Raw genomic sequence first — 54,827 nt, 5'->3', positions numbered from 1 at the left:
TTTAGGAGCCCTGTTATATATGTGCCTCACCTTGAAATATACACATTACAAAAAATGGTAAATTGCACTTTAAAATGCAACAAGAAAACCATGAGGAACTGTTTTGTATCTTGCCTGTATTGGTAGGTACACAAACCTAAACATGTGATAAAATTGTATAGAACTAAACACACACGTACAAGTAAAACTGAAGAAACTGGAAAAAAAAAATCAGTGAATTATGATATCAACATTCCTGGTTGTGATATCATATTACAGTTTTGCAAGATGTTACCATTGGGGGAAAGTATACACAGGATCTCTATTATTTTTTATAGCTGCGTGTAAATCTACAGTATTTTTAAAAAGTTTAGTTTAAAAAAAACAATGTAAATAAAACCTTAGAGTTTACTGTGGAAAAAATGCAATAGGAGGGGGAAACAGTCATGTCTTAAAATGAGATATATATTCCAACTGCCATTATTAAACATAGAATTATATGTAAATACAATATATAACAATACAGTGAAATGTAGTATAGAAAAAGGTTTCCAGAAGGATGCCCCCCCAAAGTATTAGGAGAGCTTGCCCCCAGAGAGTGAAAGCAGAGGAAAATTAAAGAAAAGTTCTTCACTTTCTACTTATATGCTTCTTTGCATCAGTTGCATGTTTTCAAAGAACATGGACTGCTTTTGTAATTTAAAAAATAATGAAATTGTAATGCAGGAGGGAACTATAGTGAATTCTTTTCCAAAAAAGAAAAAAAAAAAGAGCACCCCTCCAATGCGCTTTTCTGTAAATGCTGATTTTTTTCCCTTTAAGTGGAGTTTGCTGAAAGTAAGATACACCAGCTGCACAGCAGACTCCCTGCTTAAAGAAAAATGCTATGAAAACTCCAGGATGACATTTCCAATTCTGCCCTCTCCCTTTTTGTAGTTATTGTAGAAGCCAAGGGAAAACTTCCTCTATACCCTCTGAACTTTTGCTGAAAATCATTGGCAAAAGGCAGATTAACAGAAGAAAAGGCATACAGATTTATTTGATCCTAGTTTTACATAGCTCGGAACCTTCAGAACGAAGACCCAAAGATACAGGGGAAACTGTCCATTTTTATCCTTAGGTTCCACAAAGTATGGAGAGCCATGTAGAAACAATGGGACAGAAGAGGTATGATCTCATGCTAATAGACTGGGGAACTCAGCATGACCTGTGTGTTGTTCAGACTCTTCTTGGCCTCTGTAGCAATCCTTCCTTCTGGGTGCTGGGCAGGACCCTGTCTGGATGGGGTCCTCTTACGTGCAGTCAAGCAAGGTAGGTCAGATAATATCTTTATGGCCAGTTTTTACATGGAAAAGCAGGGGGAAAGTTAGAGTAATATTTTTAGGTTTTATGTATGGCTTTGAGGAAAAGGGGTTCTGGTTTCCATGACCGCCTTAGGGAAGAGGGATTCTAGTTTCCATGTCCAGCCTCAGGAGAATGAGGGGCCAGAGACAGGAGGGCAGGAGAAAGTCAGAGAAAAACTTTTGCTTCTGAGGCTGTTTCTGAGGCCTTCATTTTGGGGTATCATTTCCTGAGCCCCAGCATTGTCACTGCTGATGCTAACAGGCCTAGGGTCAGCAGATGACCTCGTAGCTTTAAATGCTCAGACTTCAGCAACAGACTTCTTGGCTCAGCACTGAGCCCAGCCATGTTTTGGGGAGTTCCGGAGTACACAGGTATACTCTGGTACACAGTGCTTTCAGCCTTTCAAAGCCTCACACACACAGGTCTGTATCTATCATTCAGCGCTCCCTGGAGCTGACGATGTGGAGGCATCACTGCCCACCCCCACTTTGTAGCTAAGGAAACTGCCCAGACCCACAGCAGGGGGGTGGGGGGCAGCCCCAGGACTCAGCCCTTCGCTGCCTGGAGCTCCTCTCACCCACCAGTGCTCTGCAGAGTCCAGTCCTCTCTTTCCCTCTGAGAATGCAGGGCCCAGAGGGAAAAAGTGGCCACATTAAATTGGGCCTATGACAGAACACTCTGGACTTGGCTTTCCCCTAAGCCCCCTTAGAGCTCAAAAGCTCAAAAACACAGGAAAGCAAGATGTTGGGGCTGATTTTGGCCTGTGCCTCTGTGAGTTCATCCTGGGCACTGCTGTCCCGCTGACTCCATAGATAAGCGTCATTTAGCCAAGTCCCTGGTGGGGGCAGGGGGAACAGTTCCACTAGGGAGCCCAGTGACACTTGGGCTTACATGGTCAGGAAGGGCTCTCCTAACACAGCTGCTGCCTCAGTCACAGACTGGGAAGATGGGACAATTGGGCTTCCCCAGGGTGCTACCTGGTGCTCCTCAGCCTGAAGGGGCTGAAGCCGTAGGGCCCAGGACCAGGGCCGTGGGCCTGGGAGAGCCGCATTCCCTGGAGGGTTCAGGGGATGCTTCCTGGGCTTTCTGGCAGCAAAGAAATTGCACCTCATGTCTGCGAACTGACTGTGTTTTAAAGGGGTGTGTGTGATTGAGCTGTAATTATTTTGCTGGATGATGACAGCTAACATTTACCGCTCCTTCACAGGCAAGGAGATCGTTTAGCCATGAACTTTGAGGATGCCTCACTCATGCCTGTGGCCCAGAGGTACTCAGTGGGCACAGGCCGGTACCGGGGTGGGGGGGCGGCCCAGACAACCTGCAGTGGAGAGGACGGCCTGGTCAGCTTGGATGGAAACTCGGAGAGGATCCCCCCTGGCGGGGGTCTTTGTGAACCCTCCCAAGAGAAGCTAGAAACCCAAAGAAGTGCTGGGGGTGAGGGAGAATGAGAAGGCATTTTTTTTAATGGGTAAATCTTGGCATTTAAGGTGTTGTTATTCAAGTAAAATGGCCAACGTTTCCTTTCTTTTAAGAGAGACTCTTAAATTCCAATTACTCCGCCCCCAAAGACCAGTTGAGAATAACCCCAACTGGAGGGAATTAATTTCCTTAGGAATTTCACTGTTACAAGATTAATGGAGCCCCCCTGCAGAGAAACAGTAAAACTGTAAGTACAGTAGATTTGCACCTGAAGGATACATATTTTAATTTCTGTTCTCAAGCTGCGATAACATCTTCTCCAGCTACTATAAAAAGCATAAATGAGCACCCGCACGTCTGCCGAAAACCTGCCGTCACGAGCTCCCCGGAGGAGCCCCCGCCCGACCCCGCCCGGAGGGGCGCAGACCCCCGACGGCCGCTCGCGTTGCGGGGGGGCCGAGGGCGCGGGGCTACTAAGGGAGGGACCGGCCCGGACCGGGGTGACCCAGCCCAGAGCAGAAAGCCTGGACGGATTCTCCCAAGCCACACGCAGCCCTGCCACCCAGCCCCGGGGAGGGTCAGCCGGCCTGGGCCGGACCCTGCGGACGGTCTCTCCGGAGCCCTGCGGGTTTTTCCACCCGCAGCCCCGCAGCTGCTCGGGCGCCAAGGATGGGCCTTGGGGAGGATCTTCCACGAAACCCGGTTGAGATAAACCGGACACGGGATCCCACCGAACAACTGGCCCCTTCCCTCGCCTAAGCCCGAGGGCAACCCTGGCAACTGGGACCCTCCTCCTGCCACCGTAACCAAGGACCAGTCTGGGATACAGAAGTGGCAGCGGGCTGTGAAGGCTCCTCTCAACGCCAGGAGTCGGACCTTGGTCTGGGAACACGTCAGCCAATTTTCTGCGTTCCCTTCCTTGCCAGCAACGGCTTTTATTGGAAGAACTCTATGTATATGCCTGCTATAAATGTTGTTTATGCTGTCATAGCTAGATTTTTATTGGTTGTATTTTTGCTGCACTTGCTTGAAAAATAATTATTTTCAAAGAAAAGAAGAATTACATATCCAGTAAACTAAATAAGACTCACTGTTTATTAGGGACCTCTGACAGCTCCTCAAATGCGAAAAAAGATTTCCAAGCAGTGAATGGACAATTTATGTGCAAGTTTATTTGTGAAACAGATTTCAAGACATACTTCATCCTGGCTCTGCCAGTAAAAATACATTCCATTTCTTTTCAGAAGTATGTGTTATCTGATGGTTTCACAATAATCCAGTTTCCCCTGAGAAGATAAGACTATCTGAGTAAGTAGGTACCCACTAACCTAATCTAGCCTTGGGTTGAATGTTGTTGGGCTGCCATACAGAAAAAAAAGTGATCATGTCCCAAAAGGCATTCTTTAGAAGAAATGCGTTTACAAGAAATGTAGTTTATAAATCTTAACACAATTGCTGCAGTCTCCAAAAATTGTTTAGTTAAAATAATTTTTAAACATGTTTTTAATTGCTTACAATTTATCAGGAGGAAAAAAAACCCCTCATTTTGAGGGTTAACTACCCATTTTCCGTCCCCTGCATAAACTCTAATCTCTTCCCCACCTAGGACCAGACAGGGAGTTGGGCATGGCTTGTAGAGCCAGTTTCCAGGCTGTAGGTGGCATCAGCCACCTCTTCAGGCTGGAGAAGGAGCGGCCTTTGTTGAGTGGTTTCTTTATTCAACCTAAAGACCACACTGAGAATTAACACAAACTGGTACTGCTATCTGTGGAGGCTCTGCTGATCCATCCAAAACCTGACCTGCAAACATAACACCGTCTCCTGCCCTTTCTCATTTCAATCGGCTGTGTATTTGTAAGATGTGCCAAGTCTGTGCTGTACACATGAATGCACACCAGTACCCGGTGGGGCAGGCAGAGGAGGAACCCTCTGCACGTGGTCACTTGCTCACATAGTGCCACGTGCATCGGTATTTACCCAAAGGCCCAGTTCCTGATGGGATCACCCCACACATATTCGATAACATTTTTTGGTCCTGGAGTAAATATAATTACTTTATTTTATTTTTTTTTTTTTGGTAGGAAAGAGTCTCACTCTGTTGCTCAGGCTAGAGTGCCGTGGCATCAGCCCAGCTCACAGCAGCCTCAAACTGCTGGGCTGAAGCCTCCTGAGTAGCTGGGACTACAGGCACATACCACCATGCCTGGCTAATTTTTTCTATTTTTAGTGGAGACGGGGTCTTGCTCTTGCTCATGCTGGTCTCAAACTCCTGAGCTCAAGTGAGGTTTACAGGCATGAGCCACTGCCCCAGGGCCCATATTTTCCCTTTTGAGTCAAAATGTTTTACATACAAATAGTGATGTGTGTGTGTGTGTGTGTATTCTCTAAGTCCATTTTGAGTTAATATTCCTTTATTTGTAATTTTTCTTTCATATCTAAGAAAGTAAGGACACAGATGAGCTTGCCTTGGTGTCACAAGACCATTTGTAAAATCATAATTCCTTAGAGACTTAAGAAGTTCTAACCAGTCAGGCTATTTTTGGCTGTGTGGCTCCAAGAGCTCCCATCTGGAGGAGGACCCTTCCAGGTACTGGGTCCCTAGCCATGCCCTCTCTCTTCGTTGACCTTGGCATTCTTTCACAGGCTGCTTTGGCACAGAGACATCACCTCACAGTGGGGACCTGTGGAGTGGCCAGAGAGCACAGTCAGCATGCAGAGCGGTCTGGGAGACACTGGGAACACACCCACATATGCACACGCACACACACACCCCTTAATGGCACAGCTCGGCAACACACAGCTAATAGCTCTGGAGCCAAAGGGCAGAGTCAGTAGCTGGCTCTCTAACATGCAGCAGATGCCATCCCAACCTAAGCTAATCAGAAAGCTAATCAGTTGAAGTTTGGTTAACTCAATGACCACAATGGTCTTTTTTATTTCTTTCTTTGAGACAAATATCTCACTCTGTTGCTGAGCTAGAGTGCAGTGGTGTCATCACAGCTCACTGCAACCTCAAACTCCTGGGCTCAAGCGATCCTCCTGCCTCAGCCTCCCGAGTGGCTGGGACTGCAGGCGTGAGCCACCACAGGGTCTCGCTGTGCTTCTCAAGCTGATCTCAAATGCCTGATCTCAAGCGAGCCACTGCGCCTGGCCACAGTAGTCTTACACTTGCCAAAAGTCCTCAAACGGCTGCCACACCTAACCGTAACTTCCTTCTGGTTCTCTCCATCCTCTAAAATGTAACGGTGACATTTCCCCCTGGTGCAGGAAGAAGGAACACTGACGATTTTGATTAATCATCTAAACGGTTTCGCATCTCTCCTAGAGTTGCCCATCCAGGGCCTGCCCACCACAAACGCCTCCCCTTGCTGAGAGCCCGGTTGGCAGGAGTGTGCGATTCCCGGGGCCCCTGCTCATTCAGCTCTGGGAGCCTCCATGCCCGCGTGCCAGCGGCTGCTCTAAATGAAGCTCAGGGGCAATATCAGGAAGGTGATGAAACTATAAAAGAACCCTGGACAATGTGAATGAATCTGCATTTGCTTCTGACTCTGAACGGATTCACAGTTTATATTGTCTCCAGACCGGAACACCCACCTTGGATTTAAATGGCTGGGATGATTTTCCTGTAAAATGATTGCTGACTTTAAATTCTTTCCTCTAGAACAAAACAAATAAAAAGAAAGGAAAAAAGCAAACCACTGATTTTTGAAGGATACCAAGGCCCCTATTGCCCAACGGTATGTATGAATGAATAAATAAATAGATGTGTCGATGGGTAATGTTCTCATGATAGAGTAGCTAATTTCAGGAGAATAAAGGAAAAACTTGGTGGTAACTCCATTATTAGCCTAAGTTTGAATTCACTTTTATTACTTGCTTGTTCATATGAAACATGTTTTCTTTTAATCAGAAGAAATACCTCTTTTAAACCTTTTGATCCTAATATTACTGTTAGACTATTCCGGCATAACATACATTCTTTTTCCAGTTCAAATCTGTAGAAATGATTAAGAAATGAATAATAGGAGATACAGGACCAAAGTCACCTTCCAACGATGAAAGACAGATGAGGGCCCCTAAAATGGGGAGCCCTTGATTTCACGGACCGAAGGAGAGAGCCTGGCTGGGCCACGTCTAGCTGTACCCACGGCACCCAGGCAGTAGGAAGTTGGAAGTCAGGCTGACAGCCGGTGGCAGCAGCCCTGAGGCAGGAGGCAGAGAGCCCTGCGGCCCTAGGGAGGTCTTCCGTGGCCTGCCACCTTCCTCCTCAACCCTCCCACGTGGCGTGGGGTGCCTGCCCCACAGGCCCCATCTTCAGAATCAGTGTTTCATTCCTATTTTCCTAGACTCTCTGGCCTTCTTCCCAGACTAGTGAGGACCAAGAGAGATGCTTTCCTGTCACCAGTTTGTTTGAATCTTTATTTTGTAGTTTCTGCACGTTCTGTATCACTGCATCACAGCTAAGACTGACCAGACCCCTCTTTGGGAAGCAGATCACAAATGCATTCCTGGCCACCCAGTTTTCTCTCCTCTTGAATCAGACTATTACATTATTCCTCACCCAGGACCGAGTTATTATTGGCCATGACTCTATTTACCCTACAGAAACACGTCCTTTTATGACGGGATATACATGTTAAGTAACAGTGCTCTAGAATACATGGCCACTAACAAAGCTGGGGGTGAAGTCAGAGTCCAAACAAATCCCAAGGCCCAATCCTACTCTTAAATAAAATGTTATTTTTTAAGGGATGACTATAAAAATCTTTAACACTATTTAGCAATCCCTTTGGAAGGGGTTTGTCTCTTACTTTCCAGAAAATATAGTGAGTTTGCATGTCTTTGCTTTTGTTTTATAATTTCAAATAGTCAGAAAATATTGCATTCACTGGCAATCAATTTATTTTGATTGATAAAAAGGGGTTAATAAAAAACCCCTTAGAAATAAAAAGAAGGTGAATAGTAATATATCTTTCATGGTGCCTTCTTTCGCCTGTGCATAAAGAGAGCAAGCTTTTTTACTTCTCCCCAATAAGTCTTCTCCCTTATTTTCTATACCTGCGGAGTCATTTATAATCCTTATTATTTCCAACCCACATGCTAATGTGGCATCAGTCATATTTCCACATGCTGGGCTCTTCCCCCTTACTATGTTGTGAGAACCGAGAGGCAAAAACACCCTATAATTTATATGAAAATACATGCCAAAAATGGATTATCAAACATAACCAATGTGACTTCATACACTTGAAAATAAAAAAATTTAGGATGAAATATAAAACATCGTGTTAAAATTTCAATCTATTGTTGAAACAGAGCATACGACAGAAAGTACCCTGGTATGTGGCATTTAACAGGCATCGCCAAGCTACTGGAAGCAGTGATAGGTTAAAATGAGAGACAATTAATACTTTCCATTCAAACATAAAGCTATTGACTTTGAAAGGCACATTTGTAGTTTATAAATATTTTTAATTATCTATAGCACCTATGAAGAAAGTGCAAAATGACAGACTATAAAATCCTTGCCTTCCATAACTAGCAAGTGTTTACAGTTACATTATGGGATGGATTTGGGCATATACATTACACAGTATCATATAAATCTCTAATTTGCACTGGACATAAAGCCTTTTGACATTAAGTAATTATCTGATTTTGGTCATCCCTAAAGGGCACATTCACAGTGTCAGAAAATAATTCAGGGAACTGGCTTAGATCACAAGGGCATGTAAACATATTTTGAAAGCTGAAAACCAATGTATTATTGTTTCATTTTTTGTCTCAATGGTATTCCTGGATTATCATAAGGATTATATCTAGAAAAATCTTACACTGAGTCTTGGCACAAAAGAAAATACAGCCTAGGTGGAAATGACATTGGAACAAAACGGTGACCCTCGCCACAAGCATGTGGCTGGCTGACCCTCTAGGAAGAAGGGCATCTTTCAGATTCTAACCTCCCCTGGGATGGAACCACCCTGTCTGCAGGGAGGGGATTGAGCTAAAGACCGAGGCTAAATTTACAGGAAAAGGGGCAGCAAAGCTTGAGGCCCCTGTAGACCAGCCTAATCAGCTACTCTTTAGTAATGTTTGGATTTGAACATATAAATATAAGACATCATTAGAAAGACAAGAAGTGGACCATGGTAGCTTGTGCATTCTCATGGTTTTGTTGTCCAACTTAACATCCCATCTGTCTTTGCTCCACCAGAGCCTCGTGAAACAGCAGCAGCCACGGGACGGGGGGAGGGTCCGGGGAGTAGGAACACCCTCTCCTGGAAGCCTTCCCTCGGGCCTGGCATGAACAGACATCATGCAACTAACTGCTGAACTCACATGCCCACCAGCCTTGCCCTGGGCACCCACTCTGGACCCACGTGTGCTGAGCACGGGGACATGCAGATAAACACACACAGATCACTCGAGCTCCTGTGGCAAGTCCAGGCAAGAGAACGTGGACAGCACAATAGAAAGGGGGTAGATTCTCCGGGGGATCAAGTTCCAGGAGCGGTCAGAGCAGCAAACCTGAGCCATGATGGAAAGTCCCCATGGGACAAATGGACATTGGCTGGACCTTGAGCGTGGAGGGGAACAGGAAAGGCGGGAAGAGGGAGGTCGAGATGACGTGGGATGAAGAGAAGCCTGCAGTGCAAAGGGCTCTGGCCAGCGGAGGCCCGGCCAGCTCCAGGCTGGGGAGGGAGGTGGGGCGGCAGCGACTCTGGCGACACTCTTAGGGAGGCCAGGCCCATAATCACTGATTGCCATGCACAGCCACTTCATAGGCAAAGGTCTGTGTTCAGAAGAAAGAACAGAGGCTCTTGTTGAAAGCCACTCCCCAGCAGGGCACGGGGGACCTCCACTGTGATAATAATGATACCCCTGGGGTAACTGACAGAGCTATGCCCAGTTTTGTTTGTTTGCTTATTTGAATCTGACTCACCTTGTTTTCAAGAAGACCTGCTGCGTAATAAGGAGGCTTCACGGGGCACCCCAAAGGCCACAGGCCAGCAGAAGGCTGGGGAACCCAGGCAGATACCGTCTGAATTAGGTCTGCCATGGGATCGGTTTGCAGCCCTGAGCACGATGGGTAACTTCTCCAAGCCTCAGTTTCTGTATCTGAACAGCCCTGCAGTACTGCTGTAGGATTAAATGAAATCACAGATGCCAAACGGACTAACAGGACAGTTATTTCCTGAGTGCCCACCGTGTGGCTGGCTCTGGGCGGTGCAGAGCAAGCACTTGGGGGTTACGCAACACCAATCAGCAAAAAAGAGAACTACGCATAGTCACAGGCGCCTGGGGAACTGGAATTGGGTCATGTGAGAGTACGGGTGGCTGACGTGCCCTCGGTGGTCAGACATGGCTCCTGGGGGAGGGGACGTTTCAGTCAAAATCTGGAAAACAAGCAGCAGCAAACCAGGTGCAGCTGAGGGGGAAGCGTTTCCAGGCAAAGACGATAACCATAACCGTTGCTATGACAGCTAAAGAAACAATTTCAAAGGTAAATGACAACCTTATACTAGTGATCAAGGAAGTGTTGGGAATTTTTAAGTAAGAGGGCAAGAGGGAAGGGAAGGAGTACTTAGTAAATACCTACTAGATGCCAGGTTCTGTGCTACAGACTTTACATATGTGTTGTCTTTTACATCTCAGCAAGATGAACAGATGTAATAATTTTTAAAAGAAGTCACTGCAGTTTGGAAGGGGGAAGGTATTATAAATATAGCACTCACCAATCCACAGCCACAGACAGTTCTCAAAACTCAAAGCATCCTATTGAAGTGGATACAATTATTATCATCCCAATTGTTATTTTATTTTTTAGAGATAGGGTCCACTCATTGTTTTGCCCAAGCTGGAGTGTGGGGGCTGTTCACAGGCTAGCTACATCATAGCTCACTGCAGCCTCCAATTCGTGGGCTCAAGTGATCCTCCTCCCTCAGCCTCCAGGTAGCTGGGGCTACTAACACACGCCACTGCACCAAAAAGGGGAAAGGACTTAGAGGTTAAAGAAGCTTGTCCAGGTGCTAGAAATTGGCAGAGTGGAATTGGAACTCACGTTACCTTCCACCTGAGAGCTACTTCCCCTGAAGGTGGTATGCAAGATGACAGTGGTCCATAGATAAACAACTTTTAACAGTTAATGTATTTATCTTTTATTGTGACAAAATATATATAATGTAAAATGTGCCACCTTAATTATTTTTAGGTGTACAGTTTAGCAGTATTAAATACATGCACAATGTTAGGCAACCATCACCACCATCCATCTCCAGAACTTTTTCATCTTCCCAAACTGAAACTCTGTACCAATTAAACATTAGCTTCCTATTCCTCCTCTTCTCAGCCCCTGACAACCACCAGTCTACTTCCTGTTTGAATTTGGCTATTCTAGGTATCTCATATAAGTGGAATCATACAGTATGACTTTTTGTGAATGGCTTATTCACTTAGTATAAATGTCTTCGAGCTTCATCCACGTTGTAGCATTTCCTTCCTTTTTAAGGCTGAATGATATTCCATTGTATAGATATGCCACATTTTATTTATCCATTCATCCACTGATGGGCACTTGGAGTGCTTCCACCTTCTGGCTATTGTTAGTAATGCTGCTATAAACATGGGTGTACAAATATTTGTTTGAGTCCCTGCTTATTTTGCGCATATACCCTGAAGAGGAATTGCTGGATCATATGGTAATTTTATTTTTATTTTTTTGAGAAAACATCATACTGTGGCTACAGCATTTTATATTCCCTCCAGCCAGGCACAAGGGTTCCAAGTTCTCCACATCCTGGCCTATGCTTGCTATTTTTTTCTTTCCTTCTTTCTTTTTTGGTTTTGTGTGTCTTTTAAAAATATTTTTTCTTTATTATTTCTTTTCTTTGGTGATTGTCATCCTAATGGGCTTGAAGTATTATTTCAATATGGTTTTGATTTGCATTTCCCTAATGATTAATGATGTTGATGACCTTTTCATGTGTTTATTGGCCATTTGTATATCTTCTTTGGAGAAAAATGTCCATTCAAGTTCTTTGTCTATTTTTTAACTGAGTTGCTTTTGTTGTTGAGTTGTAGGCATTCTTTATATATTCTGGACATTAACTCCTTATCAGATATATGATTTGCAAATATTTTCTCCATTTCACTGTATTGCGTCCTTTAATGTACAAAATTTAAAATTTTCATATAGTCCAACTTATCTATTTTTTCTTTTGTTGACTGTGTTTTTGGCATCATATGTAAGAAACCAATGCCATGAAGATTTTCCCATTTTTTTCTTTCAATAGTTAATATATTTAAACATATTAAAATAATGAACACTTTAAACCATAATTTTACAGATGTTACATATTATTTTAAAAGTTTTTTAAAAATTTAAGATATTGAGAATTTAAAAAAATATACTATGTAAATAATAGGGGAGGTTTAGTATACACCTTGCACTGAGTACCCAAATGCCTGATGTGTGATGAATAGTGTGCTTAGCTAAACTGCATCCCTCTAAATATACCTATTGCTGTATCTAATTTATGAGCTAAGCTTTTCCCCCCGTTACCTGAAGGTTGGCTCAAGCGAATGTTAAAGAAAAGACAGCAGGCCCCAAATGGAATCATTAATTCTAAGGATCCACACCACCAAACTGAAACCTAGGTTTACTTGTAAGGTCTCTGTGAAATCAGGAGAGCAATAATAGCCAAGTCCCATTAAGTCAAGATTTTGTATACACCCCTCGACGGAAGGTAATCTTGAAATGACCAATCTGCTATTTGTTCATTGTTCCTGTTGTCCTCCACTTTTTTCTGCCTATGAAACTCACCCACACTGTCTAGCTCATTAGAGCGCCTTTCTATCTTATAGATTGGAAGCTGCCTGGTTCATGAATTGCTAATAAAAGCCGATCAGATCTTTGAAACTAAATTTGTTGAAATTTTGTTTTCTGACAGATTTGAAAAGCAGCCACAAGTATAAAGTCCAGTGATACTGAAAGTGGATAACAAAGCAAGTCATCTACTCTAAATTGCAAGACAAAAAAAGTTTTTAAAGTAAAGGTAGTAGTGCAGGTCCACAATCTTACCTTACTTTCAATTCTGAAATGCAAAAAGTTGTAAGAATCATTAGTTTTTCCCCAAGTTTGGAGAAAACTCTTTTGAACTGATATGAGACTATTTATAACCTTTATATAATCGTACTTAACCTACTCAGGGTGAATATTTGTGAATATTCACACATTTCTGCTATACAAATATTGTTTGATTTCAGAGTACTGTCTCAGATCCTCATGGAGGTGGTTTCATAAAATACAGTATATACCCTACCCTTTAAAAATATTCAAAAAATTCTGAATTCTGAAAACACATCTGGCCCTGAGTTTTTTTTTTTTTTTTTTTTAATGTTTGTTTTTTGAGACAGCGTCTTGCTCTGTTACCCAGGCTGGAATGCAGTGACACTGAAGGCACGAACCCACTACTGATCAGCACGGGAGTTTTGACCTGCTCCATCTCGGACCTGGGCTGGTTCACTCCTTCTAAGGCAACCTCGTGGTCCTCCAATCCTAGGAGGTCACCATATAGATGCGGAACTTAGTGCAGACATTCGATGGGCATAGGGCACGACAGCCCAGAACTCCTGGGCTCAAGTGATCCTCCCCATTCAGCCTCCACAGTAGCTGAGCCACTGTGCCCAGCCCCCACAGTAGCTGAGCCACTGTGCCCAGCCCCCAGGGGTTTTTCATATTCCCGTATGAAACCAGTGGTGGCAGTATCAATCCTAGGCATACTAGTAGTAGCAATATAACATTTATTGACTACTTAGTTTGTGTAAGGCATTATAATAAGTATTTTATACATAAATACCTCATTTAATCCTCACAATCCCTGTGAGTCATCATTACTATCCTTTACAAATGAGAACACTGAGGTAGATTAGCTACTCAATGTGCTGAAAATCATGTAGCATGTAGCTCAAGTAGGGCTTCATGTGGTTCACCACGATGGTTAAAGAAGGATCCTTTGTAACAAAGGATGCTTGAACTGCGGTGGAACGGTAATCTCGCAGTTACTCAAACAACGACAAGAAGTCTGGAGAATGGCAGTCGGGTGCGGGACGGTTCAGAAGCTCAGGTTGTTCTGGCCCTGGGTGCTTCCCTCCTTTCCACTAGGTTTCCCACCAGCTGCCTTCACGGTGACAAAAAGGCTGCACCAGGTCCAGGAAGCTTACACTGGGCAACACCAGGAAAGAAAACAGCCCCACCCATCCCCCTTCCCAGACTGCCCCAATGGACCTCCTTTACTTCTCACTGGCCACGCCACTCCTGGCCTCACTGGCAAATGACTGGCCCAGTTTTAATTCACCAACAAAGGGCCCCCCAGGTGGGCGCTCTGGAGCGAAGCCTCTGGGAGCTCCATGGCGGGGCAGGAGGGCCTGGCCTGGGTCCCCTGGGGAGAGGAGGGTGCGGGGATGACCAGCTCAGGGACGGTGGGGCAGGAGGACCTGGGTCCTCTGGGGAGAGGAGAGGGGCGGGGGTGACCAGGAAGGGACGGTGGGGCAGGAGGGCCTGTCCTGGGTCCCCTGAGGAGAGGAGGGGGATGGGGGTGACCAGCTCAGCGACAGTGGTGCAGGAGGACCTGTCCTGGGTCCCCTGGGGAGAGGAGGTGCAGGGGTGATCAGCACAGCGACGGGCCGGGAGACTGACCGCCTACCGTTTGGAGAGAGACGGCTGCTCCCCACGGCAGCAGTCTGGGGAAGCGACCGTCCAGGTCGCGAGAACCTCCACCGCGCACGCTCCCGACAGCGGCCGCGCTTCTCTGGGCCTCAGTTTCCCCTTCAGCACAGCCTGAGTTCCCTGGCAGCTCAGCGCCTGCGACCTCTTTGGGCCCTGCAGACTACAGAGTGCCTCCGGGGCCGCCCAACGAAAGCCCAGCGAAAACAGCGGGCGCGCACCTTGCACGGCTGGGCTGGAGAACACCGCGCCTTCCCACGCGGCGCAGACGGCCCCGCCCCACAATGATGCGACCTTCCGGGACTACAACTCCCAGAGGCACCCGCAGCCACACCCATACTGACTGGCACGCCGCGCTACTTATTAACCAACCAGCCACAAGACCTCTGCCGACGGGGACCAGCGACCAATCACAAGAGAGAGGAGGCGGGCGCTCCTTTCGCCGATCCTTGGGCTGTAGTCTAAGCGTGGCGGGAACCTGAAAGAACGGGTTCTTCTGCACCCCACGGCTGACTCTGTGATGGAGAAGCGACAAGCCGACCCTTCTTTGCGAAACAATGACCTGGGGCAGACGGATAACCCCCCACCTACCCTCATCATCAGAAGACTCCGGTCTCCGCTAATTCTGCCTGCGGTCCTTGCTTCAGAACTCGCGCGCTCCTCGCAGCGCCCCGCCCCTGCCTCCTCATTGGCTGCTCCAGGCCACGTGAGGAAGGGGGCGTGGCGCGCGGCGGCCTCCGCCCGGGCGTGAGTGGCCTGGTGGAGTCGGGCTTGAGGCCGCATGGACAGCCTGGCCGTGGGCCGGCGGCGACGGCGGAGGCCGGAGGAACCGCAGGTTCCGGGGAACGTGGTGAGCCCCCGGGGCCTGGGCGTTAGGAACGGGAGGGTGGACGCGCCTGGGCGGGCCCCACAGGGTCTCGCGTCTCCCGGCGCGGCCCCGCCTGTGAGAAAGCCTGGCCGGAGCCGCCCGCGCGCGCACCTGGCGGTGGGCGGGACCTAGCGGGCGGTGTCGCGCCCCCCTCCTCCCGCGCGCCTGCGCAGAGATGCGGAACTCGAGCGGCGAGCTCCCAGCGCTCTGGGTTCCCTGGGGCTCTAGGTCCGGGGCCGAAAGTACGCGTGGACCCCTTGCGCGCCCTGTGCCCAGCACTTAGGTCCTCTGGTCTGCCGCGTGCGCTCTGCGGTTCTTGAGTGACCCGTTCCCTGAGCGCCCGCCACCTCGGCGCCCGGCGAGGCGCCTGGGACAGGTGCTCGGTGGGAACCTCGGCCAGCGGATAGCCGGCAAGGGCGCGTCAGTGCCGCTCTGTTTGCGTCTTTAACCGAAGGGTGCAGGGTAAGGTGAGCTGACGGTGGGGGCCGAGGAAAGATCCGGGCGGGTGGATAGAGCAGTCTGTGTGAGAACTGAGGACGACGGGGTAGGCAGGCTGGGAGCTGAGAAGAAACGGTGGAAAAAGAACGGGCCCCCTTAGCATTTCAGAGGAGTCCTGTAGGATTGGACCAGGAGGACAGAGCCTCAGCAGAACCGTGTTACCTTCCATCTCTGCTTGCAAATTGGCTAGTTCCTGCTCAGCCCCATTTGTTTCATAGTTCTTTGCTAAGAGCAGCAACACACGAGCAGCCAGCATACCCAACGTTTGCCTTTTCCTATCTGCTGCTTCTAGAGCTACAGCTCGATAAGTGCAGGATCTTTCGTCCAAGTTAATGCAGGCAACGTTTTTTTTCAGATGTTTTTACTGCGTAGCAAGAGTGACTAGCTTTCTACCCTGCACCCGTCTGTTTCCTCACTACCCACTGCCGGACTGCAAAGCCAGTGCAACTTGTCACGGCAGCACCCCACCTGCAGGTACCAATCGTTGTATTACGAGGGTACAGGTTATGCTTCTGTAACAGAGAGACTTCAAACCACATTGGCGCAAACAAGGTGAAAGTTTGATTCCCCCGCACACAGCGGCATGGAGGTGAGCAATCCAGTGTGGTGGAACCCAGGGCCCCTAAGAATAGGTGTAGGACTGGTGGTGCCCAGATCAAGGGACATCCAGGGACCGAGATTCCTTCCCCTAACACCATGTCCTGGGTGTGGCCCTCACCTGCATCATCAAAGCTGGCGGGCCACTACAGTGCTTCCAGACAGTAGGGGAGCAGACAGGAAAGTGACCTGATCGTGTGGACACTTACAAGCTTACTTCGCTACTCTGGAAAATGAAAGGGGTGGCGGTCGGAGTGCAGGCAGAGGGGCAAGGCTGGGGGCTTCGGTAGTCAGGCGAGAAGTCGCACAGGCTTACACAAGTGGGCAGTGTGTTGGTAAAAGCAGGCGTGGCTGTGTATCCGGAGGGAGAGCTGACAGTCTTGCTGATGGAGTGGGTGTGGCAGGGTAGTGTGAAGGAGGAAGGGAGGATGCCGATGCAGTCACCACTTGAGCACCTGGGAGGGCAGTGCTGCCGTTCACTGAGTGGAGAAGAGAGGTGTGAGACTGTGGGGAACAAGAACGAGTTCTGGTCAGGCCATGCTGGGTTTTGTGTCTTTGAGACATTTACTGGAGATCTGGGAAATATGCTAGTCATTGAGTGGTTACCATGTGGGTTATCTGAATTTCACAACATTTTACTCTCGTATTACAAATGTGGAGACTGAGGTACAGAGAGGGTGATCCACTGGCCTAAGGATACACAGCTAGTAAGTGGTGGAACTAGGTCTTACATCCCAGTCGTCTGGCTTCAGAACTTGCCCCCTTAACCACAGAACTATACAGCTTGCCGTGTGGAGCTGGGGAAACTAACACAGGAGGCTTCACAACAAGGTCATAAATTGACCATCATAAAATGATGAAAAGTGTGAAGCTGTGGGCTGTCAGGGACAAGAAGCCAGAGGTCATTATTGATCAGAGAGGATAAGAAAGGCTTAATGGAAGAAACCTTGAATGATCTATCAGATTGGAATTGCTGAAATTAAGTGCCAAGCTTGAGGTTGCAATACCTCCTGACTTTTACCAAAGAATAATGAGTTGGCTAGCTTATTGCCATGGTGTATATTGCCTCCTAATTTGATAACGTTCTTGTTGTATTGTGTCCTAGTCTTTGATCTAATAATCCATATTGAGTTCAATAAAGTATCCAAGTTCTTCTACCAAGCTTCCTTTCCTCTCTCTGCTTCTCTGTCTCTCACACTCTCATTTTCTCACGTGTCTCCACAATTTGGTTGTGAGGAACCAGCTGTAACTAGTTTGCTGCTTCTGTTCACAGGCTAGCGGTCCATACTCTGCATATAACCACCAGCAGAGTTTTAGAAAACATGATGGTCGGGACCTGCCTCTGTAATTGCTTGGCAAGTGATTCTCAGGCAGAGCCAGAGTCAAGTGCCTCCCGTAATACTGAGCTTCCTGGTCACTGTAAGTTTCCTTACAGTAAGCCAGTGTGGTCCTACACATGTAGGAGTTAAGTGTCAGTGTTTATCATTTCCACTGGGCAGACATTTTTTGAGCACGTGTTGTGTCGCAAGCACTGTTCTAGGCACTGGAGATGTGATGAAGACAAGTGAAGGCCTTGCTTAGATTTACTCTGCGACTCCCGTGCCTGGCTTTTTTCATAGTAAGCTCCCTGCTCACCATACTCACATGCGTCAGAATGAAAGTTATCTGCCCAGAATACCTAAAGATTCATGTCCACGCGCCTTCTTCCATCTCTGCTAAGACTCCTACCAAAAGAAGTCACTGAAGAGCAGGTGCCTTCAGCAAAGAGAGCATCTCACCTTGGTCAGAGCAACACCTGAGATGCCTAGGCTGGACCATGAGTTCATATCTTTTCTGGTTTCCTGTGGGTTGATTCGAGATCCTTTTATAGCCTTTGAATCCTATGGATAAGTAACCAGTACCTCTCTTATAATTTCTTTTCATTCACTGTCCTTTAGAAATAGAAGATAACAATGCATTAATTCATTGGCCATTACAGGTTTTTTGCCTATTATTTTTGTCTCTTTCTACTTATTTTTAATACCATTGTTGGGATATAATTGACATATAACAAGATGCACATATTTAAAGTGTACAGTTTGGCTTTTTGGCTACTACAAATAATGCTACTATGAACATTCATGTACAAATTTTTGTATGGACATATGTTTTCATTTCTCTTGGGTATATAGCTAGCTTTGGAATTTCTGGGTGTCACCTGGTAACTGTATTTGTAACCATTTGAGGAACTGCCAGATTGTGGCACAAAACGGTTGTACCACTTTACATTCCCACCAGCCATCGATGAGGGTCCCAATTTCTCCACATCCTCACCACACTTATTATTTGTCCTTTTAATTATAGCCATCCTAAGTGAATGTGAAGTGTTATTTCATTATGGTTTTGATTTGCATTTCCTGGTTAACTAATGAGACTGAGCATTTTTTTGTGTGCTTCTTAGCCATTTGTGTATCTTAGAAGGAATGTCTGTCAGATCCTTTGCCCATTTTTTTAAATTTTTTAATTGTATTATTTTTCTTTATTGTTGAGTTATAATAATAGTTATTTATATATTATAGATACAAGTCTCTTATCAAATATATGATTTGGAAAAATTTTCTCCCATTCTTTACTCTAATGTTTTCTTCTAAGAGTCATGTGGCTTTTGCTCTTACATTCAGATTTATGTTCCATTTAAGTTAACTTTTGAGTATGGTGTGGGGTAGGGTTCTAACTGCATTCTTTTGCATGTAGATATTCAGTTTTCTCAGTACCATTTGTTTAAAAGGCTATTCTTTCTCCCCGTTAATTGCTTTGACACTCTTGTTGGAAATCAGTCCACTGTAAATGTGAGATTTTTTTCCCCTGGACTCTCAATTCTGCTCCATTGATCAATGTCTGTCTTTATGTTAGTACCACACTGTCTGGAGTGTACACTACACTTTTGTGGTAAGTGTTGAAATCTGGAAATGTGAGTCCTCCAACTTTGTTCTTTTTTTCAGATTATTTTAGCTATTGTGGGTTCCTTGAATTCCCGTATGAATTTTAGGGTCAGTTTGCCAATTTCTGCAAAGATGTCAGCTGGGATTTTAATAGGGATTGTGTTGAATCTGTAATTGGTGACTATCAATATTAAGTCGTCTTATCCATGAACATAAGATGGCTTCCCAGTCTTCCCAGGTTTCATTGTTGTTTTTTTTTTTTTTCCTCTATTGCTTTTCTTTTCTTCTTTCGTTCTTTCTTTTTTTTTTTTTTTTTTTTGATACAGAATGTTACTCTGTTGCCCAGGCTAGAGTGCAGTGGCATCATCATGGCTCATTGTAACCTCCAACTCCTGTGCTCAAGGGATCCTCCTGCCTCAGCCTTCTAAGTACCTGGGACCACAGGCACACACCACCATTCCTGGCTAATTTTTTTTTTTTTTTTTTTTAGTAGAGACAGGTCTCTTGCTATTTGCCTAGGCTGGTCTCGAACTCCTGGCCTCAAGTGAGTGATCCACTTGCCTTGGCCTCCCAATCCATTGCCTTTCTATTTACTGTCATATTAAATTTTACTCAGATATTTATTATTTCTTTCCTTCTATTTACTTTGAGTTTAATTGTTCTTTATTTTTTTTTTTTCCTCTTAAGATGGAAGCAGAGATTATTGCTTTGAGATCCTTTATCGTTTCTAATGTAGGTATTTGGTGCTATAAATTTCCTCCTATGTACTCCTTTAGTACAAATTTTGATACGATTTGTTTTCTTTTTTTCCTTTTTCAGTTTAAAATACTTTATAAATTTTCATTTGAATTCTTCTTTGATGCATTGATCATTTAGAAGTATGTTAGTTTCCAAATATGTAGGGATTTTCTAGAAATCTTTCTGTTCCTGTTTTTAAATTTAATTCCACTGTGGTCAGAGAACATACTTTGTATGACTTGAATCCTTTTAGGTTTATTGAGATTTCTTCTTTTATAGCCCCAAATATAATCAATATTGGAAAATGTATATTCTGCTGTTTTTGAGTGAAAAGTTCTAAAGTGTCAATTAAGTCAGGTTATTTGATATTTTGGTTTAAATCTTCTATATCCTTAGTGATTTTCTTCATGTTCTACCAATTTTTGTGAGAAGATACTAAAACTTATGAATATAATTGTGGATTTTTCTGTTTCTCATAGCAGTTCTATCAATTTTTACTTTATGTATTTCAAAGCTATGTTATTAGGTACATAATATTGATGAATTTTATGTCCTCTTGATGAACTGACTTTATCATGATGAAATCTCCTTTCATATCTGTGGTAATATTCTTCACTCTAAAATCTACTTGATCTGATATTAACTTAGCAACTACAGCTTTATTTTGATTGTGTTAGCATTATATATCTTGTTTGCATCCTTTTATTTTTGATCTATTTGTATCTTCACATTTAAAGTGAATATCTTATAGGTGGATTATAATTGAGTCTTAATTTTTTAAATTCAGTCTGATAATCTTTGGCTTTTCATTGGAGTATTTACTTTATTTAATGTAACTATAAATATAGTTAGGATAAAATCTGTCATCTTGCTTTTGTTTTCTATTTGTCCTATTTGTTTTTTATTTACTTTTTCTGCTTTTTCTCTCTTTGGAGAGACTGTCTCATTTTTGTTTAATGGGATATTTTTAAATTCCATGTCATTTTCTTTGTTGGCTTATTAGCTGTAGCCTTATTTACTTTAGAGTGTACATCTTCCTCTTAAACAGTCCATCTTTAGGTGATATTGTACCACTTTATATATGAGAACCTTCCATTTCTCACCTCTCAACTTTTGTGTTGTTGTAGTCCTACGTTTATTGTTACTGTTTCTGTTTAAACTGTCAATCATCTTTTAATGAGATTTCAGTGAGAAAAAAAATTTATCTGCAGTAATACAGTTACCATTCTCTGTGCAGTTCATTCTTTTGTGTAGTTCCATATTTCCATCTGGAATCAATTTTTTTTTTCTGCCTGAAGGAATTCCTTTAACATTTCTTATAGTACAAGTCTGTTGGTGATAAATTTTTTCCAACTTTTTTTTTTTTTTTTTTTGGTTTTTCTCTGAGACAAGGTCTCACTTCGTTGCGCAGGGTAGAGTGCAACGGGAGTGATCATAGCTCACTGCAGCCTCGAACTTCTGGGCTTAAGCATCCTCCTGCCTCAGCCTCCCAAAGTGCCAGGGTTACAGGTGTGAGCCAACTCACCCAGCTAATTTTTTCAACTTTTATATATCTGAAGAAGTCTTTATTTTACCCTCATTTTTGAAAGATATTTCCACTTTGTATGGAATTCTAAATCGATAGATTTTTTTTCTTTCAGTAATGTAAAGATGGCCACTGTCTTGCTACAAGTGTTTCCAATAAGACGTCTGCAGTCACCCCGTCTTTTCTCGGTGTATGTACGTGCTTTTTGTCTCTGGCTGCTTTTAAAGTTATTCCCTTTATCAGTGGCTTTGAGCAATCTGCTCATCGTGCGCTTTGGTATAGTTTTCTTCATGATTTTGTGCTAGGGGTTATTGAGATTCTTGGATCCAGGGGTTTACAGTTTTCTTCAAATTTGGGACATTTTCAGCCATTACATCTTTAAACAAGCTTAAGCCTTTTAAACGGGCAGGTGATTTTGATTTTCAGTCTCGAATGTTTTTGATGCAACTGTGGAAACTTAGATGTGCGTAAACTGTAAAGTTCCAATCTGCCATTTTCACCAATTCTTAGTATTTATGAATAGCTGCCCCCAAAATAGGGAGCTGTGGATATTTTATATCTACTCTGCTCTGTGGTCAACTCTTAGACCTACCTTTGCCCACACTTGGAAAATTATCCAGTCAAACTATTAGTCCTTGTCAGCAAAAACCACTTAAGCATATTGATGGCTTTAACTCCATTCAAGCAGCCCTAAGGGGTCTAACTTATAAAGTGAGAAGATTCAGAGTTCGATTGGCTTGGGTCACCCCACTGGGTGCAGATTTTACAGCTCATCTGCTGCGTGAGATTTCTGCCGTGAGAACCTAGTAAATACTAGCTGATGATGCAAGCCCCTGACAAAACCACTTATTTTGCTTTTTGTGGTCACTTTTTTCATTCTAAGTAATTGTAACCTACTCCTCAAGTAACAAGATATTTAATTCCCTCACCCACTTTTTACTTTAGAAACAATCTGTTGAGCCACATTATACTGTTTGTTCTACTCATTCAGTTAGATCCTGCCATCCTCCCGTGTAGATAAAGGAAATTGATCAATAATAATTCCTCTTTGGTTACAACCTAATACAGATGTTCCCCTTGACAGCCACATGTGGCCTCAGTCATTTCTAATTTTTGGCAGCTTTCTTTATGACGCAGAATAGTCAAAATGAGGCCAGGATCAGCCAGGAGGTAATTTCCGAGGTTGTGCTGTCTCTTTTAGGTGTCTGTTGTGTCCGGCAGTGACCTGGGAGGACTTTGCCGTGGCATCTACTTTAATTACCAAGTGCCCAGAACGAGCAAGGCACATGGTAGGTATTCAGGAAAGACTTTCTGGTTAATTGGCATGTGAGGGTGTGTGTGCGTGTGACTGAAAAGAAATGAAAGGAGGATTCAGTGAATGCATAAAATTGCTGGTATTCTCAAAGCGTCAGTTATTTAGGGAAAATTATCACCATCAATGTGCCACATGGTTGTCCTTCATTATCATGACTTAGCTAATGTCCTTTCAGATTTCTCTCTGTAGTTATCAAAACTATGTTGTTTAGGTTTAGAGTTTTGTAAAGTGTATAACCAAGTGGTTTTTAGTAAGTTTACAGCTGTGCAACCACCACTGTCCAGTTTTAAACATTCCGGTCACCTCAGAAAAATCTCTTGTGGCCATTTGTGATCACTCCATTGCCACCCCTCGCTCCAGGTGACTGCCGATTCACTTTCTGTCTCCTAGGTTTGCCGTTTCTGGAGATTTTATAGGAAAGGGATCATGCATTGTGTGTCCTTTTGTTCCTGGCTTGTTTGACTAAGCATAAGGTTTTTAAGGTTCATCCAGATAAAGCATGAATCAGTGGCTTATTCCTTTTTATAGCTGAATAGTATTCCATTTAATGGCTGAAAAATATATCGCATTTTGTTTATCTGCTCATCAGTTGATAGACATTAGGGCTGTTTTTCCTTTTTGGCTATATGAATAGCGCTGAAAACTCACATACATGCAAATTGTTGTGTAGGCATGTGTTTTCATGTCTTTTAAATAGATACATAGCACTGGAATTGCTGGTTCCTATGGTAAATTTATGTTTAACTTTCTGAGAAACTGCCAAACTGTTTTCCAGAGTGGCTGCACCATTTTACACCAGCGTCTGAGGGCTCTAGTTTGTCCACATCCTCATACTGCTTTTTGTTTATAGTCATTCTAGTACATATGAAGTAGTAGCTCACTGCAGTTTTAATTTGCATTTCCCTAATGATTGGTCAAACATCACTGCATGTACTTATCGATGACCCATGTCTTTTTTGGTGAACTGTCTAGTCAAATTTTTTGCCCAGTTTTAAAAACAGTTTAATTTACATACCATAAAGTTCACTCTTGAAGCATACAGTTTGGTGATTTTTAGTATATTTACAGAATTGTGCAACCATCACCATAATCTAATTCCAGAATGTTTTCATCACCCCAGAAAGAAACCTGGTACCTGGCTGGGCGAGGTAGCTCAAGCCTGTAATCTTAGTGCTCTGGGAGGCTGAGGCAGGATTGCTTGAGGTCAGGAGTTCAAGACCAGCCTGAACAAGAATGAAACCTCGTCTATACAAAATATAGAAAAATTAGCTGGGTGTGGTGGCATGTGCCTGTAGTCCCAGCTACTCATGAGGCTGAGGCAGGAGGATCACTTGAGCTCAGGAATTTGAGGTTGCTGTGAGCTGTGACGCCACCACTGCACTCCAGCCTGGGTGACAAAATGAGACAGGAAGGAAGGAAGAGAGGAAGGGAGGGAGGGAGAGAGGGAGGGGGAGGGGAAGGGAGGATGTGGGAGGGGAAGAGGGAGGGAGGGAGGGAGGAAGGAGCCTGGTACCTAGTAGCAGTTACTCCCTATTTCTCCACCCCCAACCCTTAGCAACCACTCATCTTTCTGTAGATATGCCCATTCTGAACAGTTCTTATAAATGAAATTATATATATATGGTCTTTTGGTTATACTACATTTTGTTTAATAATCGGTCATCAGTTGATGGCCATTTGAGTTTGCACTTTTGGGATTTTATAAATAATGCTGCTGTGAACATTCACGTACACATTTTTGCATGGACATATGTTTTCATTTCTCTTGGGTAAATACCTACTTGTAGGATTGCAGGGTCCTATGGTAACTCTGTGCTTAATGCTCTGGAGAACTGCTGGACTGTTTTCCGAAGCAGCTGCACCGTTTCACATTCCTACCAACGTGTGAGGGTTCCAATTTCTCCACATCCTTGCCAGCACTTGTTGTTGTCTATCTTTTTGGTTGTAGCTATTCTAGGGGGTGAGCAGTGGCGTCCCATTGTGGTTGTGATTTGCATTTTTCTAAGGACTGATGATACTGAATGTCTTTCATGCGCTCATTGGTCTCTCGTGTGTCTTCGCTGGGAGGTTGCTACTCTGTGTTGTATTCTGTCTGTCAGTCCTTTGCCCTTTTTAAAAATTGTGTCATTTGCCTTATTGTCAAGTTCAGTTGAAAGAGTTTTTAGTGTATCCTGGATGCCAGTCCTTTATCATATGTATGATACATAAACATTTTCTCCAAGAATGTGGCCTGTCTTTTCACTTTCTGAATGGTGTCATTTGAAGCCCAAAAGTTTTGAATCTTGATGAAATCCAGTTTTTCAATTTGTTTCTATTATGGATCATGTTTTTGGTGTTTTATGTGAGAACTCTTTGCCTATTCCAGGATCACAAAGAATTTTTCCCACGTTCTCCTTTAAAAATTTTACACTTTTCTCTCTGACATTTGAGTCTCTGATCCATTTCAAGTTAATTTTTATGTGTGATATGTGTTAAGGGCCTAAGTCCATCTCTTTGTATGTGGATATTCGATCATCCCAGCACCATTTCTTGTAAAGACTATTCTTTCTTCATTGAATTTTCTTGGCACCCTTGTTAAACATCATTTGATGAGGGTTTATTTCTGGACTCTTAATTCTATTTCATTCATCCTTTTTTTTTTTTTTTGAGACAGAGCCTCACTCTGTCACCCTGGGTAGAGTGCAGTGGTATCATCATAGCTCACTACAACCTCAAACTCCTGGGCTCAAGCAATCCTCCTACCTCAGCCTCCTGAGTCCTGAGTAGCTGGGACCTTAGGCATGTACCACCACACCTGACTAATTTTTTTTTCTTTCTTTTCTTTTCTTTTTTTTTTTTTTTTTGCTTAGTAGAGATGGGGTCTCACCCTTGCCCAGGCTGGTCTCAAACTCCTGAGCTCAGGCCATCCTCCTGCCTCGGCCTCCCAGAGTGCTAGGATTACAGGGGTGAGCCACTGCACCCGCCCTGATCTTTTTGTTTATCTTTATGCCAGTACCTTACTGTGTTGATTACTGTAGCTGCATATTAAATTTATATTGTTTTGAACTTTTTCATACATTGTTTAGTTTCTAGTGCTCTTTCGGTTGCATTTTTCAGTCTTCTCTCTCCAAAAAGACTGAAAGTACACTGAAAACCCAGCTCTGTCATTTCAGATCACCAAACTTCAGACAAGTTGGCTAAGGGTTTTTGACTTCTTTTTCCTCATCTACAAAATAGAAATAAAATTCTGTACCCTTCCATTGTCACAGGATTTTTGTGAGAATCAAATGAAGTAACAAACATGGGAACACTCTAAACTAGTTTTTTATAAATGCAAGAGACATTTATTAGGCCCTACCTTTTGTAAGTAGATTTATATAACTGCTTTCCTTAACATCTTTATTTTAATCACGTCTGTAACTTGTGTTTATAGTGTACTTGGTAAATCTTGCAAGCCTAATGTTAGTCCTTAACTAGTCCAGTGTGTTCATTTGTCTGTTTAAAATTCACAGTAAAAGAGTGGTTTTTCCTTAATCTTCTCCGTTGTCCAAGGATAACTAGCTCCCCCAGGATCATACCAGCCCTCTTGCCTTGGCCCTTGGCCTGCTCAGCTCAGAACTGGCATCCTCTTTACCAAGCCTTGGTCAAGAGTGTAGAGCATGGCCTGAAAGCTCACGCACAGTAAATGGAGGGGTCTTTAAAGAGATGGCCACAGCTGAATAAGGCAGAGCATCCAGATGTCCAGATCCATTTGGTTAGAGCCCTGGTCTGCCCTGGCAGTGTGGGAGTTGTGTGAGAGAATCCCAGCCCCTGGCCCTCTGTTTAACTGCTGCTGTGCCAGACATCACTGTCCCGTATACAGAGCAAACCTCCTAAGAGTACAAGGTCGTTTTCCAAATGAAAATGTCACTGGGACGGAACCCTCGCTTGAAGGAAACCATCCTTTCTAAATGGCAGTTTGTGAGTCCTCATTAATCTTGCTCCATCCAGCATTTCCTGTTCTGCATTCAGACTGGTCATCCACGTCAACTGCTCCATCCAGCGAAGGTTAACTTTCTTTATTGTGGTAGAACTTAAACTAAACAAACCTCACTCAGCAAACTGGTTCTGGTATCTGGGACTCAGTTAACCAGTACTATATATTTATCGTACAAATGATCTTCAGAATAAAGGCCATCAGTCAATAAAAATTCTCAAAATACCTTCAAAATGAAAGATTAGATTATTTTATATTCATTTTATATAAAGTGTATTTTCTTCTGGACTTATTGATTATATTACTGAGTCCTAATGATTTCCATTGATATTCTAATTTATAGTATATTCACTTAACTGATATGTCAATTCGTGTTAATATTTATAGTATATATGCTTAATCCAGGATATTTGATATTAATATTTAAGAATGTACAGTTTTCTTACTCTGCTGATGGAAGAGAGTGCACAGTGCTTTTCTGTTGAAGAGTGCAAAGATGTGTGCGTCTTTTTCTTTATTCTCCACACTCCTCTGAGTGCAGGGTGGAGAGGTGGACTTCCGGAGGTGGCTGGCCTGCCTGAGTCCCGCTGGGGGCAGGGCTGGCTGGGCTCTGCTCACAGTGCTCTCTGTTCTCTGGCCCGGCCGTGCGTTCCCTGGGGTGTCGGGGGAACATCCACAGTCTGACTGGTTTCTGCAAGAACTGGATCTCCTCTGCGTGGAAACCAACACTTTGAATCTCATCTCTGACAAACTGTTGTCTTTAATCCCCTGTCCCACCCAGGCACTTTACTCATTAAGGTCACTTGGGCCCATCACTTCCAATAGAGAAAAAGTCCACATCAACATTGGGGTGATCTCGGCTCCGCGGGTCAGGCAGCTAGTCTTTCTGAGACCTGCTCCAGCTTCAACTTCGTTTGATTCCATCATTGAGGCAACACCATACATATTTTACATTTCAATTCATGCATTTTATGAAGTAGCTTCTGTTTCTGAACCATGCTTCTGTTTCAGCTGTTCTCTGGTAAGGATGCTGGTCACTTGATCTACTGTAGTTATCGTTATGTAACGGGGTCATTGTGTATACTCACGATTTTAATTTTGTTTATACGGTGCAAGTGTCTTTTTAGTTTGGTAGTAAGTCTTCATCTGCCTTTATGAAGGCTGACAGATCATCTCTGGAAGGGAGTAAAAGAGAATGAGCCGTCTAACACAAACAGTCCCAGAGTTAATGCCTCTGCAGTGGTCATTTTTCTTTGGTCCAGGCCAATCTGTGAAAACAGGACTATTTGCCAAGTGAATGTACAGATCAATAGTGTATGCAGTCAGCTCTCAACCCACAGAAATCACAGAAAATACGAATAATTTAATCTACTCTGCTGGCTGAGGGCCACCAAGCACATAATCCTCAATTCCCTGGAGGGGCCCAGGCCCCTGTCCCCCTTGGTATCAGAGCGTGGCCTCCCCTTTCTCCTGCCACAGGGCGTGGGGACCGTGACCCTTCAGCCACCCGAACCACTTGAAGAATGTCAGCTCATCATCACAGGTCTGCCGACCTTGCTGTACCAAGGTCATTTACCCACTCAGAAGTGGTTTAGAATATAGTTCCAAAGTGTTTCTAATTTCACGCAGAAAGGGTAGGTTCTAGCTCATGTTTATCCATGCCTCTTTGCTTTCCTTTTTAGCAAATCCGATGTTACCGAGACAACAGCAAGGGACATAATATTATTGCTGTTAGCAAACTGTGACGTTACTGAAAGAGGATGTTGAAACGTATTAAACGATGTGGGGAATGTTTAATATTTACACTTTTTCCCTTTAGCCTAGATTATTGAAAGTTGACAGCTAACCAGTTTTAATATATTACACCTCTTTTTGCAGTATACAGATCGAGCAGATCCTGAATCCCAGAGATCTAGTGCCTTGGTCTTCTTCAAACTTGCATCTAACTTAGGTGAAGGCAGAGAAGGCTGTATTATTTGCAAAAGTCCTGAACATGGTTAATATGATTACTGTAATATATGACAGAATAAGGATCGAATATATTTTGATACTCTAGAGTACGACATGGAAATCAAATTTAACTAGTGTACATAGGAAAGTCTGCAGTTAAATTAAAAGAAGAAAAAGATGATGATGACTCAGTAAGCCCCAGCAGACACAGCTGGGAAATTTTTATATATTGTGTGTGTGTGTAGACATACACTTTAGTGCATGTATACAAACACTAATGTGTATATATATAGGCACACATATACACACATTGCATACACAGACATACACATCTGTTTATATCTCTATAGCTCTGTCCGGATATGTATTAAAACTATGAATTCATACTAACACTTGCAATCCACTCCAACACCACTGGGTTCATCGTAGCCCTTCCCCTTTCTTTATTTGTAGCTTATTTCTTCAACAGTGAGAGACTTGTCTCATTATTTACAATATATTTACTTATTTATTCAATGCCAATAATGTAGTTTCAAAATTGCTAACTCTGTGAGAAACAGATTTACTAGCTGGAGTATGGTTTGTGTACTTCTTTTTGTCTTTAGCCTTAGAGTTTCTAGTCAAAATGGTATTTTCCAGAGTTCTTTGCTTCAGTGTGGCTAGATTATTCATTTATGGTGTAGTTAGCTTCGTTTGTTAATGTTTGTATTCTGTTTGGGGTTCCCTCCCCCGACATCCTGGTCAATTTAAATTTTTCTCTTAGTTTTTGGTGTGTGAAATGTCACCATGCTGCTGCATGGCAGAGCTGTACGCTCCCTCTTCCTGCCTGCTCCATGCCCCTTTCCCACCCACTCTCCGTAGGAGAGCAGTCTCTTCTATGTCCAGGGGACCCTTCCTCTGGCTCCTTTGCACAGGTGAGCAGATGCATGCATGTTTTCTTATGTTCTCATCTTTCTTACACGAAGGATGGGTATTACAGATTTTTTTTTTCATGCTGTCTTTTTGGCTTGCTGGTATATTCTGGAAGTCACAGTCCAGTCCATAGAAATCCTCCTCCTTTTTACAGCTGCGTAGCCCTCCAGTGTACTGTGCTGTGGTTTATCCAGCCACCGTCCTACGTAGGGGCATTGAGGTTGTTTCCAGCACACTGCAGTTTTAAATAACCTTGTGCAATTTCTTTTTTCTCACTGTTGCAGGTGCATCTTTGAGATGGATTCTCAGAGGCGGCACGCGGCTTTGCTAGTGTCAGGTGTCCCTGTGGATTCCCTCTTGAGCAGTGTGGGAGATGCCTCTTCTCCTGCAGCTTCTCCAGCGGGGGCTGCCTTACATTTTAAAATTTTTGCAAATCTGATGTTGTCTTAATTTACATTTCTCTGAATATGAGTGAGTTTGAACATTTTTTCATATGTTTGAGGGCCATTTTAGTAACTTTTTTGTAAATTGTCTTTTTCTCATTTTTCTCTCAGATTTTTGTTACTTTGTTCCTCAATTTATATGAAAGTCTCTTATATTAGAGTCATTAGCCCTTTTTCTGTGGTATTTGTTACAAATACTTTCTTCCAAATTGTCAATTATATTTTGACTTTGTTTAGGATTTTTTTGGTTTTGTTTTGCCCTGCAGGATTTTTTATTTTCATGTAGTCAATTATCAGTCTTGGTATTTTTGCTTCTGGGTTTTGAGTCATAGTTAGAAAATTTTTCCCTAACCCCAAGGTTAGAGAGGAATCCACTCATATCTTCTCCTGAGAATTATACAGTTCTTTGTAATTAGATCTTTTACGTTTATATCCCTGATCCTTTGGTTTATTTGCATGGAGTGGGAGATACAGATCTAGGGTGGTTTGTTCTTCACATGCTGCCCGTTTTCCCAGCACCAAGCACTAAAAAGTCCGTCTGTCATCGCTTCTCAGTCTTCTGGCCAAGGTCAAGTGTAAAAAGTGCGTCTTTATCCAGTGATTTTCGATGCCAACTTTCATATACATTTGAGTTTATTTCTGAACTTTTAATTTTATCCCATTGATGTATTTGTCGTTCTACGTACCAGGACCACCCTGTTTAATTAAGGAGTATTTATGGTATATTTTAACGTCCATTAGCTTTATTTTTTTTTCTTCAGGTCTTTCTTGACTATTCTTAAATATTTGTTTTTCAGTTTGGCCTTTTGTATCAACTTGTATAACTCTATAAAATGGTTTGTTGGGGTTTTTACTGGGGTTATATTGAATTTACAAATTAGCTTGGGGAGAACTGTCATCTTTATAATGTCAAATTATCCTATCCAAGAATAGGGGATGTCTTTTCATTTGTTCATATCTACTTTAGTGTCTTTCAAGAACATCTTACATTCTCCTTGCATAGGTTTTATGCAATTCTTGTTAAATTATTGCTAAATATTTAATCTTTGCTGCAATTATTTTGAACAGCATTTTCTCTGACTGCTTACTATTTCATATTTTAAAACAATTTTTGTATATTAATTTTTTTGTCACTGAAATTCATTTCTTGTTTGAGTTAGTTTTATTGATTCTCTGGGGGTTTCCAGATATATGTTTGATATCATCTGCAAATAGAAGTAGTTTTGCTGTTTTACCCCTTATGTGTCTGACTGATTTCTCTTGTCTCACTAAATTGGGTAATCCCTGCACAGTGTTGAACCGAAGTGGAGACGGCGGCATCTCTGCCTTGTTCCTGATCTTCATAGGAATGCTGCTAGTCTGTCCCCATTTAATAAGGTACTGGCTTTTATCATGCTTCAGAATGTAACCCTCAATTCCTACTTTCTTAACTTTTATCGTAAATGGGTTTTAAATTTTGTCAAAGAATTTTTCAGAATCTATGGAGATAATCAGATTATTTTTCCTTAGGTTTATTAATATGGTGAATGATACTAATGGATTTCCTAATATTGAATTCATCTTTCATTTCTGGAAAAAGTCCTACTTGGTCATGGTACATGGTTTTCTTAGTGTGGTGTTGGATTCTGTTCCTTAGTATTTAACATTTTTACATTGATATTCATGAATGATAATGGTCTGTAGTTTTTGTTCCGTGTTCTCTTCCTCTAGTTTATCAGTGTTGAGTTTACTTCATAAAAGGACTTAGGGAGTTTTCCTTCTTTCTCAATGCTCTGGAATAATTTATATAGAGCAGTGGCACTATCTGGTCTTTGAAGGTTTGTTAGAATTCCCATGTGAAACCATCTGGTCCTGGTGCTTCTTATGGGGTAGTTGCTTAATAACTCTTTCTGTTTCTTCTGGGAAATCATCAGTTTAAGCTTTCTAACTCTAATGGGGTCAATTTTGGTAATCTGAATTTCCTTAGGAAGTTATCCTTTTTCATCTGCATTTTCAAATTCATTTGCATAGAGATCTGCAAAGTATTCCCTTAAGATTTTAAAAATTTCTTCCATTTCATAGGTTATTTCCCCTGTGCCATCTCTTATTTTCTATGTTTGTGCTCACTCCTCCTTTTCTTGATCAACTTAGCTAGTGGTTTGTCTGTTATTTTTTCCTCCAAAAACCAAGATTTAGATTTATGCATTAGATCTACTGTTTTCTCTATTCTCTACCTCATTAATCCTTATTAATTTCAGCTTTTTCCTATATTATTTCCTTTCATGTGTTTTCTTTTGGTTTACTTTCTTATTTTTAGTTTTTATGAGCTAGGAATTGTTCTCTCTTTTATTGATAAAAGTGTCAATGAGTTTTTCTGTGATTACTGCTTTTATGTAGTGTTTTCATTTATTTTTTTAAAATTCTGTGCTTTCAGTTTGCATTTCCTCTTTCATATAAGAGATAAGACTCTTAAATTTCCAGGTGGAAATGCTTGTCTGTTTGTTGTTTTTTTTTTTTTTTTTTTTTTTTTTTTTTTTTCTTTTGAGACAGAGTCTCACTCTGTTGCCCAGGCTAGAGTGAGTGCCGTGGCGTCAGCCTAGCTCACAGCAACCTCAAACTCCTGGGCTCAAGCGATCCTCCTGTCTCAGCCTCCCGAGTAGCTGGGACTACAGGCATGCACCACCATGCCCGGCTAATTTTTTCTATATATATTTTTAGCTGTCCATATAATTTCTTTCTATTTTTAGAGGTGGGGTCTCGCTCTTGCTCAGGCTGGTCTCGAACTCCTGAGCTCAAACGATCCGCCCACCTCGGCCTCCCAGAGAGCTAGGATTACAGGCGTGAGCCACCGCGCCCGGCCTGTTTGTTGTTAATAATTGATACTTTTATAGCATTATGATCAGAAAATATGGTTTGCATTTCAACCTTATGGAAATTTTTTAAAAATTTGTCTATTTTTAATTATTATGGGTACATAATAGTTGTATATATTGATAGAATTATGGAAATTATTGATGTTTTCTTTAATTGATCAGTTGTTGTGACTGTCCTGTAGGTTCTTGAAAAAAATGTGTCTTCTTTATTATCAGAGTATAGAGTTCAATATATAAATCCATAAGGTCTACCTTGATTGATTGTTTCGTTTAGATCTTCTGTCTCCTTATTTTTGTATATTTGACTGCCTTGTACTGAGAATAGTGTATTAAATCTCCTACTTTTGGTATGTTTCTGTGTCTGCTTACATCTCCTGGGGTCTCAATTTGTAAGGGCAGTGGTTTTATTATGTGGTTCATAGATGTTCTTGAGCATCCTGTCTTCATTGTGAATGTGGCTTTTAGCATTAAAAAGTGTCCTTTGTTGTGTTGAGCACTTGGGCTGGAGTTCTGTGTGGTCTACTCCTGCTTTCACTTTTACTTCCCTGGTGTGCCTTTGTCTGTCCTTCTTATTTTCACCCTTTCAGAATCACTTGATTTTAGGCATATCCTCATACACAGCATGTAGTTGGGTCTTGTGCTGTCCACCAAATTAAAAACCTTTTTCTTGTAATGGGTGAGTTAAGCCCATTAATATTTATTGACATGACTGACTTGTTTGCTTACAACTCTATCATTGTCGTATAATTATGTACATTTTGTTATATTTGCTCTTTTATTGAGATTTTTTATTTGGATTTAGAAGGATTTGTATTTTCTAGTGATTATTTGCATTTAAATCTATTTAATGTCTTAAGTGCCCTATTTTATTATTTAACCTTTTACTGTCTAATTCTCAGCTTTTTTCAGTACATTTAATACTCACCAATTGCTCATGTAACAATGAGCTGTACAATAATGAGCATTTTCCTCTCCTTTTTCTTCACCCGTTTTTATTTCATTTTTTCTATTACAGTTCATCATAGTATTTAAAGTTTCTATATTGAATAAATCCATTAAGTGAAAAAAAATCAATTTAGAAAATATTAAATAATAGTGCAGATAATAAATTTAGCAAAAATCACGAAGGTGGTTTGCAAGTGACTGGAGACAGTGGGGAGATGCCAGTGCACCAGGAAGTGTCTTCTGCCGGGAGCGGGAGTCCCCCCCCCCCCTTGCCAGGCAGGGCCTGGGCAAAGCAAGCTCTCTGTGCCCTCCGTGGCGGTGGATGGACAGCAGGACTGTTTGCAGAGGTCCTCCTGCCTCTGCAGTTCTATCAGCTGAAACATTGTTACCCTCAAAATACACAAAGTCTTGCAACTTTGGGACAGAATACTTTCTTCTTTAGCATTAGAGTATTACTTTCCTAATTATCTTCTTTAGTTTATGTGGAAGCAAACACCTAGTGCTAACTTTCCCAAAGTTATCAGTTGTGGACTGATTGTGCAACTTTTGAAATAAATAAAATTAATTTGCTCTTCAGTGCCAGTAAGAATTATTCACAAGTGAATTGTTCATATTATATTAAGAAAGTACATAACTTGATACTAGCAAAATGTGTTAAAGCATATAGCTAGTTGCTTGAACAAAATTTATAGGTTTTGTACATTTTCAATATCAATAAACCAGTCACAATGGTTTATTACAAGAGTTTCCGCCAAACTTGTTTAAAATGACTATTTTAAATCTATAAAACTAAGTAAGTATTAGACAATCTAGGAATAATGAGATTAAATGTAATTGATGGTTGTTATTCTGAAAAGATAAACTTTAAAGTCATCTCCTCAAACGTCCTATAACATTTTCCAGCTCCACAGAGGTCTGTATTTGCAGCTGAAGTTTTCTGAAAGCAAATTCAATTAGAGTGTTGTGTGCTTTATGAGGCCATTTAAAGTGAAATTTTGTTTGTTTCAGAAACGGGCATGCAGGAGATTAGAAGCCTGTGGGCAGGAGCCTGGCTGCCCCCAGGTGAACACCTGTACCCTGGCGTCCTGGGGCCCAGAGGACTGGGAGTCTCCACCAAGAGGCTGCCCCCCAGCTCCGAGGCCAGAGAGTGGCCAGGGAAGGCCAAATGCAGGGGTATGTTTCTCTTCCCACAAAACGAGTTAGCCCATTTAAATATTTTAATAAAAAGTGTAAATAATCATTGTTCTGATACATCTGCGACTGTGATTTGTTAAATAGATTCCTCAGAACGGTGGAAGGAGCCCGGCCCAGCCTTGCCCAAGATGTATTGCCGGGGAATCTGTAAGTGCATTAACCTTCCTGCTGTGACATAAAAGATAGACTTCTCCTTTAATATTAGATCCATAAAACAAAGTTAATAAAAACTGCAATTATGTTTCTAAGGAATGAGGGATGTAAATAAAAAGGTGAAGATTGATTTAAGCTTTTCTTAGCATTCAGTTGGGTGCAGACTAATTTGTTTCCAGCTTCAGATTGGAAATAGAAATTGCAAATACATTTAAAATTCTTTTTAAAAAACAGTGTTTAGGGAATGGAACAGGCCACTTGATTTGGTTAAACTAGAGAATCATTTAAGGACATCTTGGAGAAAATACCTAACTTTCTCGTTTAATTATCGAAATGGGAATCAACCTTGCTTTTTTTCTTTTCTCTGTTTAAGCTTTTTTTGCATGTTTCTATAAACTTCACATAAATCACAGATTTCAGAAGGAAACACAGTGTTCACACCATTAATTCAAAGTGAAGGGAGGTCAGAAACTGCCAGAGTCAAATTCTCAATCTCTTCCATTGGGCAGAATATCATAAAGTATATATTAGCATAATAATACCTTTGTTATTAATTTTGAACTTACTCCAAGAACAAGTTAATATGTCTTTGATAACCTCTATAATTCTTGGGGAGTTTTTAATTTTAAATTTGAAATCTTAATATTGCAATAAAATAGAATTATATTTAAATCCCACATAGAAACTAGGAATTTGTGTGTATGTGAGTGTATTTCTGAGATTGTCCCCTAAAGATCTTTAGAGAAGTGTATTGCTCTGTTTTTGATAAGCAAAAGATCGAGTCAATAAGTTACAGAGATCTTCAACTGACACATGTAGGCTACTATGTTTTGCAGTGATAGGCACTGCTTTTGCTTTAAACAAAGACCTAAAACCATGACAGCATCATCCAAGTGAACCTCTGATTATCTAAAGTCATTAGAAGTGAGAAAACAAAGTTTAGGGTAAAACTCACTCCACGAAGGTATACTTTTCTACTTTTCGTATTCTATCTTTGGAAGAATTTTTATAGATTATTGTGTATTCTGTGGTGTAATTCTGAACAATGGTGAAATTAAAGCTCTAGCAACTTGAATTTAGTATATTTAGGTTGATTCACACAGCCGCTGAACATATCCTGGAATGCAAATAAATACTACTTACTTTGAGAAATACGACCCCATTATGGTTGAATGGTGTATTTGCTAGTGACTGACCTAGTACCCTTCTTTTTCCCACCCTGTTTCTGGGGATGTGTCTTTCAGATCCCCCGTCTGTTGGAGGCAAACACTGGGAGTGTGTACAGATTCGTAAAGCGCTGAGGGTTGTGTTCTGGCATGAATGGCTTAAAGAAAAAAATATTTAGCTCAAGCAACTGATTGGATCTTTTTGGCTAATATTCTGTTTGAACAACAGTACCTATTTGATTAGGGTTTTTCCTTTCTTTGTAATTCCCCAAGCTTGCCTCTGTTATGTTTCATAGGAAAGGAATCTATGAGCGGAAAACTTACATTGATATGTAAATATCATTTTTTTTGTTAATGCTCAATATTCTTTTCATCTAAATTTCAGAAACTGACTTTAAAAAATCAGTTTCCTTTTATTTGTAGTTACTCTCAATAAAATTTTACCCAGGCTTGGGCGTTTTAATATTTACACCCACTATTTCTAAAAGTCTTATGTAAATAGAGATTGAAATGTGAATTTGAAAAGTCACACCTCTTGATATTTGAACAGACTATAGCTGCGTATATCTTCTTTTTCTAATAATATGGCTAGTTTCTCTCCTAAGCTTTTAAAATAATAAGACACTTACTATTTTTATATTCTAAAACATCAAAAGGTTCAGTGTTAAATAAAAAGCAAATAGTATTTTTAGAAATGCAAGATCCCAGGGAGTTGTGCTTAACAATAAATCACCTATGGGCAACGATTCCAAATTTCAGAAGACTTTATTAACCACGGTTCCATTCACAAATGCTTGCCTGTATACACACGAGCGCGCCCACTCTCCTGGCCGAGATTCCCATGGGTGACTCAGAATGGCTCCCTTGGATCAAAGAGAAGCAGAGGTTGTGTCAGTGGTCATTTTTGGGGAATTCTAACCAGGAAACTTGCACGTGATTCTCAGCTTACTTGGTGACTTTCCCCCAGGAAGCTCCTTTGCATCCCGACTCGCTAGTGCATTTCTGACCTCAATAGGATATCAGCTGAGCACGTCAGTTCTATTCTTGGTGCCTGAGTGCCTGTGGCCTTCTCTTCCTGAGCTTTTCCTTATTTTTATCACTGAGGCATTCCTCACATGTGTAAGGTCTTCACTTCTCACACATGCAAGAACTTTTTCCATAGACTTTCTCAGACTCGTTTTCCACGTTTGCATTTCGGTCTCTTTTCTATTATACTCGATACATTCTGTCATGTTGCTACAGTGGTTACTGTTTCAGGATTCTCTGAGCTGGTTTTGTACAGTAATTACTGTGCTGGTTCAACCCACAATGCACATTACTGTTTAGAAACATCTCCTCTTAGCCCTGACTCACCCTGCTCATGTCTCTAACAGTCACAGTGGGTGTGGTGGGACCTGGGATTGTGGCTTCTGAGGTGTCCACTCCCGCTCAGGCCCGGCTGCTTGTCCTCCCTGTGTGTGCCGTCTGGCACTGCAAGTCCAGAAGTGGGCACCGTCACCGGGAGACATCCTTTCTTTTCCTTCCACAGATGGCTCCTGAGCCAGACTGTCCCCTGGCAGCACACTTCCTTTCTCAGATCAGCTCGGCTTGCCTGCGTGAGGGCACATGGTAGCCAGGTGTCATAGGGAAATTAGGCTGTTCTTTGAGACTCAAGACCAATTAAGTAAAACCGTACAAGGCTGCCAGAGGTCTCCAGAGTCCTCAAAGAAGATACATGAAGAGGGGAGTGGGCCTTACAAGGCAGAAAACTGTGGAAAGAACTTAGGATGTTTGATGAGGAGAGAGGTGGTATTTCCTCAGCGCCGCATGTTCCTGGTGGGACCTGGTGTCTACTGTTTTGTAGCTTCTCAGCAATGGGATCTTTTAGGGAAGGGGCCACCCCCAGATTTTACTGGGCCGGCAGGATGATCGGTTACCTGGTTTTTGTCAGCTCCATCCCCTCCTTTGGCTGCCCCCCACCCCTCTATGGGGGAGACTACGTTTCCTAGACTCCTTTACCGCTGATTCTGGGGGATTCAGCCGACGTGAGGCGCTGGCAGGACACTGGAGTGTGGGGAGGATGGCAGGGAGCCAGAGCCTTTCCCACCCTCTCCCTCGGTGGTCCCAGCTCCTGCCTCCCTTCTGTCCTCCCAGCCCTTGGAGGAGTGGCTTACGGCTGTGGTGGGTGTTTGGTTGCCTCACCCTCCCGTGTGGCTTCTCATCTGTTCTGTCCTTTGTGTAGTCGAATCCTATGTTAAATTCCCTCTGTTTGAAATACCTGGGTTGGTTTCTGTATTCTGACTGGACCTTACCTGGGCTAATCAGCTAGTGAGGACAAGTGCTCTTGGGGGAAAAAGGCTGCTCTTCTCAGCATAAGCCTCTGGGTCTGTGTTGTCCCCCATCAGAGCCCAGGTGCGTGGTCTGTAAGCTCAGCATTCTGGTTCTGCAGAGCCCCTCCCAGGTAAGTCACACGGTGGTGTTGAGAGCCTGGACATTACATTAAAAATACAGTCAGGCCCTTCCTGTTGCCCATTGCTGATGTTCCTTTGCCGCCTTTTATCTGGGGCCGTTGGGTTTTATTGCTCAAACTGGTACGGAATTGCACTTAAAAGCCAATATGCAAAACATGATGTTTCTGGGAGTCATGGAACTCCCTTCCCCCCCAGATTGATTTTGTATACCAGCCTATTCATTAGCATTGTGAAGCTTTTCTTTTTCATTTGAGGGCAAATACTAAGGGAGTAGTCTTAATAAGCCTCTATATTATTCACTTTTTGACATTGAAATCCATTGCCTAAGAAAGGTGTGGGGGGGCATGTTCTTTGTATATATGGATTGGTGTGCATACATGTCTGTGTACATGGGGTGCGTGTGTGTGCAGTGTGTTTGGTGTGTGCGCATTGAGTGTGCGAGTGTGCGCACGCAGAGGCAGGCAATGCGGGAGGAGAAATTGAGGGCAGGGGAAGGGAGGTGTTTAGTCCAGACCTATTGTTTTGGTGCAGTTTTCCTCTGTAGGAACACCAGGAGGAGCCAAAGTATGATTATTCTGGTTCTAAATGGATACAGTTTTTTCTTTATATTTCTTCTTATCTACAAATGCATGACCTTTAAAATACTTCTGTTTGTTTTGTTTACATATCTGCAAATGACTGGTAATTGCTTCCTACATCTGCAGCGTCTGTAAATACTGCACTAAAACAGGAAGCACGCAGAACCTGGCGACCCCTGCCTCCCCCTGTACCTGCAGCGAGGCAGGGAGATGCTGCCTGTGCTTGATACGGCAGGTCTGAGTGTCGAGCCAGGAGCAGGGGCCAGGGATGGAAATGTAACATTCTGACATAGATTAGCAAAGATCGATGTGCAGCTCTTCGCTCTTTGTGTCCCGTTTTAGCAACAGCCAGCTCTTGTCAGGCCTTTATTCTCACGTCCTGAGAGAAGAAAACACAATCATGGAGGGATCAATAGGAGTTTCATTGATCACTCTGTAAGAATCAAATTGCACTCCTTGCATTTTTTCCCTCAGTTTGTTGAGGATGCTGGAGTTCATCGGTCTAACCCCATCAATTTACAAATAAGGAAAATGAGGTCCACAGGGGTTAAGTGATTGGCCTGCCGTGCGCCATGGTTGAAGGGGTGGCCGGAGCCTGGGAGCTCTCCTTGGAGCCCCTTCCTCTCTGCTCTTTTTGGCTGAGCTGTGTGTTTGCAGGTGTGCCAGCATCACTCCCCCACGCTGGTGGCCCAGCAGCCAGCTCACACCCCCTGACAAGTGTGGCCGTGATATGGTGGGTCTTTGTGGGCATCGTCCCCAGACACAATGAGAGGTTTTGGCTAGGACACAGGACTGACTTATTTCAGCTGTGAGGGGGTGAGCTGGCTAGCAGAAGAATCGGACTGCGTCAGTGTAGCCAGATAGGAATCCCAACATAGATGAGTTTGAATAGACTACTAACAGTATCTTTACATTTAGCTTCTAGCACTATCTGACCGTAAATTCTCTGGAATATGGATATCAGAAAACTACTTTTCTTAAAAAAATAACTGTTTTTAGATCATTTTCAGGTTTTAAAGGAGCTGAGGGGCCTCACGTGAGTAGAAGGAAAAAACAAAGTACAATTTAGACTTCCTGCAAACATGTTCGACTAAACTAACGCAGATGTGTCCCCCTCCTGCTACAGAGATACAGGGTAAACGCTAATAAAAAATTAAATACATGGTTGATCATGTAATAAGTGAAGAGAGAAAACAAAAGCTGAGTAGTAAATACAAACACATTCCTTAGTGACCATTATTGGGTCTTGACCATTACTGGGTTTGGTCCTAGAATGGGCCCAGGGTCCGGGGACTGGAATTCTAATGTCTGAGTTAGATGCAACTTTGGCCTAACAGAGGTGTGGGAGCTAGAATTTACATGAAGTTCAGAGCCTTGAAGTTCTGACTATACTTTAAAAGGGGATTGTTAATTAAAATACCAGGCTACTCATGGGTGTGGGCTGCAAGTGTAGTCTGTCTCAGTGGTACAGGAACCAAAAGTCAAAGCCTTAACATAAAAATAGATAGAGACCATTGAAGTCCGTAAGGCCGTGGATAGTGCAAATGCAGAGTTAATCCTGTAGGCATGCTTCCATCATCCAGTACATACAAGATTCAGAGGTAAAACACCCCCCACTGAGGATAAGATTACAAAAAAAAAAACACAAAAACACACAAATAAACAAATCTACTACCATGGAGTAGGGGGAGGTGTCAGGAATTATAACAAATAAGGATCCAAATCTTCAAGAATCTGAAATAATAGGAAAGTTGAAGTTTACTATAAAGTACAGGCATACTTTGTTTTATTGCATTTCGTTTTGTTGTATTTGCAGATACTGTGTATTTTACATATTGAAGGTTTGTGGCAATCCTGCATCAAGACAGTCTGTTGGTGCCATTTTTCCAACAGCATGTACTCACTTCATGTCTCTATGGCATGAAGCATTTTTTAGCAATAAAATATTTTTAAATTAAGGCATATATGTTTTTAGACATAATGCTATTGCACACTTAATAGAATAGACAGTAGAGTGTAAACATAACATTAATATGTACTGGGAAACCAGAAAGTTTATATGACTCACTTTATTGCAATATTTGCTCTATTATGGTGGTCTGGAACCAAACTCAAAATATTTCCAAGGTATGCTTGTAATTATTTTAAATTTTCAAAAATGATTAAAGAAGAAATAGAGCCATAGTAAAAGAAGACGGTATAAAAAAATGTTGGAAGGTTTAAAAAAAAAAGAACTCCTAAACGTGAATGATAAATTCATTGAGGTTTAAAAAAAGTCATCAGATTAGACACAGTTAAAGACAAAGTCCATTAGAAGATAGATCTGGGGAAATCATCCCAAACACAGCAAGAGAGATAAAAAGATGGCAAGTATGAAAGTGTGATTAGGAGTCATAGAGGAAAAAATGATGCAGTCCATTAGGAAATCCAGGAGGAAGGAATTTAAAAAATGTTAAGAGAGAAATATGTGAAAAGATAATGACTGCGAATTTTCCAGAATTGAAGAAAGGCATGTGTAGCCAAACAATTTTGAAGTAGAATAACAAGGTGAGGGAGGTCACCTGTCAGATACCAAGATATGTTACAAAGCTGTGATAATTAAGACACTGTGTTATTGACCCAGGGGTAAACAAACCAAGGAAATAAAACTGAGATCTTTAAACATGCATATGTGGCAGTTTGAAGGCATTAAAAATCATTCGGGAATGACAAGGTACTCTATAAATTGTGCTAGGACAACTGACTATCCATATATGAGAGAAAGTAAATTAGCTCCCTACCTCATGCAAAAGGTCATTCTGTGAGATGGAGGGGAAGGTTAAAGAACTTAAATGTGCCCCCCCAAATACCTTTAAAATTTTCAGAAAATATATAATATGACTATATACGTTAAGACACATTATATATCAAAATACCTCCATCGTTAAGAAGAGGCCATAAAGCAGGGAAGACATTTGCAGTACACTAAGTAGAAAGATAAGGATCTTGAATAAATATCCACATCAGTGTCCAGCAGATAAATGGGCAAAGTGTATGAACTCGCAGTTCAGAGAAGAGGAAACCCAAAGCCAATAAATATAAATAGATGTTTAACCTCACTAGTAATTTAAGGGCTTACAAATTAAACCATCAAATTAGCAGAAAATAAAAACATCCGGTGATATAAGGGTGTGGTTGTGGGGTTAAAGAATGTGTTCACTTTCTTGGTGGCAGTATAAATTGACACAGTGACTTTGGAGAGCAGATAGCCAGTAAAGCTGATGGTAGGCATTCCTGGTGACCTAGCAGATACAGTCCTAGGTGTCTACATTTATAGATGCCCAAGGAAATATATACACAATGTTTATTGTGGTGGCGTTTGCATAGGAAAAAGCCAGAAACAACTTAAATGTTCATTAATAGGAGAATGGGTAAATGAATTGGGGTATATTTATTCAATGAAATATTATAGATAGTGGTGAAAATAGATGAACTAAAAAAGAAATTACAGGAGGAGATATATAGAGAATGATAAAATTAGATACAATTTTAAATGTGGAAAACATTGATACTTTATCTGCTAAAAGAAGAGAAGCATTTGTGAGGTTGATGAATATCAAGTTCAGGATAATGAGGTTTATTTCTCCTGAGAGAGTAAGGACTCAGGATACAGAGGGTGTTCTGATGATGTCTGTACTGTTTTATCGTTTTAGTTAGTATGATGGTTCACGAGTGTTACATTGTTGTCTTGTACTTTTTTTTATATCCCTGAAGAATTGTGTGAGCCTTGGGCATGATGTCTCCACTCACAGATACGTCAGGGTGAAACGGAAGGACATCAGCCGCAGAGAAAAATCTGTAGAGCTGCTCGAGAGAAAGGACTGATTATCCATGAAAAGACAGTAATTTGACAACAGATCTCTCATTAGTAACAATAGATGCCAGGAGACCTTGGAATGGCATCTTTGAAATACTGAGGGTACTGCACCTGTGTGGGCCTGTGGGCAGGCTATGCTAGGCCTTGAGCTGGGACGGCAAAAGTAATGGGTCCTCCACCACCAGAAATTCAGCTGTCAGAGAGAACAAAACTAGATCAATAACAATGGAAGAAACTGGGAAAGTTATCAAAAAGCTACCATGCCAGGTATTTTACAGATTTAAAAAACCCCATATGCAAGAACACATGGGTGATTTAACATTAGAAAAACTACTGTATTGTCTGATCAGAGAAGAAAAAAAATGATCATCTTAATAGATGTAGAAACATCATGCTGTTAGATCTAAAAATCTATTCATAATAAAAACTCAGCTAACCAAAAATAGGGTTTATCCTGGTAAAAGTTAAGGACATGATCCCTAGGGGATGCATTTCTGTTAGTGAAGAGAAAAAGACAAGCGTACTTGCTGTCATCACTTCTACTTAGTGTACTGGCGTGCCTAGCTGGCATAGTAAGATTTTTAAAAAAGAAACAATGGGTGAAAGAATTGGAAAGGAAAAAAACATAAATTGTTGTTTCCAGACAATATAATTATCTATGTAGAATTCAAGAAAATCTACAGATAAACTATTAGAACGAATATCAGCAAGGTTGTTGAATATAAGGTAAACATGCAAAAATGGATAGACTCTTACTGGTAATAATCAATTGGAAAAAAAGTCTCATTTACATTATTTCTTCATGTGGATATGAATTACCAAGTAGAGTCTTTATGTTATATTCTGAAGGACTCCCTTCAGTATTTCTTACAGGGCAGGTCTGCTGGTGACAGATTTTCCGTTTTTGTTTATCTGAGGAAGTCGTAATTTCTCTTATCACTTTTGAAGGATAGTTTTGTTGGATGTGAAATTCTTGGTTGGCAGTCTTTCTTCAGTGCTTTGAATATGTCCTCGCACTGCACCGACTCCCTGGCTTTGACGAGAAACCAGCTGTTGACATCACGGAGGATCCCTTGTTCGTGATGTGTTGCCTCTCCCTTTCCGCTGTCAAGATGTTTTGACTTAAAATAGTTCCATTATGATGTGTCTAGGTGGGGATCCCTTTGAGTTTTTCCTAGTGGGAGTTAATTGAGTTTCTTGGATGTATGGATTATTGTTTGTCATCAAATTTGAGAAGTCTTTGGCCATTACTTTGCCAATATTCTTTCTGCTCCTTTTTCTCTCTCATTGTCCTCTGGGACTTCTCTTTTTTATGTGCATGTTGGTACACTCACTGGTGCTCCATGAGCCTCTAGCACCTATTCACTTTGCTTCCCCTCCCTGCTTTGTTTTTCTGTTCTTCAAACTGGATAATCTCAGTTGACTTCGGGTTTACTTGTTCATTCTTCTGCCTGCTTAAATCTGCTGTCAAGCCTGTTTGGTGAATTTTTTATTTCTGTTATATTTCTCAACTCTAGAATTTCTGTTTAGTTTATATATATAAAATTTCTGTCTCTTTTATTGATATTTTCTATTTTGTGAGACGTCAGTCTACTTTCCTTTAGTTCTTAATCGTGATGTCCTTTAGTTCTTTGAACATATTTAAAGTAGCTGATTTAAAGTCTTAGTCTAGCAGGTCCAGTGTCTGGGCTTTCCATTCTGTCTGCCCCTCCACATTCACCTCCCACCTTTCTCTGCTTCCTGCCCAGGGAGCCAGCCTGTATGGTCCTCGCCAGTGAGGTGCCTGGGCTCTCCAATTTCCCTTTGGGTTCAGCCACTGGGGGCGTGTGGGGAAGGCAGCAGGAGACTGGAGAGAGATGGAGAGGGAGCGCGGGGTACGTGGCCATGTCCCTTGGCCAAGGGCACTGCTCCTTTCAGGGAGCCGGCAGTGATACCACATTCCAGCTTCTGGTAAGTACTTCCTCCCCTCGTCCCTTTGGTCTGGCCCTGCACTGTCCCTCGTGGCTCCCTCCTGCAGCTTTGTGACTGACCCTTTTGTAGTAACCCGTTGTGCATCCTCCCGTTGCTGCGCACCATCTACTTCCTGTGGGGCCCCGTAGAGAAGGATACATGCCCACTTCAGTGATCACCTCCAAGAAGGATGGGGGAGGATGAGGCAAGAATATGGTATGTGCTCAGGCTGCGTGGGGCACAGGTAGGTATTATAAAGATATTTCATTATACAAAGACTCAGGTCAGCAAAGTAAGGATGACTGTCTTAGAAGTGCACGCTTTTGTTATAGGCCTTGGAAGAATTCTGTTGAGAAAAGACTGTTTGGTGGCTGTAAAGATGAATATGCTTGAAAGAAAGAAAGAGTGATTCCTCAGGCAGATGGTAACAGCAGGAGTTGCAGACATCTCTAACCCACAGAGGGCTGCTGTTACTGTGTCACACAGGTACCCAGGAAAGGGACGGGGGAGCCACATCCTGCACGTCAGGGAAAAACGGTTTTAGCAAAAAGGGAAAGTGGTATGTGGCAAAGTTCTCTCTGCCCACAACATACATGGGTTGAATTGTAATTAGGTTTACCTTAGATGAAGGTCTCAGTCTGGGTGTTCAGTGTGACAAGCCCAGGTGGAGTGAAATGTGCACCTGGTGGCCCTGGTGGCCCTGGTGGCCTTGGAGCTCTTCAGACAGGTGAGGGAGAGCCCAGGGAGGAAGACTGATTGATTGAGACAGTCTTGCTGTGTCACCTGGACTGCAGTGCAGTGGCATGATCGTAGCTCCCTGCGACCTCAAACAACTGGGCTCAAGCCATCTTCCTGCTTCAGCCTCCCGAGTAGCTGGAACTGCAGGTGTGCACCACCATGCCTGGTTAATTTAAAAATTTTTTTTTGTAGAGTTGGGGGCCTCACTATTGCCCAGGCTGGTCTTGAACTCCTGGCCTTAAGCGATCCTCCTTCCTTGGCCTTCGAAAGTGCTAGGATTATGGGCGTGAGCCACCATACCCTACAGAGGAAGATTTTTTAGAAGTAAAGTGGGAAGTGTTGAAAGGGTTCGTGCTTTGTGGCCAGCACCCCGTGAGGAAGTCATCGCAGTGAGGGAGCTATCAGAAAGGGTAAGGCTGTGCCCCAGGGAGGGGGAAGGGGAAGCAGCCAGACGCGAGTCCCGTTAGAGCCCAGTGTTGGGAGCAATAAAAACTCCCTCTTCAAAAAACATCTTTCTGTTGCTCGGTGGAAAAATACTGGAATTGTGGTGTATTATTTCCCACTCCTGCTTATCAGACGCTTTTCAAGCCTAACCAGACAGGAGGCGAGGCATTTCACTCGTCTGCGGGGAGACGTACAGTTAGGCTGCAGTTCGCCCTCCCGGCTTTACCAAATCGTGGGCTCAGTGCCTGGCGTTCCTCGGCGGACCTGCCGCTACTGGCTGGTGTGTGTCGTCTGTGAACTCGAATCCGAGGACTTCAGACCTCACTGGACCCGCCCTTGTCTAGATCAGGGACGTGAGCAGGCTCTCTTTGGGTGTCACTGTGGGCTGTGTGCTTTGAGAGACAATGACAATGGAACGTGTTGGGAGGAGTGAACAGGATGATGCCAGAAGCTTGAGATCACGCCAGGGGACAGAGCTTTGGGTACAAGGTTTAAACGAGCCATGTCTAAAGGGTCTTCTGTGTCTGAGGTTCTAGGTCCCAGCCCTCATGTTAATGTGGCTCTTTCTTTGTCCCTAAGCCTTATCTGCTCTGTCTCCAACATGTCTTCCAAATATGCCCCCTCCTCAAACAGGGTGAGTAAGGATGGGGACAGGAGTCAGACATCTCAGTGAATAGCTTTTGGTCAAAAAATCATTTTTAAAATTTTTAATTTTTTTTTTTTAGAGACAGGATCTCACTGTTGCCCAGGCTGGTCTTGAACTCCTGGGCTCAAGTGATGCTCCCCTCTCAGCCTCCTAAATAGCTGGGACTATAGGCACGCGCCACTGCACCTGGCCATTTTACTTTTTGAGTTATGTGATGGTGATGACAATGACAATGATGAAAATAATTGAAAAGCACTCCCCGCCCCAATCCCACTGTCTCTCCCCCAAGAGAGGCCCGTTGTCTCCCGGCCCCACCCACTGCACTTCCTCCCCGACAGCACCTCAGCGTGAGTTCGCCAGGCTTTCGCTGGCCCTGTCCCTACGGTGCACTGCCCAGAGCTGTGCTGCTCCAGCCAGGCTCCTGCTCCTGAGGGTCTCACCGCAGACGAGGCTCGCGGCAAAGAAGTTCAGAAACTGCTGCATACTTTCCCTCACCTTTTGGAGGTTTGATGTACATTAGACTATTAAAGATCTTGAGAATTGCAGAAAAGAAATTTGTTTCCAAAATGTCCTTTTATAAAGGGATACCTGTTACCATATGTAATTCTGAGACTATTTTGGGAAGCACAAGCCCATTGAATAAATTCAGCACCTTAATTCATCATGGCATTCAGGGCCTGACCTCCCAGACGATCTCTCATCCCTGCCCATGTGCTCTGTGAACCTCTGGCTCCAGCCGTCACAGATAGTTCTCTGGTTCTGGAACATTCTGACCTCATGCTCCTCTCACTGCTCCCACCTCCTAAGATTCTCTTCTTCGTGGGCCCCCCGAGTTACCTCTCCTTGTGCAAAGCCTTCCTCCACCCTCCCAGCAGGTAGAGCCGTGTGTGCCCTTCCGTGGCTGCCATAGCATTTTACTCTGATCTCCCGAATGCGCCATCGACAGGAAATCAGTGTGCCGCCATCCAAAGCCGCTGTCGGGTTCCTGGGGCTCAGGGCAGCACCTGCCTTCCAGGAAACAGGGACATCATCAAGGACTGGACTGCTTTGTCCCCTGCTGCCCAACCCAGCCCAGCCCACCCTCCTGGGCCTCAGTTAGCCCAGGAGCCTGTTTGCCGTCGTGGTGTAATCCTTGCAGGACAGGGAGGCCACGCTTGCACTGCCTGTGTGCCAGGGTACGTGGCCACATGTGACAGAGAGTCCTAGATGCTGACGGGACCTCTCACTGCACAGTGCTACAATGTCTGGCCGAGTGTCCGTCCCCAGCCATCTGGTTCTCCCAGTTATTTCTGCAGGTGAAGGTGAGAGGTGAGAAGCCCACCCCAGGAGACCGGTGTGGGCAGGGCCTGGTCGGGATGCTGTGAGCCTGGGACTGCAGATGGCCCCAGGGAGGAGCTGCTTTGGTGTTGAATCCTGATCTGACGTTTAGACAACATCACTTTTTAAAAATTTATTTTAAGAATATGTAGATAATATTTTCATTCTCTTGTTTTTCCTCATAGTACTGTAGAAGAGGAGGGAAATAACATTGAGAACATTGTGTGTACCACTATTGGAAATGCTTGAAATGTCTTAATTGTATAATTTATATTAGTATATCTATATCTGTATACATACACCCTCCTTAAAAACTAAGATATTATTTACGAGCCTAGCCCAGTTATTTTAAATGATGTGCTTCATGTTGGTGAATGTATAGCCAAGGTATATTAATTTGGCCAAGGTAAATTAATTCCCACAATATGCTGTTTTATCTTTGTAGGGGCATTTTAACCACACTGAGAATCGTTAGAAGGTGCCAGCTGGACAAAGGAAGATTCCAGTTTTGGTTTTGAACCCTCCGTGTGACAGCAAGTGTGATCTCTTCCAGATGCGTCTGGGCGCCCACCTGTCCAGAGAGCATCCCGTGCGCCCTCCCAGGTGGCGGTTCATCCTCTCATCCAGGTAATCCCACCATCCTCTGCGCCAGAGCCAGGAGGATCCACGTCACTTCAAAAGAGCCTCCTTTCAAGTGCATCTTGCTTAAGAAGGAGATGAATTGCATTATTTAAAAGTTTAAAAAAACTCCGTATCAAACTCCCTACGAGGTGTGGGAACCATGGCTTATGGAATCATACCCAGATGCAATCCCGTTTCATACTTTTCAGTTGTTTATGGCTGTATTCAGGGCTGGTTATGTACTCTTTTTAACTTAAAAGACTTATTTTTGTATTTAAAATGCTGTATAATCTTGAAGTGAATTTTACTGAATGCTAGTATCCAATCCAATCTGTATAATTCTCCAACCAAAGTTATCAGAGACAGGACCCCTTTTATATTAAAATGGAAATTGCTCTTTTTCTCTTGGGTTTTTTTTGTTTGTTTGTTTGTTTTGGTTTTTTTTTTTTTTTTGCTCGTTTTCTGACTGTGGAGACTGGTGTTATTTTCCTGGGCTCTGAAAGCTTCCTGAGATGTCCTGCTCACGTGATAGGCAGGTCCTAAGGAAACCACTGGATTACAGAATCGATCTCAAGTTTTCTACCCTTCCAAAGCCAGAGGAGGGTCAGAGCCCCTCGTAGGCTCCCTGTTCTCATCACATTGTTCACGGGGGCCCTGCCAGTGACGGTCCTCAGCAGGGCCATGTGGAAGAGCCCGATCCGTAAGTGATCGCGGTGTGCAGTTGGGGGGGGATTCCGCGCTGGAACGCCGGGCAGAGGCAGAGGAGGTGCTGAGGGGAAGCCCGCGCAGTGCCACCGTAGCCAGGGTTATCCAGCGTCACAGGACACGTCCCCAAGAACCCTGAGTAAGACCCCAGAGCTGCAGCTAGATTAGAAAAATGCCAGTCCTTGCCAAAACAACCAGGCCGTGAGAGAGGGAGAAAGTATTAGGATTTGTGGCCTTAAAAACTATTTTTTGAAGAGCTTTTGTTTGTTCCTCTCTTTTCAAAAAGAGATACACATCTTAATTTTTGTGGAGAAAAATGAAAACTCTTAGATTCACATTTTTTGTGTGAGTAAACTCTTCCTTTTCCACCAGATTTGCAGCGAGAGGAGAAGCCCACGTATTTACTGGTAGGTGTTTCTGTAATTGCAGTAGCACGCAGGCCGCCCGGCTGTTTACGTGAAGGGAACACTTTGGGTAGAAAGCGGCCCCGTGCTCTCCCACCCTGTGGACAGTGCCCTGATCCCGTCTCCACCAGACACCCCGCTGTGGGGCCTCGGCGCGTCCTGGAGCCTCCTGTGCCACCCTGTGCAGTGGGACAACAGCCACAGGGCCCGTCAGCACATGCAGGTGCCTGGCGACCGCTCCGTGTCTGCTCCCTCCCTCCATGCACGGCCCCCAAGCCCAAAGCAGGTCTTCTGTCCTGAAAAAGCAAAAGGTCACAACAGATTGGAACAGTGTGCAAATGACAAACGGGGTGAGGCGCAGCCGGCCAGAATGAGGGGACCCAGCAGTTTATCACAGTGCCTGCCCTTCTCAGACCGTAGTGTGAACGCTGGGCTCCGAGAGGCTGGTCACGAGGCATCTGAGGGGGCGTGGCAATGTCTCTGCGTTTTCAGTTTAGTACAGGCTATAAAGTTAGAATGCTCTGAAATTTCTTCCAGCCTTCCAGGCCACCTTTCTAGACTTGGACACACCTCAGCCCCATCTTAGGCTGGCCTGGCCCCGGCAGGGTCCCACCCGCGGCCATGCAGTACTAGAGCGTGGTGCAGCCTGGCAGCTCGCCCTGCCCCCACGGACTGGCTGTCACAGCTGCCTCGCCCAGGCCAGCTCCGGAATCACCCCTGGCCACAAGAACAGCCTCTGTTCCCCAGCCCAGCCCGCCTCCTCTTGGGTCCTGCAGCCTACAAACTACAAGGAAAATGAACATTTTGTTAGAACTGTTGTTTTCAATGGCTCTTTAATGATTTTTTTTAAACAGAATAGTTCATTGTAAAAGAAAGTGGAAGATGCAGAAAGGAAAACAAACTCATGCATCCCAGATGGCCACTGCTGACCTGCTGGCTAGCAGCCCCCACGTGTAGACCTCTTTCTAACTAAATGCTGTGCAGCGAATGTCCGCCCAACCATGGTAGGACACTGTCATTTTTAAAAGATAGCAGAGTATCCCACTTTGGAAGAGACCATCATTTTGACAGCTCTTCCTGAAGCAGTGCCAAGCATGCCCTCCTTGAGTCGGCTGTTTGCAAAGTCCGTGGGTCTGGAGACGCCTGCTCACCTCTGCAGGGTGGGTCGGGTGTGCCATGCGGGGGCTCCCCGGGAGCGCTTCCTGCTGGGATTACCTGGAAGGCTCCGCTCCCCACAGAACCGTTTCCCCTGCCAAATCCCTGTGCCAGCACCACAGGTGCTGACACACTTAGCGCGTGGGCAAACCTGCACAGATGTCACTAACCTGGGTTTTGATGCACCCGTGACGAGCATGAAACGGGATTATCCCTTTAAAGTGCTTCCTCTTTGCTTTTTTGTCAAACGAGAAGGAAAAAGACATTTTCTTACACCTTGAGGACACAGACTAGGCATTTATGTGTGAATCTCCACTAGATAAGTTTTCAATTCGTTTTTAAAGTATAACCTGTCGTTATTTTTTTGTGTAGGGGCTAAAAATATCAAAACAGACTTAATTGCAAACCAGTTTATCACTGTTTCTAAACCAACAAATTATAAAACTCACATCAGAAAATTCAAAAGCATGATAAATGGTTAACAAAGATGTTAATATCATTTGAAATGTTTTGCCTCCTTTAGAATATGATTTCCAAATTTGTTTTTAAAACATTAAAAGATTATAACTGAAATCCAAACTTATTAAAAAAATTTAAATTGTAGGTAAGTAGAAATGAAAATAAATCACCCATAATCCCATTACTCAAAAGTAACTAATGTTGGTATTTTGATGTGTATCCTTCCAAAACTTTCTGTGAGAACATCTGCACCCATAAGCATGTGCTTTTAATGTTAACATCATGTGCCTCTTTCCATGTCAGTAAATATAAGATTATCATTTTAAGTGGTTACATAATATTCCATTAATGGAAACACCACAGTGCATTTACCCAGTCTTCTCGTAATGAGCATTTAGGTTGTATTTATCTATCTACTTACTTGCTGTTAAAAAAATTACTCTATAAATATCCTTATACACATTTTTGTAAAGTTTTACAATTATGTTCATAAGAGAACATTCTGGAAGTTGAATTGCTGGATCAGAGGGCACCTTCCGGTTTCCTCTCCTCTGGAAAAGTGGTACCAGGAGCCCATGCCCCTTCCCTTTGATGAACATTGAGCAGGGACAATCTTTTTTCCCTGTTTTCACTTGGAGAGTTTTGAACACACACAGAAGTCGGCAGAACAAGCAGTGCCAGGAGCCCTGGAGCTGTCCCCCTGCGCCACCGCGGGTGGCCGTGGCCACTCTTGCCCAGCCACAGCCCCGTGCACTGGAAGCAAACGCCAGGCATAATACGATTTCAGCTGTCATACTTTCAGTGTGTCTGTCCCAAACAGGCATTTGAAAAGCATAACCATGATAAATTGTCCCTCCTAACACAACATTTATAGTAACTCCTTCTATTATGAAATATCTAGTTTTTTATCAAATTTCTACATACTTCACCAATTTCATAAATGATTATTTTTGTTTTGTTGTATATTTTACAACTCGTTTGAGTTGGGATCCAAGTAAGGGCCACGAGTTCTGATTAGTTGATGTGTTCCTAAGTCTCTAGCGAAGGGTCCCTCCATTTTTTCTTTCCCTTCAAAATGCATTTATCAAGAAACTAGTTTGTAGAGTTTGTACTGATTTTTCTATTATAATTGCATGTCCCTCGCGTCTTAGCTGCTTCTCTGACCTCTGTATTTCCTGTAAATTGGTGATTAATCCAGAAGCTCGAGCAGATTCAGTTTTGACTATTTCAGCAAGACTCCTTTTCTGATCCTTTCCAGTCTGATCCATGCTGCTGGCGTTGTGGTTTTAATTGCGTGGCACGCATTATGTTTTGGATACTCTTACTGGCTGTGTGTCTTCTTTCATGAACTTTCCATCTTTGCCCATTTCTCTGTTGGGGTGTGTGTCTTTTCATTATTTTTAAGAGTTCTTTATCTTAATACATAGAGGCTGTTAAGTCTGTTTTTCTCTCGCATTGCAGATATTTCTCCCAGGTTATTACTTGTCACTGTCTTTTCAATGATATTTATATATCCTCTGCCACACAGAAGCTTTTCACTGTTCTGTCAGCTCCTTTTTGCTGGTTTCTAGCCCTGTAGTCATTCAAGAAAGGCCTTCCAGCTGGGCACTACAGCACACGCTGTGGTCCCAGCTACTCTGGAGGCTGAGGCAGGAGGATGGCTGGAGCCCAGGAGTTCGAATCCAGCTTGGTCAACATAGTGAGACCCCCATCTTCAAAAAAAATAAATAAGAAAAATAAAGGCCTTCCTTTCCCCAAGATTATTTATATTATGTGAATTGATTATAAATCCATTGTATTAATAGATGGATCTACTTTGTAGATCCATCTATATTTTTGCATGATTCTGATTAACATTTAAAACTAGCTACAGCTTTTTGGGTGTAAAGGGTAATATATCTAACTTCATTTTTTCCCCAAATATTAAGCAATTATTCTAAGAACATCTTTCTCCATTAACTGTCAATTCCACTTCCATCATATGTGGGGTAGTTCTGCAGGTTCTTCTCTGTTCTTTGACCCGTCTCATCCAGTGCCTGTAACGCTGTGTGTGCGTGTGTGTGTGTACTTTTCATTAAACACAGTTGCAGAAAGTGAATAGAGGAGCGCCCAGGCCTAGGGCATGCGTGTGGGCGAAGGTTCCTTTCACGTCTCCCTGTTGTTTTCTTTGTCAAAAGAAAATTTCTTTCTCATGTGTTCATGCTTCCAGATCAACTTTAAGATCATTTTGTCAAATTTAAAAAATAAAAACCACATAAAATATTGATTGGATTTGTACTGCATTTATTGATTAATTGCAGGATAAGGAGTAGCTTTACGATATTGAAACTTGCCCATAGTACATTTGGCTGTGATGGAGAATTTTTTTTTTTCTGTTTTGTTTTTTGTTTTGTTCGTCTAGGTCCTGCACTGTAAGATCCATCCCAGGTCATCTTCGTTCCATTACATTTTCTGTCTGTAACTGTTACACCAGATCATTTCCTGAAAAACTACTGTTTAAAACTCACTAGTGCATTTTCTCTCAAAGGCAAAGGGAGAGGAGCTGGTCTGTACTGAGCAACACCATGTGTCACACACTGTGCTGAACACTTTACATACGTTGTCATATTTAGCCTCAAAAACTCTTCGAGAGAGGAATTATTTTCATTGTCCTAAGAGGGATGGAGGCTCAGGGAGGCTGCAGCACTGGTCCACCGTCAGCCCGCCTGGGTCCAGACCGGCCTCCCGGCCTCCAGCATCTGCCTCCTCCAGGCTCTCATCGGCCGCACATGGACCGCGGGGTGTCGGGTGGGCCTGGTTAAAATGCAGACTCTTCAAGGTCTGTGGCGGGGCCTGGGATTCTGCAGTTTGATTAACCTCTCAAGAGGTGCCGCAGACCACACTCTGGGAATCGGGGCTGTTACAGCACGCCACCTGCCTAAGTCATTTAGGATCCAGTAAAATGGGGTCCTTTGTAGAGATGCAGACAATTCCCTGGCTCTAGAGTGGAAATCATTCTGTTTTCT

The 54,827-nt window shown here is 43.0% G+C and overlaps 1 protein-coding gene across 2 annotated transcripts; it reads left to right on the top strand.

The window, feature by feature from the left end:
- The first annotated feature begins 15,206 nt into the window (after nucleotides 1-15,206).
- On the top strand, nucleotides 15,207-49,457 carry C28H10orf143 (chromosome 28 C10orf143 homolog). Of its 2 annotated transcripts, none has more exons than XM_069460636.1 (4): nucleotides 15,207-15,317; nucleotides 34,995-35,159; nucleotides 35,265-35,327; nucleotides 49,032-49,457. In XM_069460636.1, exons 1-4 carry the CDS (start codon nucleotides 15,249-15,251, stop codon nucleotides 49,107-49,109), a joined length of 375 nt encoding a protein of 124 aa, XP_069316737.1. In that variant the 5' UTR covers nucleotides 15,207-15,248; the 3' UTR covers nucleotides 49,110-49,457. The 2 variants fall into 2 exon arrangements, with proteins under 2 accessions (XP_069316737.1, XP_069316738.1); XM_069460637.1 differs by having other exon boundaries at nucleotides 48,924-49,094.
- The last annotated feature ends 5,370 nt before the right edge of the window (nucleotides 49,458-54,827 follow it).

Source organism: Eulemur rufifrons, chromosome 28 (assembly GCF_041146395.1).
Source record: "Eulemur rufifrons isolate Redbay chromosome 28, OSU_ERuf_1, whole genome shotgun sequence".
In the NCBI taxonomy this organism is placed as follows: Eukaryota; Metazoa; Chordata; class Mammalia; order Primates; family Lemuridae; genus Eulemur; species Eulemur rufifrons.
The sequence above is the reverse complement of the archived record's forward strand: the minus strand, read 5'-3'. Positions and strand labels throughout refer to the sequence as shown.

Bases quoted from the DNA above. Each gene is read 5' to 3' on its own strand.
- C28H10orf143 (XM_069460636.1), top strand. From the start codon at position 15,249: ATGGACAGCCTGGCCGTGGGCCGGCGGCGACGGCGGAGGCCGGAGGAA. The intron at 15,318-34,994 runs GTGAGCCCCCGG...TGTTTGTTTCAG, and splicing joins CGCAGGTTCCGGGGAACGTG to AAACGGGCATGCAGGAGATT. The intron at 35,160-35,264 runs GTATGTTTCTCT...TTTGTTAAATAG, and splicing joins AGGGAAGGCCAAATGCAGGG to ATTCCTCAGAACGGTGGAAG.